Source organism: Dendrobates tinctorius, unplaced genomic scaffold, assembly GCF_039654945.1.
Source record: "Dendrobates tinctorius isolate UK_male_01 unplaced genomic scaffold, ASM3965494v1 ptg000304l, whole genome shotgun sequence".
NCBI classification, from domain to species: domain Eukaryota; kingdom Metazoa; phylum Chordata; class Amphibia; order Anura; family Dendrobatidae; genus Dendrobates; species Dendrobates tinctorius.
Window position 1 is genome coordinate 8021000 of NW_027361971.1, and position 72089 is coordinate 8093088.

Here is a 72089-nt window from a genome sequence, read left to right on the forward strand (position 1 = left end):
ATCGCATCGGGCCTATATATATATATATATAGTAGGGTCGCCCTCCCAGGGCCGTGGGGTACTCAGTACCGGGCCGGTGTCAGGGGGATGTGTCACAGCAGCGGTGACCCGGTCCATGGCCCTGGGCACCCAAGTAATGGGGGAATGTAGTTAATGGAATGGAATAGTTTGTGACGCCACCTGTGGTGCTCGGCAAGGGAGGTGTTAAGCCGACACTGCAGACAGATCCTCTGGGACAGATGGTATGATGCAGCAGTGATGGTATAGCCCTCCACAGGCAGGGCTGATGTCCCAGGGCAGTGTAGTTGTAATGGTTGTGGAAAGGTGCAGGCCGTGTAAAGGATGGTGCCCAGATGTAGCGGTGCTGAACGGGTTGGCGCAAGAATGAATGGAGGACACCGAGGCTTGCAGTTCCAAAGCTTTACTCACAGTCTACGGTACACAAGGGTGCCTGCCTCCGGGCCGTGTCCTCTGGGTCAGAGACTCAGCCAACCTCCAGGCCAGATGGAAAGCTCCTCTCCAACACTCCGCCAACATGTACCTTTCCTGAACGACTCCTCTATTGCGCCTTAAAGTGTGAAGATCTCTAGTACCGTGGTACCCTGGAGTTCCTTCTGTCAGATGTTCCCAAGAACTCTACTCGTACGGCACACAGCTGTAGCCTGCTTCGGGGACTCCCTTCTCCTGAGCCCCGGCTCTCTAATCAGTTGCTGTTGTGCCCCAAGTCTTAGATGGGAGTAGTGCATTTACAGCCTACTACTCCACCAGTGTCTGCTGCAGAACCATAAGTGTCCATACAACCTCGGGGACCGGGGACCGGCCTTGCGCTGAGAACCTATAGGCAGGGCTCCTCTTCTAACCCATGTCCTCTCTGTTCTCCTACTCCTTCGTTCTGTACTGATCTTTCTCTTTCTTATGGAAGCTTAGGTTGCAGTTCTACGTCTTTCTCCTTCTTTTCCTTTCCCGTGCCAGCTGGCTCAGATCACTGAGGCAGCTGCAGCACTCCTTCCTCCATCCCTCCTTCCAGGGATCCCCACTCCTCCCGAGTGGCTTCCTTCCCGACTGACCTTCTGTCAGACTGACCAGTAATCCTACACTTTCCCACTCTTTTATATATCTCGACTCCACCCACATCCCAGCACATCCAGTGTTCCAAGCAGGGAACCACCAGAGGTGCTCCGCTACTCTCTAAGCACTGAGCTGCTATGTGGTTATGCAGAACTGCCCTGTTGTGTGGGATGCGAGCGTTGGAGTGTGGAAAGGAGTTCCCACTGTACCCGGATGGTGGGGCACTACACTTCAGGAGAAGGTGCAGTACCTCTGTGGCGACTGAGCCTCAGGGGCGCCATATATATATATATATATATATATATATATGTCAAATATATTAAAAATGATATCAAGATAAGAGTGTTGTAAAAAATTTGAGCAGATGCATCTATCAAAATAGCATGGCAATATACAGTATGTCAGGCTTATGGTCAGAAAGGGTCCATAGACCCTTTGTTAGATGTATTATTGTTTAGGTTAAAGGGGTAGTTCTAGAACCTATTATTTTTTACAAATTTTTTATAGTCTAAAAACCTCTCTAAAATAATCCAACCATGCTTTGAGATACTGACTGTCTAATGTCTTTCATTTTCTGGCTCCAGTTCCTCCAATGCTCTCCATGTGACCACTGTAAATTAAATTTCCCACCAGCCCTAAGCATCATCTCCAGGCTCTCTGCACCACCCCATGCACAGTTAACCTTAGCTAGTCCTCCAACTGATATTGGATCTGCTGATTGCCCCAGTACAGAGCTGAGAGTAGGGGACATGGTTGTGCATAGTTTCTAATATTGTATCAATAAATTAAATTCTTGTCTGTCCCTACCACACTATATAAATCTTTCTAATCATTCATCCTCCAATCTGTATATTCATTAGATACATTCTACCTATGCACTTAATCCTGGTTCCAAAACCAATCTTTGCTGCCCATTGCAACCAATCACCATACAGCTTTCATTAAAAGAGCTTAAAAGAGATTAAAAAATGAATGCTGCACTCCTATTGGTTGCTGTTGGCAGAAATGGCAGTTTCTACATTAGAAATTACACATAAAGATCCAGTTGTGTGCGTATTGTATCTTTGGATAGGATGTGTCATTTTCGGCAAATGTGGATGGAAATATTCATGCTTTTAATGATTAAATAAATGTAGATGACTTAATGGCTAATACTCTTGCTCTCCTTTGCTTATTACACACTGGTGGGGGTGTTGGCAGTCAGTAAGGAATAATAGTCCTAATTCTTTGACATGAATGGGCGCATGGTGCCTATGTCTATCTTGTGCAAAATACTACAACATGTGGAAATGTAGTAAAATTGTGGATTTTCCTTGCTGCTGATCAGCAATGCAAATCCAAGTTATATGATGATGGTGTAACAGTTTTTATTGATCGTAGTCAATGCGTTTCAAAGTTATTCCAAACTTTTTCTTAAGGACATAACCACAGCAACATGAAGACACATTTATACATGTGAAATTCAAAAAACTAGGTGTCAAGAAGTCACAACCTTACCAAGTTAGCATGTGTGATCCCAGCCTTAAAAGGTTAGCATAACCTTAATGATTTATTTAATTTAACCCAGATTAGATCCTATTTGCACTATTTTGCTCCTAATTTGTTAAGTAATACAACATAACTAATTTATACAAAAGGCCAGTACTTACTGTATGTGCGACTTGATATGAAATTACTACAGGACACATCCATGGGCAACTAAGTAGGTAAAAAGGCTCTAATATGCGGGTTTGCAGGGGGTGTTATTCGGAACAACATGGATATTGACTGCATTTGACAACTTTATTGTGTAGAAATGGGGGTCAGAAGATGCCCTAGTCCGCCAGTCGAAACCTCATGGACCAGGAATTTTCTCACCGGACGCCTGCTCTCCTTTCAATGTGGGTGTAACACTACTCAGACAACACAGTGTGAAGGTAAAACAGTGTGGCAATACTTTATTGAACGACAAAACAGGCAGGTAAAACAAAGAACAGTCCCACAAAATAGCTAATACGGTGCTAATTACATAGTTTCACCCTTCTGCTGATGGGCCAGAATAAGAACAGCTGTGGCTTCAGAGCTTCTAGTGCGGAATATCCCATCTGTGGCATACATAGAGAGAGAAGGTAAAGACAAGCTTATGAATATTACAGTCTATTAAGGTACAAGGCCAGTTGACTGAAGGGTCACAACCTGGCTTCTCCAAACATCTCCATAGACCTAGGCAACCAGAGGGTCCCATTTCTGGCCCACACAAACATATCCATGGGGCTAAGGCAACTGGTGGGCCAAATCCAAATCCTGACTACTCCAAACATATATATGGATTCACAATGGTCAATGGAGCAGATCTGTATTCTTCAAGCTGGGGCCGAGGTCCCCTAAGCTGGCATCCTGTAGAATGACAAATATGTGCCCCTTGTGATGCAGCCATGATATCTTGGCTGCTGTCCTGAAGAGAGTCTGTGGTTCTTTAGATCTTTGGCTCTATTGGCTGTCTGAATATCTGGAGGTTGAATCTCTGTCTATGGGGGTATCTATCCTTTTTATAGTTAACTCATGTCCTTCAAGCCAGCATTCACAGATAAAGGAGAATAATGCTGATGAGACCAACTCACATTGTTTGATTTTGTAATCTTATTTGCATAGTTTTTCCTCCTGTTTTGCAAATCAACAAACTAGCTGGCCTGGACAATGCAGGATCAGGATATCAGCAAACATCATTGTTCAATTACCCTGTGTCAAGGTCTTGTAAAGACAGCAGACAGTAAGTTGTGGGAGCTAATATAAGATGCAAAACATTAGCCATTCATCCATTTAGAAATCCATTTAGAAATATCAATTTAACCTACAAGAAGAGTCAAAATTTCAGACTCTTGACCAACAAGAAAGAAACACATAAATTCAAAAGTCAACATATAGATAACAAACAGAGACTACTGGCTTGCTGAAAATAGACATCTGGTTAATTAAGATAAAATGCTGTGTCATCACATTTATGTTTTCAGATTTTACACCACTGAGCTGTGTTTGATATTGTGGGAAAAACCTTTTTTCAAAATGGATAGGGATTGTTACCAACTCTTCTCAAAGAATAAAGAGGTGTAATCAAAAAAACTTGTTTACGGCTTGAGACATCTCCTTCATGGGGTAAGTTCCATAGCAGATGTACATGATCATTATTGTGATTTTGTTGATTAGCTGTACCTTAAAAAAATTAGACATCTGAGTATTCTCCAAAAATAAATAAGCAAATGAAATATCAGATTAAAATCCTTTGTATTAAGTATATGTACCGTAGACCCTCATTGCACAAGAAAGTTGCTTTCCCTTGGATTTCATTAAGAAACATATGTTTTTTACATCAAGAAAATAGGAAATATAATTATAATATTCAGGCCATATTCAGGATAACAAATGTCTTATTAAAATAATGTTCTTGATAAGAATCAGTGTTGGAAGTCTTATGTCACACCTTCTTTTTAGCATAAAGTATAAACCATAGTAAGAAGGTCATTGGTGTATTCCAAGGTAACACATAAATCATGTTGTTATGACACTCTAAGTGAGAGCTAATGATATTCAGAAGATGCTTACTGGATATTTTAATCCTCCATATTTTAATCATAGCAAAAAGAGTGCCTGGAAAATAAGGACTTGACAAATGAATGCTGCCTGAAATGGCATTATATTACTACAGATAAGTCAGAACAAAGTTAATATTTTAAATGTGTCAAGCACCGTGAACTGGACAAAATATAATGTTACCATTTAAGCTTGGATGTAGAAATACTTGGCACTCACATAGGTGTGTTAAGAACTTATTTATTGGATGAAGAAATTCCAGAAAAATGAGACGTTTCACTCAATACCAGACCTTCATCAGTCATCTGGATAGAGGAGATTTGTGTGGAAGCGCGCTGTATGAGGGTCTGCAGTGTCCACTGCTGAGACAGGAAGCGCTGTGTGAGGGTCTGCAGTGTCCACTGCTAAGAAAGGAAGCGCCCACACAGTGCGCTTCCAAACAGATTTCCTCTATCCAGATGACTGATGAAGGTCAGGTATTGACCAAAACATCTAATTTTTCTAGAATTTCTTCATCTAACAAATAAGTTCTTGAACACACCTATATGAGTGCCAAGTTTTTTCACATCACAGCTGACGGATTTGGTTATCCTACTTGTGCACCACCAGAATTCCAGAAGTGCAGTGTTTTCCTAAATACCCTTTGAGCTTGAACATAATGTATTATTTTGAGATGATTTAATTGTATTGTGAATGCTAACTAAAAGTTGGCTCGTACAAATGCGACAAATATAACCCATCCAAGAGACTGATCCCTAATTACTTTTTCTTGTTCCTCTTGATTGACAGGTCGACTCAACCTATGACACACATCAGCGAGACCTGTCAGTGTAGAGACGTGAGTGGGAAGAAGAAATCCGGATACAGCCTTTTGGACTAGTCGCATCATGCATGGCTGGCTTTTACAATTTATTATGCTTTCTCTGAATTACTACAGAATTTCAGAGTAAAACATACCTCGGTGCAGTAACAAAGCTGGTCTTTGATTCATGCAGCAGGAATCAGCTGTTTGGTTCCCAGTAAGGCAAAATAATAAACTAAATGAAAATTTGACTTGCAGTCAGGTATTCTCAAAGGAAACATCTGCTGGGAGTTGCTAAGTTCTTTCTAATAGCATAATATGACTCCTATTTATGTTGCTTACATGTGAGTTTAACACTCGGGATTTAGTCTGGGACAGGTCTTTTTTATTCCTTAATGAAAGTACAATGATTGCTGCTCATTATTTAAAGAGTGGATACAGCAATGAACAACCAACCTCATATTTGTGTTATTAATAAAAAAATGTTTGTGGGGTTACATAATGACTTTAAGTACCAATCATAAATAATATAAAGATTAGTATTAATATTTCAATCCAGAACTGTAATTACAAGAAAGGGACATCCTCTCTCTCTCTCTCTATATATATATATATATACAGTATATATATATATATATATACACTGTATTATATTGTGTAGAAAGGTTCACAACATTATTGTAATGATTACAGGGGGTTGAATACCTTCTGTATAAGAAGAAGAAGCTATATGCCTTAGAAATATAAAATAACATAAATTTATTGACAATATTCCAAAATACCATAAAAAATCAAGTACAAGAATGGAGACACAATACAAAGAATGGCCACCCAGTCAAGGTAAGCAGGCTAATATATGATGAAAAAGCCCATTGAAAAATATTTAAATAATCTGTGGGAAAAGCCTCACCTAAAAATGTGTGCAACAGGAGTGTTAAATGGAACATCCCTCCATATGAGATATACACTCCCCTTGAGAAAGCACCACACGAAACGCACGTCGGGTACCATCACCAGTTAAGGTAATGTAGGCAAACTCTCCTCCATAACTTACTTTAGGTCTCCTTGATCTGTTACACACCTTTAGGATGTCAGCTCTTCAGATTGTTCTTGTTTACTTCTGCTCAATTGAGCTATACTTACTTGAGCCTATATCATAATATACTTACATCTTGGGACCCATCTTGACATTATATCTCATATGGAGGGAGGTTCCATTTAACACTCCTGTTGACTGAGCCTAATGTACGCATATTAGGTGAGGATTTTCCCACAGATTATTTAAATATTTTTCAATGGGCTTTTTCATCATATATTAGCCTGCTTACCTTGACTGGGTGACCATTCTGTGTATTGTGTCTCCATTTCTTGTATTTGATTTTTTATGGTATTTTTTAATATTATTCAATAAAATTCTGTTGTTTTATATTTCTGTGGCATATAGCTTCTTATTTTTTTTTATTTATGCTTCATTTTTGAGGCTGACTCTACGCATTTATACTCTTGGGATTATCTGTTTATTACTGTATTAGGTTTACAGTTTTTTTTCTTGTCTTGCCAGATGGACACCAAAGCCAGAGACAAAAACTGTCTCTCTTGTATTGATAGTGTTTTTAATGGAGACATCATGCAAACTAGTTCTACTGAAAATGGACAAAAATTAGAATTAAAAAACTCAATAAAATTTTCCTTAAAAAGAAGGACCAAAACGTGGTGGAATACGGCCTCCTTAGAAAGTTATTTGGCAAAGGGCCTAATTCCAAGAGGCCTTACGAGTACGGATTATGCCATCTTTCCCGGTAGAAGATGTTTTATTTAAAACTAGGTGGGAAGAAGCCTGTACCACTTATTCAAAATCTCTGATTGAGCTTCTCATTGGCAGCAATAAAAAAAATATTGACCAGCTGGATATTGAAATAAAAGCTACACATCAAAAATTGCAGGATAATTTATCTTCTGTTGAGATGGAAAATTTAAATAAAGAAATTGAGGATCAATTCCTTATTTGGGAAAAAGAGATTAAGGAAACTAAGGGAAATAAAATTTACAGAGACCTCAATGACTTTCAAAATGGTGCTGTTTATAAATGGCACTCTGGGCCTAACAACGAAACCAACATTTCACAACCCTCCTTGTATTCATCTTTATCCTCAAAAGAAGGTTATGATATCCAGAAACGCATGTCTAATCTGCAGAGGAACAGCTATAGGAGAAAGACTTATACTCCTAGTAGATTTAACAGGAATGTTGAACGCCCCTCATCATCTAAATTATAGGTGATTAATCTTTATGATATTGAGCTCACTACACCACAATTAGAGGTATTGAGTTTGGGGCTGAAATTTTCACCTGCATCTCCATTTGATTCTTTTGCAGCAATCAAAGACCTCCAACTCTTCGCTCGCAAGTTAGTCTTAAAAAAGTTGCATGAAAAACCTGCTAAACCTGGAAAATTGGACACAGAAAGAACTCCAGGCCATTTCTATTTTGGAGGAACTAGGGGATGAATCACCACAAGACAACACTTTAAGTAAATTCACCCCGCCTGTTCCCAAGAAATTCCCACCCATACACTTATATCCTGATGTTGAATTGTTTGTTAAACTAGTTACCAAAGAGTCTGAACAAATCACACATAAGGTAGCCAAGGATAACCTTACCCCATCCCAGCGGATAGCCATAACAGAGCTGAGAATCCCTGAAGGGGCTATAAGAAATTAACTTTTAACCCTACTTTGAAATTCCAGGATGAGCTACAAGAGATTTTGAATACAGCCTTTGATGGAGGAATCATAACCAAAGATCTTAGGGACCTTTGAATACCAGACTATCCAAAAATGGCATGCATCTATTTCATTCCGAAGATACATAAAAATTCTACTTCTCCACCTGGATACCCCATTGCCTCAGGTAATGGAAATCTTTGTGAGAATGTCTGTAAATATCTGGATTGTCATTTGAAACCTCCAGTATGTGATCTCCCATCGTATGTCAAAGATATGAGTAATGTCTTGAAAAATATCAAAGGGATACCTTGGGATGATGAGATGTGGCTCATCACCATGAATGTTGAGTCCCTTTACACCGCTATACATCATGATCATGGGATTGGAGCAGTGAGAACTTTTTTGACCACAGCAGATCTTAATCCTGATTTTTCTGAATTTCTTTTGATTCTCCTCAGGTTTGCGTTGGAAAATAATTATTTCATCTTCATGGAAAGCATCTACCTCCAACAGCAAGGTACCGTGAAGGGGGCAGCCTTTTTTGCATCTTCTTACGCAAACCTTTTGATGAGTAGGTGGAAAAGAGACATCTTTTTTCCAGGCCGGTGGCCCATATCGAGAAAGCCCTGTTCTGGGTATGCTACATAAATGACATCCTTCTCATCTGGCAGGGCTCAGAGCAGGATCTTCTAGATTTTCTGGCCATCCTGAACGGCAATGCTCTAAATATTAAACTCACATGTAAATACAACAAAAGCACCATTGACTATCTGGATGTTTATAATTTCAGGAGATAAAAATGGCTTTTTATAAACCACCATTGTTGTGAATTCACTTTCTGACCTACCTCTGGTTACTAGTGAAAGTAGTGGAGCTGGTTAAATTTGCAGAGGGGTCGCGGGTTCTCTTTCTGGGCTCCCTCTGTTGGTAACAGGAGGTAATGGAGCTGATTTAATTAACAGAGGTCTGCCACCTGATAATGAGGAGGACGATTGGACATCTGGAGTTTCTGATTGGATTTAAGCCAGCCGACTCCTTCTATTCCTGCAGGTGATTTTTTCCTGCCTCCTGAGGTCTTAGTTTCCAGCTCAGTCCCTGCATACTCAAGCTAAGTGTCTGCATGGAGACCAGAGCAGGAGCCAGCCACAAGGAGATGACAATTTTAACCTGCTGCACAGAGCTCCCCGATGAGTTAGGCTTCAAAGCAAGAAACAGTTTGCAATTATTCTTAAAATTCAAAAATTTAGACCGATCCCCAGAAAACACACCAGGAGTAGGGATTTTTGGTTCAACAGCAGGTGACTGAGCGAGATAGGCAGAAATTCCCCGCACTTCAGCTGCGAGCTGCTCAACACGATCAGACAATCGCTTATTCTCTATTAAAGAAAAAAAATAATAAATCCTCCTATGGCCCCAGAGAAAAAGAGGAAAAAAAAATTGGGTTTTTTTTTTTTTTTTTTCAGAAAGAAGGATTAAAGGGAATCGAATAAGAAATAATAAATTTATAATTAAAATTGATGATCTATCCATCTGGTGAATGTATGTTTATGTATATATATATATATATATATATATATATATCTTTTGTTTGTTGTATCTTTGTGTCAAGATATTTATTTAGTGACATTATTATGATGTAGAATGCTGGAGCATTTTTTTTCCCATATATATTTGTATACTTGTTAACTGATTTTTCATATGCTCTTTCCATGTATCACTATTGATTGGGGTTTTGTCATCATAGGGTTAAAGTATGGGAGGACTTACTCTTGATTTTAATTCCTTTTTTCATCCCTTCCCCCCTCTTCCTTATATATTGGTAGCTTAATTTTCAGTTGGACAGACCATGTAGAAGGCGCTAATTCGCCGAAACGCGTAGTCTGAGAGGCTAACCCCCCCCCTTCCCCTAATCTATTTATCTACTGTCCAGAAGTGTGGATTTATTTTATGATGGACTTTAATAATAAAAATCTTTGCTAATGCAAGAAAAAACCTTTTAAAATTTTGCATCCTGAATTTTGTCCGCTGGAGTTTAAAGTTACATTTTTTCAAATATATATATATATATATATATATATTTTTTTTTTTCCTCTTTTTCTCTGGGGCCGTAGGAGGATTTATTATTTTTTTTCTTTAATGGAGAATAAGCGATTGTCTGATCATGTTGAGCAGCTCGCTGCTGAAGTGCGGGGAATTTCTGCCTATCTCGCTCAGTCACCTGCTGTTGAACCAAAAATCCCTACTCCTGGTGTGTTTTCTGGGGATCGGTCTAAATTTTTGAATTTTAAGAATAATTGCAAACTGTTTCTTGCTTTGAAGCCTAACTCATCGGGGAGCTCTGTGCAGCAGGTTAAAATTGTCATCTCCTTGCTGCGCGGCGATCCCCAGGATTGGGCTTTTTTTCTGACACCTGGAGACCCTATTTTGACTAATGTGGATGCATTTTTTCAAGCCTTGGGGTTGTTGTATGATGAACCTAATGCCATTGATCAAGCTGAGAAAACCTATTGGCATTGAACCAGGGTCAGGATGCTGCAGAGTTATACAGTCAAAAATTCCGAAAGTGGGCGGTCCTTACTACATGGAATGATGGTGCCTTAGCAGCTCTCTTTCGGAAGGGTTTATCAGAAACCGTAAAAGATGTTATGGTGGGATTTCCTGTTCTCTCTGGTCTTGATGATTCTATGTCATTAGCCATTCAAGTTGATCGGCGTTTATGTGAGCGTAAAACTACACGAGAGGCGTTGCCGCCTTTTGAATGAACATCTGAACCAATGCAATGTGATGGGGTTTTGTCTAGGGTGCAACATCAGGAGTTTAGAAGGCATAATAAGCTGTGTTTTTTCTGTGGAGACGCCTCTCATACTATGTCTGTCTGCCCTAAATGAGAGAAATGTTTTGCGCACACATTTGCTGTGAGCAGTGTACAACCTAAGTTCCTTTTGGCAATTAATCTGATCTGCTCCTTATCTACATTTTCCGCTTAAGGCTTTTGTGGATTCAGGAGCAGCTTTGAATCTGATGGATTTGGACTTTGCTAAACATTGTGGTTTTCCCATGATACCCCTGTGGACTACTATCCCTTTGAGGTGTATTGATGCTACTCCTCTGGCAGAGAATAAACCCCAGTTTTGGACCCAGATGATAATGCGGGTCGCCCCGGACCACCAAGAAAATTGTAAATTTTGGTGCTGCACAATTTGCATGATACTATTGTTCTGGGTTTTCCCTGGTTGCAAACTCATAATCCTGTTTTGGATTGGAAATCTGTGTCTGTGGTGAGTTGGGGTTGTCAGTGTGTTCTTAATGACACTCCCGTTTTCTCCACCTCTCCCCAGTCTCATGATATTCCTGATTATTTGGCTGATTTTTCTGATGTATTTAGTGAGAGTAAGTCTGCATCTTTGCCTCATCATAGGAGTTATGACTGTGCAATTGAGTTAATGCCCGGGTGTAAATTTCCCAAAGGTCAGCTTTTCAACTTATCGGTACCCGAACATGATGCTATGCGATCTTATATCAAGAAGTCGTTGGAGAGGGATCATATTGGACCGTCCTCTTCACCCTTAGGTGCTGGGGTTTTTTTTGTGACCAAGAAAGATGGTTCATTAAGGCTTTGTATTGACTATCGTTCCCTTAGCAAAATCACTATTAAATATCAGTACCCGTTACCCCTGATTTCTGATTTATTTTCCAGAGTTAAAAGTGCCTGCTGGTTTACCAAGCTTGACCTCAGGGGGCGTATATTCTTATTCGCATCAAGCACAGGGATGAATGGAAGACGGCGTTTAATACTCCGGAGGGACATTTTGAGTACCTGGTGATGCCTTTTGGGCTCACTAATGCCCCTTCTGTCTTCCAATCCTTTATGAACGATATTTTCTGGGACTTTGTGGATAAGTTTTTGATCGTTTATCTGGATGATATTTTGATCTTTTCCAGTGATTGGGATTCTCATGTGGAACATGTCCAGACTGTGTTCCGGATTTTGAGGGAAAATTCCATGTGTGTTAAGGGATCTAAATGCCTCTTTGGTGTACAGAGGATTTCATTTTTGGGATTTTTTTGTCTCCGTCGGCTATTGAAATGGACCCGGCCAAGGTACAGGCCATTTATGATTGGGTTCAGCCCACTTATTTGAAGGCTCTCCAGAAGTTTTTGGGTTTTGCTAATTTCTATTGTAAATTTATAGGTAAATTTTCTGGTATTGTCAAACCACTGACTGATCTGACCAAAAAGGGCGCTGATGTGGTGAATTGGTCTCCAGAGGCAGTCTCGGCATTTCAGGAGCTTAAGCGGAGATTCACTTCTGCTCCAGTTCTACGGCAACCTGATGTCTCACTTCCATTTTAGGTGGAGGTATATGCCTCTGAGATTGGTGCAGGAGCCGTTTTGTCCCAAAAAGATCTGGTGACTTCTAAAATGAATCCCTGTGCCTTCTTTTCTCGAAAATTCTCCCCATCTGAACGTAACTATGACGTGGGGAATCGGGAACTGTTGGCCATGAAATGGGCATTTGAAGAGTGGAGACATTGGTTGGAGGGAGCTAGACATCAAAGTGTGGTCCTCACCGACCACAAGAATTTGATTTATCTTGAATCAACCAAACGCTTGAATCCTAGACAGGCTAGGTGGGCGTTATTTTTCAAGCGTTTTAATTTTGTGGTCTCTTTTCTTCTGGGCACAAAGAATGTTATGGCGGACGCCCTTTCTAGGAGTTTCATTGCGGATTTTCTTATTGTGACCGAGCCTACTGCCATTCTAGGTGAGCGGGTAGTTCTTTCCGCCATCTCGCCTGATTTAAGATGTGTCCTGGAGGAATTTCAGGAGGACAAACCTGAGCATTGCCCTATGGGAAAATTGTATGTTCCTGACCAGTGGAGGAAAAGAGTAATGTCTGAAATTCATTGCTCCGCGTTGGCTGGTCATCCGGGTATTTTTGGTACCAAAGATTTGATGAGTCGGTCTTTTTGGTGGCCTGCCTTATCTCATGATGTCAGGAATTTTGTGCAGTCCTGTGGGACTTGTTCTCGGTCTAAACCCTGTTCTCGTTCTAGTGGGTTGTTGATGCTCCTGCTGGTGCCTAAGAGGCCATGGACCCATATCTCTATGGATTTTATTTCTGATCTTCCTGTCTCTCAGAGAATGACTGTTACCTGGGTGATTTGTGATAGATTTTCTAAGATGATCCATCTTGTACCACTCCCAAAGTTGCCATCTTCCGCTGAGTTGGTGCCCTTGTTTTTACAACAGGTGGTTCGGTTACATGGGATTCCTGAGAACATTGTGTCGGACAGAGGAGTCCAGTTTGTTTCCAGATTTTGGAGAAATTTTTGTTCCAATCTGGGAATTCATAACTATCTTTCTCCTCTGCGTTTCATCCTCAGACCAATGGGCAGACTGAGAGAACAAACCAGACTTTGGAGTCTTATATGAGATGTTTTCTATCTGCTGATCAGGATGACTGGGTCTCATTTTTGCCCTTGGCCGAATTCGGGCTAAACAATAGAGCTAGTTCTGCCACTTTGATGTCACCCTTTTTCTGTAACTTTGGGTTTCATCCTTGAGTTTCTTCAGGGCAAGTGGAATCTTCGACCTGCCCAAGTGTGGACACTGTGGTAGAGAGAATGCAGCAGATTTGGGACCAAGTGGTGGATAAGTTGTCCCTCTCTCAGGAAAAAACCCAACTGTTTTCCAACCTGCATAGGACCATTGGTCCCCGCTTTAAAGTGGGTGATATGGTTTGGTTGTTGTCAAAGAATATTCCTATGAAGGTTGCATCTCCAAAGTTCAAGCCAAGATTCATTGGACCTTTTAAGATTTTGGAGATTCTTAATCCTGTTTCTTTTCGATTGGTGCTTCCAGTTACGTTTAAGATCCATAACATGTTTCATAAATCTCTGTTGAAGAGGTTTGTGGAGCCAGTAGTTCCTATGGCGGCACCTCCTGACCCTGTATTGGTTAAAGGCAATGTGGAATATGAGGTAGAGAAAATATTGGATTCTCGTTTGGCTAGACGGAGAATCCAGTACTTGGTCAAATGGAAGGGTTATGGCCAGAAGGATAGTTCTTGGGTCTCTGCTTCTGACGTTCATGCTGATAGAGCGGTTCGTGCTTTTCACCGGGTCCATCCTGATCGGCCTGGTGGTATGGATGAGGGTTCGGTGACCTCTCCTCAAGGGGGGGTACTGTTGTGAATTCACTTTCTGGCCTACCTCTGGTTACTAGTGAAAGTAGTGGAGCTGGTTATATTGACAGAGGGGTCGCGAGTTCTTTTTCCGGGCTCCCTCTGGTGGTTACAGGAGGTAATGGAGCTGATCTAATTAACAGAGTTCTGCCACCTGATAATGAGGAGGACGATTGGACATATGGAGTTTCTGATTGGATTTAAGACAGCCGACTCCCTCTATCCCTGCTGGTGATTTTTTCTTGCCTCCTGAGGTCTTAGTTTCCAGCTCAGTCCTTGCATGCTCAAGCTAAGTGTTATTTTGCTATTGTTCACATTTGATTTGGTTTTGTCTATTTCAGTTTGCGTGGTCAGCCAGCCTCTGCTGGGGTTGTGCTGAATTTCCATTCTTATGTTACTGTTTGTGCCAGTTTGTTTTTGTCCCTTATTAGATTAGCTTCTCTTTGCTCTGTTTTCAGAATATACCAGAGTGCTGATATAGTGGGCGAAGTCTAGTGACTTCAGTGTTTTTTCTATCAGACGTGTTGGGCATTTTTTTCAGGGTTTTTTGCGTGATTGAAGACAGTGTCTTTCCTTTCCTGTCCTGTCTAGTTAGTTTGGGCCCCATCGTTTGCTCAGCCTATTTTCCTACCTGCATTTTTACTTTCATCTTGTCTCACCGACAATATATGTTTGGGGGCTATCTATTCCTTTGGAGTCTGCTCTAGGGCTGTTTAGATTTCCCCTTTCTTGCTTTAGACTTATTTAGTTCTCCGGCTGTGTCGAGGCGTCTAGAATCATCGTAGGTACGCTCCACGGCTACTGCTAGTTGTGTGGATAGGATCAGGGGTCTGCAATCCGCTTAGTTACCAACCTCTCTGGTTTTCTGTGGCTTAGTTTGGTCTTGCTTTCCTCCTCGGTGACCCAATCATAACACACCATTTTCCGTAAGGTATCTGCCGTAAACTCGTGCCTTCATGCCAATTATCCGCACCCTAAGCCTCTTATTGATGGAATACCCACTGGACAATTTTTGATAGTAAAAAGGATCTGTTCCAATCAACAGTCCTTTAATGAACAAGCATCCCTCCTGTCAGCCATGTTTGAGAGCAAGGTTACGCCAAAAGGTGTATAAAACGGGGTCGCAAACCAGCTGATAGATCGATATGTACTGACCTATTGCAACCACGTCAGAGGTCAGTTCAAGAAAACAGGGTAAGATTTATTGCTACTTACATCAGTAGGTGGCCCGAGATGAGAGATGCCTTGAATAAATACTGGCCAATACTTAAATTGGACAACACTCTGTCTAAATACCTACCTGACCGTCCCTCTATTACCTACAGGAGATCCTCAATTCTTAAAGACCTACTTGTCCATAGTTATTACCGTGGTCTGCAATTGGATAAAGCATTTGGATCAAAAGGCCCAAAATGGGGCATTTACCCATGCGGCAACTGCATTTCTTGTCCAAATGTGGTTTGTGCAACTACATTCCAGTCAAGTGATGGTAAGAAGGCTTTCTCAATTACTCAGCATATCATCTGCAACACGATAGGGGTGATTTACAACGCATTCTGCCCTTGTTACAGCATCTATGTAGGTTAACATCAAGACCCCTCAAGGTTAGGGTGAGGGACACTATCGGGATATCCTGAATGCAGGTGATATGACGGACTTTTCCCTTTTCAAATCAATACCGAAACATTTTAAAAATTTTCACAATTGTAACACAGATTTGTTGAAGGTTATTGGCATTGATAAAGTGCTCATTGATTTAAGAGGGGGGAATTGGAGGAAGACCTTAGCCCAGTTAGAGGCCCGTTGGATTTCCAGAATCAATTCCATCCAACCCTTTGATCTTAATGAGATCTTGAGTTTTGCTCCTTTTCTTTAATATAGGCATTTTTATTGTGTTTTTTAATAATTTTTTAATCATCTGTCTCTTTCCATTTTAGTTACCTTTTATCTATTATGTCCCTTGTCATGGTGGCTCATCTTGGATCTACTTTACTCATTTCTCTTCATGTGTGTTGCTGTTTCTTTCATGATGGATATGTACAAGATGCTGTTGGACTTCATGAGTATATTCTGGAAGATGTTTCTAGAGACTCTCCATTGTTCCTTTGCACTTCATTTGCACTTTGTCACTTTATGGTGGCCCCATCATGTCCTTGATGTATTTTTTTTATTTTTTTCATTTTTTGTTTTTATCTATTTTAGACATTATTGCCACTTTAATAATGTTCTCACTCTTGCACTAGTCACTTCATATGCTGGTTAGCATTTATATTGTTATTAACCTTCACTGTAGGGCTACCAATGCCAACCCCCAATATATGGTTTACACTACTAATTCGTTACTTTGCATAGATATATTTATATTGCCAATTAACCTTTGGTGGCATTTTGTTATGTTCTTCTTATATGTGCTGTCGCTTGAATAGATGACTTATTATTGCACCAGTCACTTTACATATCAGCTGGTTGAACACTTTGTCATTGATTTTATTTATATGAAAAACACTATTTGTTTAAATCCTGTTGAACACCTCAATCTGTATTTCACACTCCTCAGAGTCAGTGTCTCCAACTCATTCCCAGGCTCACACTGTTCACACATTCCCTTCACACTTCCTTCTCTTTATCCTGGTGTCACCTGTTATAAACAGCATGTCTCATCCCCCTTTCCAGAGATGTGCACTTCTGTCAGCTTCCTGCCTGCACCGCCCCCCTGCCCTGATGTGTCGGGATGGGACGTGGCTTAACACCATGTGACGCTGACCCATGATGACGTCAGGCAGGTCCTGCTGCTGGAAGTGCCATACTTTTACTGCTGCCACCACTGACACTGGGAATTATATAAAAGGCCTTCACGCTCTCCCTTGCCATACACCACGCGAAACGCACGTTGGGGTACCACCACCAGTTAAGGTAATGTAGGCAAACTCCCCTCCATAACTTACTTTAGGTCTCCTTGATCTGCTACACACCTTTAGGATGTCAGCTCTTCAGATTGTTCTTGTTTACTTCTGCTCACTTAACCCATTAGCGACCGCCGATACACCTCTTAACGGCGGTATTTAACTGTACTAAAACCACAGCGCCGCTAATTCACGGCGCTGTGGAGAAAGTGAATAGCGCCCCCCAGTGTCGGATTTTCTCCGGGGTCTCAGCTGCTGGGGGTAGCCGAGACCCCAGAGAACATGAATCGGTCGGTTTTTACCAACCCCGCTTTTGCGATCGCCGTTATTAACCCTATAACGGCGACCGCAAAAAAAAAGCTGCGATTTTACATTTAATTTCTCTTTCCTCTGATGTGATCGCACCTCAGAGGAGAGAGAAAGAGGGTCCCCGATCCCCCCGGTACCTCTCCGTGATCCTCTGTCCCCTCCCGGTGGTCCTGCGTCCCGCCGACGTCCTCCGGGGAAAATGGCGGGCGCATGCGCAGTGCGCCTGCCGGGAATCTGCCGGCTCCGGCTGGCAGATTCCATTCATTCATTTTGATCATGATGATAAACTATCATCGTGATCAAAATAAACAAAATAGTACATAATCCCCCTGTCTATCACCCCCTTAGTTAGGCCAACATAACGAAATAAAGAAAATATTTTTTTTTCAGTTTTCCATTAGGGTTATAGTTAGGGCTAGGGCTAGGGTTAGGGGTTAGGGTTGGGCTAGGGTTAGGGTTGGGCTAGGGTTAGGGTTTGGCTAGGGTTAAGGTTGGGCTAGGGTTAGGGCTAGGGTTAGGGCTCGGGTTAGGGCTAGGGTTAGAATTAGGGTTAGGGCGAACTAGGATTAGGGTTAGAATTAGGATTAGGGATTAGGGTTGGGATTAAGGTTAGGGTTGGATGAGGGTTAGTGGTGTGTTGGGGTTAGGGTTGAAGCAAGATTTGAGGGGTTTCCACTAGTTACCAACTTTGGGGGTCTAAAAATTGGGTCTAAATAATCACTTTTGTGGAAATAAAAAAGACTTTTTATTTTCACGGCTCTGCGTTTATAAACTTCTGTGAAGTGCTTGGGGGTTCACAGTGCTCACCACACATCTAGATAAGTTCCTTAGGGGTCTAATTTCCAAAATGGGGTCACTTGTGGGGTGTTTCCACTGTTTAGGCCCATCAGGGGCTCTGCAAACGCAACATGACGCCCGCAGACCATTCCATCAAAGTCTGCATTCCAAAATGGCACTCCTTCCCTTCCGAGCTCTCCCATGTGCCCAAACAGTGGTTCCCCCCACATATGGGGTATCGGCGTACTCAGCACAAAATGCACAACAACTGTTGGGGTATGATTTCTCCGGTTACCCTTGTAAAAATAAAAATTTGGGGGCGAAAAGATCATTTTTGTGGAAAAAAATTGGATTTTTTATTTTCACGGCTCTACGTTATAAATTTCTGTGAAGCACTTGAAGGTTCAAAGTGCTCACCACACATCTAGATAAGTTTCTTAATGGGTCTAGTTTCAAAAATGGGGTAACTTGTTGGAGGTTTCCACTGTTTAGGCCCATCAGGGGCTCTGCAAACGCAACATGATGCCCGCAGACCATTCCATCAAAGTCTGCATTCCAAAATGGCACTCCTTCCTTTCCAAGCTCTCCCATGCGCCCAAACAGTGGTCCCCCCCCAAATAAATGGTATCAACGTACTCAGGACAAATCGCACAATAACTGAGGGGGTATGATTTCAGCTGTTACTCTTGTAGAAATAAAAATTTGGGGGCGAAAAGATCATTTTTGTGGAAAAAAATGGATTTCTTATTTTCACGGCTCTACGTTATAAACGTCTGTGAAGCACTTGAAGGTTCAAAGTGCTCACCAGTCACCACTAGAGTTGAGCGATACCGTCCGATACTTCAAAGTATCGGATCGGAATGGATCGGCCGATCTTAAAAAAAAGTATCGGTATCGCTGATTCCGATACCGGAAGTCCCATTCAAGTCTATGGGACTTCCGGTATCGGAATAAGAAAAATCCTGTTTTTCCCTTGTACAGCCTCTCTGGGGTCGGTACGGGCCTTTCGGGGGGCTGTGCCGGCCTGCCAGGGGGTCTGTGCAAGCTCCGGTGGTCTGTGCCGGCCTGCCGGGGGGCAGTGCAGGCTCCGGTGGGCTGTGCCGGCCTGCCGGGGGGCTGTGCCGGCCTGCCGGGGGGCTGTGCAGGCTCTGGGGGGCTGTGCCGGCCTGCCGGGGGGCTGTGCCGGCCTGCCGGGGGGCTGTGCAGGCTTCGGGGGTCTGTGCAGGCATCGTCCGATGGGACTACAAGTCCCATCGGGCGATGCCTGCTACCATGACAGTGATTGACACATTAGCCAATGATGGGACAGTAGTAGTCCCATCATCCGGCTAATGTGTTGAATGTAAAAAAAAAAAAAATAAATAAATACATGCTACATACATGCTACATACATACTACATATATACTACATGCATGCAACATGCATACTACATATATACTACATGCAACATACATACTACATATATACTACATGCAACATACATACTACATATATACTACATGCATGCAACATGCATACTACATATATACTACATGCTACATACATACTACATATATACTACATACATACTGCATGCTACATACATACTACATGCTACATACATACCACATACATACTACATACATACTACATGCTACATATATACTACATATATACTACATGCTACATACATACTACATATATGCTACATACATACTACATACATACTACATACATACTACATGCTACATACATACCACATACATACTACATACATACTACATGCTACATACATACTACATATATACTACAAACATGCATACTACATATATACTACATGCAACATACATACTACATATATACTACATGCAACATACATACTACATATATACTACATGCATGCAACATGCATACTACATATATACTACATGCTACATACATACTACATATATACTACATACATACTGCATGCTACATACATACTACATGCTACATACATACCACATACATACTACATACATACTACATGCTACATATATACTACATATATACTACATGCTACGTACATACTACATATATGCTACATACATACTACATACATACTACATACATACTACATGCTACATACATACCACATACATACTACATACATACTACATGCTACATACATACTACATATATACTACATGCATGCTACATACATACTGCATGCTACATGCATGCTACATACATACTACATACATACTACATGCTACATACATACCACATATATACTACATACATACTACATACAATACATTCATACAATACATACATAGACATACAGTACATATAACATAGAGTAACATACTTACCAATACTTGTCACATTGTTCCCCGAAGCCATTGTCTTTTACGGAATAAATATTAACATAACAAACCACAAAAATACTCACCCACGATCCGAAGCAGTCCACGAGTGTGTCCCACGACGATCTTGGGTAGAGAACTGCAGCATCAGCTGTTGCTGCCGTTCTCTATGGGCTGCAGGAATCCAATGACGGAAGGTAGGTATCCTTCCGCACTGTATTCCTCCGCCACTTAAAAAAAAAAAAGTCCCTAGTCTCACTTTATGCCATTGCTGTGTGGGAATTTCCCACGCAGCAATGGCATAAAGTGAGACTAGGGACTTTTTTTTTAAGTGGCGGAGGAATACAGTGCGGAAGGATACCTACCTTCCGTCATTGGATTCCTGCAGCCCGTAGAGAACGGCAGCAACAGCTGATGCTGCAGTTCTCTACCCAAGATCGTCGTGGGACACACTCGTGGACTGCTTCGGATCGTGGGTGAGTATTTTTGTGGTTTGTTATGTTAATATTTATTCCGTAAAAGACAATGGCTTCGGGGAACAATGTGACAAGTATTGGTAAGTATGTTACTCTATGTTATATGTACTGTATGTCTATGTATGTATTGTATGAATGTATTGTATGTAGTATGTATGTAGTATATATGTGGTATGTATGTAGCATGTAGTATGTATGTAGTATGTATGTAGTATGTATGTAGCATGCATGTAGTATATATGTAGTATGTATGTAGCATGTAGTATGTATGTAGTATGTATGTAGCATGTAGTATGTATGTAGCATGCATGTAGTATATATGTAGCATGCATGTAGTATATATGTAGTATGTATGTAGCATGCATGTAGTATGTATGTAGTATGTATGTAGTATGTATGTGGTATGTATGTAGCATGTAGTACGTATGTAGCATGCATGTAGTATGTATGTAGTATGCATGTAGTATATATGTAGTATGTATGTAGCATGTAGTATGTATGTAGCATGCATGTAGTATATATGTAGTATGTATGTATGTAGTATGTATGTAGTATATATGTAGCATGTAGTATGTATGTAGCATGCATATAGTATATATGTGTTATGTATGTAGTATGTATGTAGTATGTATGTGGTATGTATGTAGTATGTATGTAGTATGTATGTGGTATGTATGTAGTATGTATGTAGCATGTAGTATGTATGTAGTATGTATGTGGTATGTATGTAGCATGTAGTATGTATGTAGCATGCATGTAGTATGTATGTAGTATGCATGTAGTATATATGTAGTATGTATGTAGCATGTAGTATGTATGTAGCATGCATGTAGTATGTATGTAGTATGTATGTAGTATATATGTAGCATGTAGTATGTATGTAGCATGCATGTAGTATATATGTGTTATGTATGTAGTATGTATGTAGTATGTATGTAGTATGTATGTGGTATATATGTGGTATATATGTGGTATGTATGTGGTATGTATGTAGTATGTATGTAGCATGTAGTATGTATGTAGCATGCATGTAGTATGTATGTAGCATATATTTTTTTTTTTTTTTTTAACATTTAACACATTAGCCGGATGATGGGACTACTACTGTCCCATCATTGGCTAATGTGTCAATCACTGTCATGGTAGCAGGCATCGCCAGATGGGACTTGTAGTCCCATCGGACGATGCTTGCACAGACCCCCGGACATCAGCACAGCCCCCCGGCAGGCCGGCACAGCCCCCCGGCAGGCCGGTACAGACCCCCACAGGGTGCACAGACCACCGGCAGGCCGGCACAGCCCCCCGGCAGGCCGGTACAGACCCCCACAGGGTGCACAGACCACCGGCAGGCCGGCACAGCCCCCCAGCAGGCCGGTACAGACCCCGGGCAGTCCACACAGCCCCCCGGCAGGCCGGCAGAGACCCCCGGAAGGCCCGAAATGACGGCGCATCATGATGCGCACACACCGCGCATCATGATGACGTCAGGCTGTCAATCAACTTTGAACTTCCGATTCCGATGCCGACTTCCGATATTGAAAAAATATCGGAAGTCGGTATCGGAATTCCGATACAGTAAGTATCGGCCGATACCCGATACTTGCGGTATCGGAATGCTCAACACTAGTCACCACACATCTAGATAAGTTCCTTGGGGGGTCTAGTTTCCAAAATGGGGTCACTTGTTGGATGTTTCCACTGTTTAGGCACATTAAGGGCTCTCTGAACGCAACATGGCATCCAATCTTAATTCCAGCCAATTCTGCATTGAAAACGTCAAACGGCGCTCCATCCCTTGCGAGCTCTGCCGTGTGCTGAAAAAGTGGTTTACCCCCATATATGGGGTATCGCCGTATTCAGGAGAAATTGTACAACAAATTTAGTGGTTTATTTTCTCTTTTAACACTTGTGAAAATAAAACAAATTGATTCTGAATTAAATTTTTTGCAAAAAAAAGTTAAATGTTAATTTTTTCATTCCACATTGCTTTAGTTCCTGTGAAGCACTTAAAGGGTTAATAAACTTCTTGAATGTGGTTTTGAGCACCTTGAGGGGTCTAGTTTTTAGAATGATACCACTTTTGGGTATTTTCTGTCATGTACACCCCTCAAAATGACTTTAAATATGATGTGGTCCCTAAAAAAAATGGTTTTGTAAATTTTGTTGTAAAAATTAGAAATCGCTGGTCAACTTTTAACCCTTATAACTTCCAAACAAAAAAAAATTTTGCTTCCAAAATTGTGGTGATGTAAAGTAGACATATGGGAAATGTTATTTATTAAGAAATTTTTGTGACACATCTCTCTGATTTAAGGGCATAAAAATTTACATTTTTAAAATTGCAAAATTTTCAAAATTTTTGCCATATTTCTGTTTTTTTCATAAATAAACACAAGACTTATCAAAGAAATTTTACCACTAACATGAAGTACAATATGTCATGAAAAAACATTCTCAGAATCAGCGGGATCCACTAAAGCGTTCCAGAGTTATAACCTCATAAAGGGACAGTGGTCAGAATTGTAAAAATTGGCCTGGTCATTAAGCTGCAAACTGGCTGTCGCTAAGGGGTTAAGCTATACTTACTGGAGCCTATATCATAATATACTTACATCTTGGGACCCATCTTGACATTATATTTCATATGGAGGGATGCTCCATTTAACACTCCTGCTGACTGAGCCTATTGCACACATTTTTAGGTGAGGCTTTTCCCACAGATTATTTAAATATTTTTCAATGGGCTTTTTCAACATATTTTAGCCTGCTTACATTGACTAGGTGGCCATTCTGTGTATTGTGTCTCCATTTCTTGTACTTGATTTTTTTATGGTATTTTTTAATATTGTTCAATAAAATTCTGTTATTTTATATTTCTATGGCATATAGCGTCTTCTTTTTTTTGATTTATGCTTAATTTTTTAAGCTGCCTCTAGGCATTTATTCTCTTGTGATCACCTTCTGTACAAGCTGTGCAGGAGTATTAATAATGTGGATAAAGATAATTTATACTATATGTAGTTAACACCATTTGTTTTTCAGATGAGGTGTAGCCCCAAACCACCTTATGATTAATGTCTTGCAAATGGCCACTGATAGAGAGGCAAGTGACATGATTGTGTCTATCAGTACCTTCAACTATAATGCATTTCCCCTTTTCTTGCTGAATGTAGGTCCAGGAAACTGTTGTAAGTGTAATGCAGGTCTATGGGGGGTGCTGATGGATAGAATCATGTAATGTATCCCTCCTTTAATGGCCAGATGAAGGGCAGGAGCTAAGGAGCATTCTGTAAGAAGACTTGGCAGGAAAGGGGACTTTATAAGGAAGGAAAACTGCAACATTTCTAAAGACTATAAGTAACTTAAAACTTCATTATTCATTGTCTTTATATTGAAGCTGGCTAAACCCTAATTAATTCATTGAAGAAGTTAGGAGTTTTCACATCATCACTTCATGTTTTGCGGGGGTCCTTTCTCTAGAACCCTAAATGTTATGAAAATGTAATTGACACAAGACTAGGAATACGCATTAGATGAAAGCTCGGTGGATCGGTCACCTTTGAGAAAATCGTCCGACCATCTAATGTCTGTAGAGATGTAGAGGGAAAAGTCTCAGTCATTTGCAGTTTCACTATTGATAGGAGAAAAAACATTTCACCCTTGTGAAGGCTATTATGTGGTTCTCGACACGAAAAAAGCCATTCCTACCTGATATGGCGCAGCTAAATCCAAGGAAGAAGATACTCCAGCCAATTATCCAGATAAAGTGGTAAGCTTTATTCCAACTTGTTAACAAGGTATGACATTTCAGCTCAATATTGTTTGGTTTTCTTGGATATGTGTTCAGCAGAACCTATTGTAACTTCTGTTATGTGATGTATTTATTTATATTGATCATGCAAGCATTTTCAAATATTTTATCATTGATAGAGTTGAGCGACTTTTGGTTTTTTAGGGTCGCGTTTCGTTTCGTGAAACCCGACTTTTCCAAAAGTCGGGTCAAGCAAGATCGTCCGATTATAGGGAAAAGTCGGGGTCGTTCCGAAACACGAAACCCAATGTAAGTCAATGGGGAATAAAAGTCGGCAGTGAGAGGAGGACAGGAAACACACCTACAGTGCCCATTTGAATGCCAAAAGCATCAATTCTTCTTACTTAAGCTTGTCAACCTTAATTAACTTCATAATACAAGTTACGCACTGAAAAATGGGGGTTATTTGGCTAAAGTTGTGGGGGGGGGAGGGCTGGCTGCAGGTTTTCATGTGCCCTGGGCGAAAGAGCGCCCCTTTAACACATACCACAACTCATCATGCTCCGATACGGCAGAGAAATAGCGATATAGTACAATGAAAAATACCTCACTTTTTACATCTCATGACGAGGCCCATCTATTTCTCCATACAGAATCATTGGTCCCATATAATGTTTGAAACAGTATATGATGAGCTCCACATAATGCTACAGTATATGTTGGTCCCCATGGATGAAGCTCCACTGTGTTATGGGCCCAAATAATGCTCCAAACATAATGGGCCCCATTCCTAATGCTCTAGTGTATAATGGGCCCTGTAAATGCTGCTCCAGTGTCTGATGTCCACCTTTGGAATGTTCCAGTGTATGGTGGGCCCCATCTATCATTCTCCAGAGTATAGTGCACCCCAAAAATTGCTGTCCCAACATTGAAAACAATCAAATAAGTCTCCTCGCTAGGGAATCCCTGTACTTGTCTGGATTCCTCGTCGTCCCCATCTTCCATCTCACTGCACAGTATTTCAACTTTGCAAGTGCTGTGATCCTGAGCAAGCAGGGGGGCCCACTCGTTGGCGACGGCACTGGCACAGGGCCCCTGATAGTACGGTGGTGTGTCTGATGGCGGGTGGGCCGAACCTGCACTTTCATCTGCAGCTTCCTCTTTGTCACCGTGTAAGATGGAACTGTATATGGGAAGGGTAACCTGAGTTTCATCAGGGTCAGATTCAGGTCATGTAGCGTACGAGGGGAATGTAGTGGTCTGGGTCAATGTACCAGCAGATTCATCGAGCAGTGGCTGGGCATCAGTGCACTTGTGTCGCCCCCAGGAGTACGGTCGCCACAGTGGCATTACCTTCTTCCTAGGGAGTGTGATGTCATGCTTGGGAGCAACGAAGGATCTCTCTAGCAGGTTAACTGATTGGGCGGCGTTATTCTCACGAGTCATGACCCTCCAAACAGCGTTCATGAAGGCAAAGTGTTTGTTTTACGTGGGCAGTATGGTTGCAAAGCTGAACCTTAAAGGAATGTCCAGAAGGGCACCACCAGGAGTGGAGCCTACGGTTAAATTCGACTCCACCTGGGAAACCTCAACCATGCCAGCTACAGAACAGATGCACACATTGCAAGCTTAATTCCGTTAACGAACGAGACTCCATCATGCCCCGCGGTCCGAGTCCGGCTTACTAGAGGGACACGTGAGGCTCTGGCACATGAGATTGGCCAATAACTGGTGTGTCATGCACTTACATGTCCGTGGCTGCATGTGCGCTACACTGAAAAGGCCAGCGTTTGTCGCTTACAGGTGCAGATAACCCGCTGAACAACGTTTACAATTATTACCCGCGAACAATGATTTCCCAGTAAGTGCAGGTCAACCGCAGTTCCGGAATTAGGCCTAACCGTCATTCCTGAAAAAATGAAAAACTTACGTGTGCAAACCACAGGTGCTGTAGCTTGCTTAACAGCTCGCCAGCCGTTCTCACGCCCAGTATGGATTACACGTGATTGCACAAAGGTGAGAAAGGGTACCGTATCCGCAGATAACATGTATGGATAGCGTACACATTCAAAATATATGTCTATACATCAGGAGGCAGGCTCAGACGGTGTTAGGCCCAGTATGGATTGCACGTGATTGCACAAAGGTTAGAAAGGGTACCGTTTCCCCGGATAACATGTATGGACAGCGTACACATTCAAAATATATGTCTCAGGAGGCAGGCTCAGACGGTGTTAGGCCCAGTATGGATTGCATGTGATTGCACAAAGGTTAGAAAGGGTAACGTATCCCCAGATAACATGTATGGATAGCGTACACATTCAAAATATATGTCTCAGGAGGCAGGCTCAGACGGTGTTAGGCCCAGTATGGATTGCACGTGATTGCACAAAGGTTAGAAAGGGTACCGTATCCCCGGATAACATGTATGGATAGCGTACACATTCAAAATATATGTCTCAGGAGGCAGGCTCAGACGGTGTTAGGCCCAGTATGGATTGCACGTGATTGCACAAAGGTTAGAAAGGGTACCGTATCCCCGGATAACATGTATGGATAGCGTACACATTCAAAATATATGTCTCAGGAGGCAGGCTCAGACGGTGTTAGGCCCAGTATGGATTGCACGTGATTGCACAAAGGTTAGAAAGGGTACCGTTTCCCCAGATAACATGTATGGATAGCGTACACATTCAAAATATATGTCTCAGGAGGCAGGCTCAGACGCTGTTAGGCCAAGTATGGATTGCACGTGATTGCACAAAGGTTAGAAAGGGTACCGTATCCCCGGATAACATGTATGGATAGCGTACACATTCAAAATATATGTCTCAGGAGGCAGGCTCAGACGGTGTTAGGCCCAGTATGGATTGCACGTGATTGCACAAAGGTTAGAAAGGGTACCGTTTCCCCGGATAACATGTATGGATAGCGTACACATTCAAAATATATGTCTCAGGAAGCAGGCTCAGACGGTGTTAGGCCCAGTATGGATTTCACGTGATTGCACAAAGGTTAGAAAGGGTACCGTATCCCCGGATAACATGTATGGATAGCGTACACATTCAAAATATATGTCTATACATCAGGAGGCAGGCTCAGACGGTGTCAGGCACAGTATGGATATGACGGCCCAGACTACACAGCGGAGGAGCAGGGAGAGGTAAAGATTGCAAATGCTGGGGCCCTGCCCAAGCAAGGGGGGCCCACTCGTGGGCGTCGGTACTGGCACTGGGCCCCTCATAGTATGGCGGTGTGTCTGACGGCGGGTGTGCACCACCACCGTCAGAGACACTTGATTGCACTATGAAGGACCCTGTACCAGTGCCCGCGCCCAAGAGTCGGCCTACCCACCTGTCCAGGGCAACGGCACTCGCACGGTGTCGTGCGCTAGGTGGTGACCCCGGCCATGGGGGGGGAGGCAGCACAGTTAGGGAGTTTTAGAAAGTGGCATATGTTGATGTTGGACATTCAGCTGATGCAAAAGGTGAAATAGGTCAAGTCCCAGGAAGAGGTGGACCAAAGCAAGCCATTTTTCTGTCACCCTATGTGTCATCAGAGGAAGGTGGGACAAAATCCTTGGAAACCCATGCGTGGTTCATTTTAATGAAGGTTAGATCATCCACATTTTGGGTTGACAGACGGGTCCTTTTTTCTGTCAGGATTGATCCAGCTGCACTGAAGACTCTTTCCGATAGCACACTTGCAGCTGGGCAAGCGAGCTCCTGTAAGGCATATTGTGCCAATTCAGGCCAGGTGTCCAGTTTAGCGGCCCAATAGTCAAAGGGGAATGACCTGTGTGGGAGAACATCGATATGGGAGGAAAAGTAGTTTGTAACCATAGTTGACAACTGCTGTCTCCTGTCACTTTCCATCGATGCAGTATTACCAGTTGTGTGAGCGGTAGAGTTGAGCGATACCATCCGATACTTCAAAGTATCGTATCGGATGGTATCGGCCGATCTTTAAAAAAAGTATCGGTATCGCCGATTCCGATACCGGAAGTCCCATTCAAGTCTATGGGACTTCCGGTATCGGAATAAGAAAAACCCTTTCCTGCCCTTGTACAGCCTCTCTGGGGTCTGTACGGGCCTTTCGGGGGGCTGTGCCGGCCTGCCAGGGGGTCTGTGCAGGCTCCGGTGGTCTGTGCCGGCCTGCCGGTGGTCTGTGCAGGCTCCGGGGGGCTGTGCCGGCCTGCCGGGGGGCTGTGCCGGCCTGCCGGGGGGCTGTGCCGGCCTGCCGGGGGGCTGTGCCGGCCTGCCGGTGGTCTGTGCAGGCTCCGGGGGTCTGTGCAGGCATCGTCCGATGGGACTACAAGTCCCATCGGGCGATGCCTGCTACCATGACAGTGATTGACACATTAGCCAATGATGGGACAGTAGTAGTCCCATCATCCGGTTAATGTGTTAAATGTAAAAAAAAAAAAAAAAAAAAAATTACATGCTACATTCATACTACATACTACATACATGCTACATTCATACTACATGCAACATACATACTACATATATACTACATGCATGCTACATATATACTACATGCATGCTACATACATACTACATATATACTACATGCATGCTACATACATACTACATATATACTACATGCATGCTACATACATACTACATATATACTACATACATACTACATACATACTACATATATACTACATGCATGCTACATACATACTACATGCTACATGCATGCTACATACATACTACATACATGCTACATATATACTACATACATACTACATATATACTACATGCATGCTACATATATACTACATGCATGCTACATACATACTACATATATACTACATGCATGCTACATACATACTACATGCTACATGCATGCTACATACATACTACATACATGCTACATATATACTACATACATACTACATATATACTACATACATACCACATACATACTACATGCATGCTACATATATACTACATGCATGCTACATACATACTACATATATACTACATGCATGCTACATACATACTACATGCTACATGCATGCTACATACATACTACATACATGCTACATATATACTACATACATACTACATATATACTACATGCATGCTACATATATACTACATACATACTACATATATACTACATGCATGCTACATATATACTACATACATACTACATATATACTACATACATGCTACATACATACTACATATATACTACATGCATGCTACATATATACTACATGCTACATACATACCACATACATACTACATACATGCTACATATATACTACATGCATGCTACATACATACTACATATATACTACATGCATGCTACATACATACTACATGCTACATGCATGCTACATACATACTACATACATACTACATGCTACATACATACCACATATATACTACATACATACAATACATTCATACAATACATACATAGACATACAGTACATATAACATAGAGTAACATACTTACCAATACTTGTCACATTGTTCCCCGAAGCCATTGTCGTCTACGGAATAAATATTAACATAACAAACCACAAAAATACTCACCCACGATCCGAAGCAGTCCACGAGTGTGTCCCACGACGATCTTGGGTAGAGAACTGCAGCATCAGCTGATGCTGCTGTTCTCTACGGGCTGCAGGAATCCAATGACGGAAGGTAGGTATCCTTCCGCACTGTATTCCTCCGCCACTTAAAAAAAAAAAAAGTCCCTAGTCTCACTTTATGCCATTGCTGTGTGGGAATTTCCCACACAGCAATGGCATAAAGTGAGACTAGGGACTTTTTTTTTTTTAAGTGGCGGAGGAATACAGTGCGGAAGGATACCTACCTTCCGTCATTGGATTCCTGCAGCCCGTAGAGAACGGCAGCATCATCTGATGCTGCAGTTCTCTACCCAAGATCGTCGTGGGACACACTCGTGGACTGCTTCGGATCGTGGGTGAGTATTTTTGTGGTTTGTTATGTTAATATTTATTCCGGAAAGACAATGGCTTCGGGGAACAATGTGACAAGTATTGGTAAGTATGTTACTCTATGTTATATGTACTGTATGTCTATGTATGTATTGTATGAATGTATTGTATGTATGTAGTATATATGTGGTATGTATGTAGCATGTAGTATGTATGTAGTATGTATGTAGCATGCATGTAGCATGTAGTATGTATGTAGCATGCATGTAGTATATATGTAGTATGTATGTAGCATGCATGTAGTATATATGTAGCATGTATGTAGTATGTATGTGGTATGTATGTAGCATGTAGTATATATGTAGCATGCATGTAGTATATATGTAGTATGTATGTAGTATGTATGTAGCATGTATGTAGTATATATGTAGTATGTATGTAGTATATATGTAGCATGCATGTAGTATATATGTAGTATGTATGTAGTATATATGTAGCATGCATGTAGTATATATGTAGTATGTATGTAGTATATATGTAGCATGTATGTAGTATGTATGTAGCATGCATGTAGCATGTAGTATGTATGTAGCATGCATGTAGTATATATGTAGTTTGTATGTAGCATGCATGTAGTATATATGTAGCATGCATGTAGTATGTATGTGGTATGTATGTAGCATGTAGTATATATGTAGCATGCATGTAGTATGTATGTAGTATGTATGTAGTATGTATGTAGCATGCAGTATGTATGTAGTATGTATGTAGTATATATGTAGTATGTATGTAGCATGCATGTAGTATGTATGTAGCATGTATGTAGTATGTATGTAGTATATATGTAGTATGTATGTAGCATGTAGTATGTATGTAGTATTTTTTTTTTTTTTTTTTTTTTTTAACATTTAACACATTAGCCGGATGATGGGACTACTACTGTCCCATCATTGGCTAATGTGTCAATCACTGTCATGGTAGCAGGCATCGCCCGATGGGACTTGTAGTCCCATCGGACGATGCTTGCACAGACCCCCGGACATCAGCACAGCCCCCCGGCAGGCCGGCACAGCCCCCCGGCAGGCCGGTACAGACCCCCACAGGGTGCACAGCCCCCCGGCAGGCCGGCACAGCCCCCCGGCAGGCCGGCAGAGACCCCGGGCAGTCCACACAGCCCCCCGGCAGGCCGGCACAGCCCCCCGGCAGGCCGGCAGAGACCCCCGGAAGGCCCGAAATGACGGCGCATCATGATGCGCACACACCGCGCATCATGATGACGTCAGGCCGTCAATCAACTGAACTTCCGATTCCGATGCCGAATTCCGATATTGAAAAAATATCGGAAGTCGGTATCGGAATTCCGATACTGCAAGTATCGGCCGATACCCGATACTTGCGGTATCGGAATGCTCAACACTAGTGAGCGGTACTTGAAAAATCAGTCCACAACATTGTCATGAAACCCCTGTCTCCAACGCGACTTCTGCTGTGTGCACCATGAACACCTCTGCCAAGCTGCCCCCGGCCCGTACGGCTCGTGTGAGAACCATCACCGCTGCTGTGTGCTGGGAATGCCTCAAGCAACCGATTTACCAGAGTTGCTTGTTTATTAGCCAATATTAGGTCAAGGTTCTCCTGTGGCATGATGTTTTGTAATTTGCCTTTATAGCGTGGATCCAGGATGCTGGCCAACCAGTAGTCGTCATCGTTCATCATTTTGGAAATGCGTGGGTCCCTTTTTAGGATCTGCAAGGCATAATCTGACATGTGGGCCAATGTTCCTGGTGTCAATGATGCACTGCGAGTGCTGGTTGGAGGAGCACTTTCTGGCAAATCCACATCCCTCCAGTCACGCACAAACCCTGTACCAGACCTTGCCACGCCAACATTTTCACTTGCCCCACGAGATGCATCCTCCTCCCCTAAGTAATCATCCCCATCATCCTCCTCCTCCTCCTCCTCCTCTTCTTCTTCCACCTCGTCCAGGAGAGGTCCCTGAGCAGACAATGGCTGAATGTCATCAAGGATTCCCTCCTCCTCTTCCTCCTCATCAACATTGGCTGCAGACGCCTGCTCCTTAAGGTGCGTCAAAGTTTGCATGAGCAGACGCATAAGTGGGATGCTCATGCTTGGGATGGCGTCATCTGCGCTTACCAGCCGTGTGCATTCCTCAAAACACTGAAGGACTTTACAGAGGTCTTTCAGCTTCGACCACTGCACACCTGTCAACTCCATGTCTGCTCTCAAAGTGCCTGGCCGTGTATCCTCCCACAAATGCATTATGGCCTGCCTCTGCTCGCACAGCCGCTCCACCATGTGCAGGGTGGAGTTCCACCTTGTTGCAATGTCGATAATGAGGCGGTGGTTGGGAAGGTGGAGCAATCGCTGCAGCTTCTGCATACGAACGGAGTGTACAGGCGACCGGCGGATGTGCGCGCACAGTCTTCGCACCTTCTGGAGCAGGGCTGTTAACTCCGGATAATTTTTGAGGAAGCACTGCACCACCAGGTTCAAGGTGTGAGCCAAGCAAGGTATATGGCTGAGTTTTGAAAGGGCTATGGCTGCCACAAAATTACGGCCGTTGTCACTAACTACCTTGCCTGCCTCAAGATGTACACTGCCCAGCCATGACTCAGTTTGTCGCTTCAAGTACTCGGCCAGCACCTCGGCGGTGTGTCTGTTGCCCAAACACATCATCTGCAACACAGCCTGCTGACGCTTTCCACTAGCTGCTCGATAGGGGGACACATCGTGTGCAACAGTGGCAGCTGCAGATGGAGTGCTCGTACGACTGCGCTCTGTGGACGAGCTTTCGCTTCTGGAGGAGGAGGAGGAGGAGGAGGGTCGAACGCCTACAGCCAACTGTTTCCTATACCGTGGGCTAGGCAGCACTGTCCCACCACCGCTGTCCCCTGTGGACCCTGCATCCACCACATTAACCCAGTGCGCAGTGATGGACACGTAACGGCCCTGGCCATGCCGACTGGACCATGCATCAGTTGTGAGGTGCACCTTTCCGCTCACTGACTGCTTGAGTGCATGGACAATGCGGTCTTTCACATGATGGTGGAGGGCTGGGATGGCTTTGCGAGAGAAGAAGTGGCGACAGGGTAGGTCATAGCATGGTACTGCATAGGCCATGAGTTCGCGGAAAGCTGTGCTTTCCACCAACCGAAAGGGCATCATCTCAAACGAGATTAGTTTGGCAATGTGGGCGTTCAAACCCAGTGTACGCGGATGAGAGACTGAGTACTTTCTTGACCTACTCATAGTGTCTGGGAGGGTGAGCTGGACTTGAGAGCTGCATATGGTGGAAGTAGCGGTGGACAGGGCGGACTGAGAGAGGGTTGATGATGGTGATGGAGTTGGTGTTCTTTCTGATGGCCTAGAATCAGTCTTTCGTTGATATAACAGTGGGATTCCCTGACTGCTGTGGCATTGCAACGACACCTCAACATTTGCTGCTGTGCTAACCGGTCGGCTTACAGTGGGGGAAACAATGTAGCGTTGCTGACTACCTTCGTTGTGATCAGTTGCACATGTGGCACTTGAGGTTTGGTGTTGTGTCCATGCTTGCAAGTGCATGCTGGTTAAATGTCTAAGCATGCAACTGGTATTCAAATTTTTCAGATTTTTCCCTCGGCTAAAGGTCTTTGCGCACTTCTTACAGATAACCTTGGCCTGATCATGAGGATTTTGTTCAAAAAAGTGCCACACTGCACTCTTCCTACTTTGGCAGACATTTTGCGGCCTAGCACGCTGTGATCTTTTGACCCTCTGGACAAGCTGTCCAGCAACTCTTTTGATGTTTGGAACCTGTCTTTGGAGTGCTCCGGGCCTGCCAGATAACAGCTGTTGCGATGTCGATGTCTGCTGTGGATGCTCCTCATCTGAGCTATTGGAAGCAGCACCCTCTTCCCCCAATGGATGCCAATCTGGGTCAACAACTGGGTCATCCATCACCTCCTCTTCTATGTCATGTGCACCTTCCTCTGTGTCACCGTGTATGGCGGTATAGTGTGCGGGAAGGGGCACCTGAGTCTCATCAGGGTCAGAATCTGGCTCTGTACACTGCGAGGACAATGTAGTGCTCTGAGTGAATGTACCAGCAGAATCATCCATCAGCGGCTGTGCATCAGTGCACTCCATGTCAGATTCATCTTGGCCTGGGTAATTCACCATTTCACTTGATAATCAAGGCATGGTATGTGAAAACAGCTCCATGGAGTAATCAGTAGTATGGCCTGCGTCATCCTTCAATCTTGGTTGGGGTGAAGGACACAAGGAAAGGTGTGGTTCATGAACATGAGCCTCCAATGACGACTCAGTGCTTTTACTTTTTACAACTGAAGAAGAAGAGGCGATAGAGCTGGAGGCTGAGTCAGCAATGTAAGACAAAACTTTTTCCTGATGCTCTGGCTTTAAAAGCGGTTTGCCAACTCCTAGAAAACTAAGCGTTCGAGGCCTTATGTAGCCAGACGATGACGCAGGCTCAACACCTCCTGCATTCGGTCCTATTTTGCTCTTGCCACTTACCATCAGATCCACCACCAACACCATCATTACCAGCTGCCAACCCCCGCCCAATTCCACGGCCTCTTCCACCAGCCTTCCTCATTTTTGGTAGAAATGTAGACAAAATCCAACAAACTATATAGTAATGTAAAACAAGGTACAAGGTGTCTATAGGACAGGGGAGATTTTGAATTTCTGCAGACACTTGTGGACACTGGACACTTTTGGATTGTGTGAGGCCCACTGATATCTGAGCGCTATGTGACAGGCTCGATGGCACAGCTGTGACCAAAGTGACTAGAGGATAAGGGAGATTTTGAATTTCTGCAGACACTTGTGGACACTGGACACTTTTGGATTGTGTGAGGCCCAATGAATATCTGAGCGCTATGTGACAGGCTCGATGGCACAGCTGTGACCAAAGTGACTAGAGGATAAGGGAGATTTTGAATCTCTGCACACACTTTTGGACACTGGACACTTTTGGATTGTGTGAGGCCCAATGAATAGCTGAGCGCTATGTGAAAGGCTCGATGGCACAGCTGTGACCAAAGTGACTAGAGGATAAGGGAGATTTTGAATCTCTGCACACACTTTTGGACACTGGACACTTTTGGATTGTGTGAGGCCCAATGAATATCTGAGCGCTATGTGACAGGCTCGATGGCACAGCTGTGACCAAAGTGACTAGAGGATAAGGGAGATTTTGAATCTCTGCACACACTTTTGGACACTGGACACTTTTGGATTGTGTGAGGCCCAATGAATATCTGAGCGCTATGTGACAGGCTCGATGGCACAGCTGTGACCAAAGTGACTAGAGGATAAGGGAGATTTTGAATCTCTGCACACACTTTTGGACACTGGACACTTTTGGATTGTGTGAGGCCCAATGAATATCTGAGCGCTATGTGACAGGCTCGATGGCACAGCTGTGACCAAAGTGACTAGAGGATAAGGGAGATTTTGAATCTCTGCACACACTTTTGGACACTGGACACTTTTGGATTGTGTGAGGCCCAATGAATATCTGAGCGCTATGTGACAGGCTCGATGGCACAGCTGTGACCAAAGTGACTAGAGGATAAGGGAGATTTTGAATCTCTGCACACACTTTTGGACACTGGACACTTTTGGATTGTGTGAGGCCCAATGAATATCTGAGCGCTATGTGACAGGCTCGATGGCACAGCTGTGACCAAAGTGACTAGAGGATAAGGGAGATTTTGAATCTCTGCACACACTTTTGGACACTGGACACTTTTGGATTGTGTGAGGCCCAATGAATATCTGAGCGCTATGTGACAGGCTCGATGGCACAGCTGTGACCAAAGTGACTAGAGGATAAGGGAGATTTTGAATCTCTGCACACACTTTTGGACACTGGACACTTTTGGATTGTGTGAGGCCCAATGAATATCTGAGCGCTATGTGACAGGCTCGATGGCACAGCTGTGACCAAAGTGACTAGAGGATAAGGGAGATTTTGAATCTCTGCACACACTTTTGGACACTGGACACTTTTGGATTGTGTGAGGCCCAATGAATAGCTGAGCGCTATGTGAAAGGCTCGATGGCACAGCTGTGACCAAAGTGACTAGAGGATAAGGGAGATTTTGAATCTCTGCACACACTTTTGGACACTGGACACTTTTGGATTGTGTGAGGCCCAATGAATATCTGAGCGCTATGTGACAGGCTCGATGGCACAGCTGTGACCAAAGTGACTAGAGGATAAGGGAGATTTTGAATCTCTGCACACACTTTTGGACACTGGACACTTTTGGATTGTGTGAGGCCCAATGAATATCTGAGCGCTATGTGACAGGCTCGATGGCACAGCTGTGACCAAAGTGACTAGAGGATAAGGGAGATTTTGAATCTCTGCACACACTTTTGGACACTGGACACTTTTGGATTGTGTGAGGCCCAATGAATATCTGAGCGCTATGTGACAGGCTCGATGGCACAGCTGTGACCAAAGTGACTAGAGGATAAGGGAGATTTTGAATCTCTGCACACACTTTTGGACACTGGACACTTTTGGATTGTGTGAGGCCCAATGAATATCTGAGCGCTATGTGACAGGCTCGATGGCACAGCTGTGACCAAAGTGACTAGAGGATAAGGGAGATTTTGAATCTCTGCACACACTTTTGGACACTGGACACTTTTGGATTGTGTGAGGCCCAATGAATATCTGAGCGCTATGTGACAGGCTCGATGGCACAGCTGTGACCAAAGTGACTAGAGGATAAGGGAGATTTTGAATCTCTGCACACACTTTTGGACACTGGACACTTTTGGATTGTGTGAGGCCCAATGAATATCTGAGCGCTATGTGACAGGCTCGATGGCACAGCTGTGACCAAAGTGACTAGAGGATAAGGGAGATTTTGAATCTCTGCACACACTTTTGGACACTGGACACTTTTGGATTGTGTGAGGCCCAATGAATATCTGAGCGCTATGTGACAGGCTCGATGGCACAGCTGTGACCAAAGTGACTAGAGGATAAGGGAGATTTTGAATCTCTTCACACACTTTTGGACACTGGACACTTTTGGATTGTGTGAGGCCCAATGAATATCTGAGCGCTATGTGACAGGCTCGATGGCACAGCTGTGACCAAAGTGACTAGAGGATAAGGGAGATTTTGAATCTCTGCACACACTTTTGGACACTGGACACTTTTGGATTGTGTGAGGCCCAATGAATATCTGAGTGCTATGTGACAGGCTCGATGGCACAGCTGTGACCAAAGTGACTAGAGGATAAGGGAGATTTTGAATCTCTGCACACACTTTTGGACACTGGACACTTTTGGATTGTGTGAGGCCCAATGAATATCTGAGCACTATGTGACAGGCTCGATGGCACAGCTGTGACCAAAGTGACTAGAGGATAAGGGAGATTTTGAATCTCTGCACACACTTTTGGACACTGGACACTTTTAGATTGTGTGAGGCCCAATGAATATCTGAGCGCTATGTGACAGGCTCGATGGCACAGCTGTGACCAAAGTGACTAGAGGATAAGGGAGATTTTGAATCTCTGCACACACTTTTGGACACTGGACACTTTTGGATTGTGTGAGGCCCTATGAATATCTGAGCGCTATGTGACAGGCTCGATGGCACAGCTGTGACCAAAGTGACTAGAGGATAAGGGAGATTTTGAATCTCTGCACACACTTTTGGACACTGGACACTTTTGGATTGTGTGAGGCCCAATGAATATCTGAGCGCTATGTGACAGGCTCGATGGCACAGCTGTGACCAAAGTGACTAGAGGATAAGGGAGATTTTGAATCTCTGCACACACTTTTGGACACTGGACACTTTTGGATTGTGTGAGGCCCAATCAATATCTGAGCGCTATGTGACAGGCTCGATGGCACAGCTGTGACCAAGGTGACTAGAGGATAAGGGAGATTTTGAATCTCTGCACACACTTTTGGACACTGGACACTTTTGGATTGTGTGAGGCCCACTGATATCTGAGCGCTATGTCACAGGCTCGATGGCACAGCTGTGACAAAAGTGACTAGAGGATAAGGGAGATTGGATTGCTTTTAAAAAAGCAGTTTGCGGAGCAGTGGGTAAACAGCAATGCCAGCCTGTCAGGAAGCCTTAAAAGGCAGCCCAACAACCAACACCACTGATACACCACAATATAGCCTCCCTTTGCACTGCACACACAGTGACTGGTGTGTTGTGCAGGCCAAATTGATAGCAGCAGAAGCAGTTTTTTTTTCTTCTCAGCAGGACAAAAAAAAAAATTGGGATTGCTTTTAAAAAAGCAGTTTGCGGAGCAGTGGGTAAACAGCAATGCAGGAATGTCAGGAAGCCTTAGAAGGCAGCCCAACAACCAACACCACTGATACACCACTATATAGCCTCCCCTTGCACTGCACACACAGTGACTGGTGTGTTGTGCAGGCCAAATCGCTAGCAGTAGAAGCAGTTTTTTTGTCTTCTTCCCTGCCTAACGCTCTTCCTACAGAATCAACAGCAACCTCTCCCTATACTGAGATCGGCAGAAGTAAGATGGCGGTCGGCATGCACGCCCTTTTATACCCCCTGTGACGCCCACCAAAGCAAGCCAATCACTTGCATGCCCTTCTGAAAGATGGTGGTGACCCCTGCCTATGTCATCACGTTGCCCACAGTGTCCGTGGATCCTGATTGGCTGAAAAAGAGCGCAAAACAAACTTTTGAAACGCGACTTTGGCGCGTAAGTCGCCGACCTCGTGGCCGACCTCATCCTAGGGTCGGGTTTCGTTTCATGAAACCCGACTTTGCCAAAAGTCGGCGACTTTTGAAATTTTTCGACCCGTTTCGTTCAACTCTAATCATTGATTTTTCACTGTTTGAGCCATGGACAATTATTGTGACAATCCTTTAGAAATTATTAATTTGGGATGATATTTCGCTGGCCTAAAATTTTTTTTGCCTATTTGGACAAAAAAATGACTTACTCCCCTCTATCCATTGCTGTCATTGAGCATAAAATGTACCTCTTGTCGGGAAATATGTACTCCAATGAATTTAATGAATTAACATTAATAAAATCAGCATGCAATGAGTTCATAAATGCATAACAAGTGAAATATTTCCTTTAATAAAACATAACTTTCCTGGAAGTAATCAAGAAATACTGGAGTGTTCAGCACACAAGATTTACTATGGAATCAATTCTTCCACTCATGTAATATATTTAGAGAAGTCATGTTTGATTTAGTAATTACAGGTCTCTGGATTAAGAGTTGGATGGGGAGAAAATGAAAGGAAATTAAATTCATAAACAAACTCATCTAATCTGATCTTATTGTAAATAGTCAGCAGACTGATGGCAGAAAGGGTCACAAACTTTCTGATGTAAATTAATCAATTTGTCCAGTGTATTTTGGCTCTGGCTCTGCTTCTCTTTCTCAGCTGCTCTGGGAATTCTAGCCAGAAAGCAGGTTCTACTACCAATTCAGCTCTGCTATTCCTTGTGCTGTCAGCACCCTCAACTCTACTGAATCAAGATACTTGATAAGTAATGCACCTCTGCTATAAAACGTGGCACCACCGTCCCACCACAAGGGACCAGATTGTCTTCTCAACTTTTTTATTCCTCATTTTAAATCGCAGTCCTGCAACAAGATATAATAATAATAATAATCTTTATTTATATAGCGCCATCATATTCCGCAGCGCTTTACAGTTTAACAGTTTCAAAACACAAGCCATAAATAACAACGTTAACAATACAATAAATAAAGCAAAATAAGACGAAATAAGACAACCCTGCTCGTGAGAGCTTACAATCTACCATGAGGTGAGGGAGATACAAAGTACAGGTGTGTATTTACAATTGTATATTTACAATGATGGTCCAGCCATCTTGAGAGAGTGAAGGATGGATGGATATAGTGCATGGGCTACACAAGCACACTTACACATAGAATGACTTTGATTAGTGAACGTGATAAGCCGCTCTGAACAAATGTGTTTTGAGGGAGCACCTAAAACTATGCAAATTGGGGTTAGTCCTAATTTCTTGGGGTAGAGCATTCCAGAGGATAGGAGCAGCACGGGAGAAGTCTTGGAGTCGGGAGTGGGAGGTACGGATTAGTGCAGAGGTTAGTCGAAAGTCGTTTGCAGAGCGCAGCGATCGGCTATGCCGATAGACGGAAATGAGGGAGGAGATGTAGGGGGGTGCTGCACTGTGGAGAGCTTTGTGGGTGAGAACAAGTACTTTGAAATTGATCCTATAAGGAATGGGCAGCCAGTGTAATGACTGACGAAGAGAGGACACGTCCGAGTACCGATTAGCCAGATGGACAACCCTGGCTGCTGCATTAAGTATGGACTGGAGAGGGGATAGTCGAGTGACGGGGAGGCCAATTAATAGAGCGTTGCAGTAATCCAAGCGGGAGTGAATCAATGCTACAGTGAGGGTTTTTGTTGTTTCCATGGTGAGAAAAGGGCAGATTATAGATATCAACTCTTCTGTCCACACATTTGGCTCTACTGCAACTAGCACTTCCATAAACATTGAAAGGATAAGATTAAAAGTCAATAATGCAGGGGTGTGAGGAGGACGGGTATAGAACTTGGACAAAGCCTTGTTGCTTGGCTTTACTATTGTAGAACTTTTCAACATTATTGTTTTAGTTTATCTTCTAAATTCATTGAAATCTACTGCTCTGACAGTCCATTCTTTACACATGATAAATCAACATAGCAAATAAAAAGCACAATCTGTCAACTGCACGAGCAGAATTAGCATAAATGATAAAATCAGACAAAAAATAAATGTACGTGTTAAAACTGAATATGATCACTTTTCTGGCTATATTTACTTGAGTAATAACTCAATCAGTTTGATTGTGAGACTTAGATGGTAGCAGGAAAATGGGATCATCAGAAAAATGTACGAGGTGAAAAAAGTTAAAGCATTTTTGGTAAGAACACCAAGGACACGACGCAGTTATGCTGTGAGAAATCTATACAAAGTATACATTTCACAAGAATAATCTATAGCATCTATAAGTCTATCTTGAATAGTACCTTAGTAAAAAGCGCTTACGGCAAGAATAACTGGGTATTAAAGTACCGCTAACTGCAAAATATATACTGTTTAAAAGTAAAGAATTGGAGATGGGTACTTTGGCACTGCAATCATACATATCATACAAAATGAACATGATAATAGATAGTGGCAAATTAAGAATCAGAGATGGTGTTCATAGACATAGAAGAAAGCTAAGCCTGAAAAAGGGGGCACGGGATTCTTCCAATCAATCCCAATTGAGCACAACAAGGTGGAGATGTCGTCCGAACTGTGGTCATGAAACTTATAATTCTATGCTTATTAGCTGCTTCACTCAATTATATCACCTTTTGCCTCCTTTGTATATACAGTAGCACTTTAAGACCAATTTCCATACTGCGCATGTGCCTGTGTCCTGTAGACACTTTGAGCATCCTGCCCGTTCTTAAAATGGCGCTCACTGTTCAATGAATGTACTTGGCATACGCCAACTGAGCAATTTGTAGAAACATGCAAAACACAAGCCACGGAGACACCATCACATGTTTCTCAACGCAAGCAATGACTAGCCAGGTCTTTCCCCGGGAAGGAACAACCACGGGAAGGGCAGTCTCCAATGAAGGAAACCACCTATGCCAAAACATGGTATCCATCCACAGACAGCTGTTTCAGGGTATTGCCCCTCATCAGTGTGGAGTAGGAAAATGGCCAGTAGGAGCAATGCCTAGTAGAAGACTGTGAAAAATGAGGACGAATGAACTCATGGAGATCAACATCCAACACTGCAGAGACACCATCACATGTTTCTCAACGCAGTGATTCTAGAGCAATGCCCCCATCCCTTATGGGAAATATGTAGAAACATGCAAAACACAAGCCGCGGAGACACCATCACATGTTTCTCAACGCAAGCAATGACTAGCCAGGTCTTTCCCCGGGAAGGAACAACCACGGGAAGGGCAGTCTCCAATGAAGGAAACCACCTATGCCAAAACATGGTATCCATCCACAGACAGCTGTTTCAGGGTATTGCCCCTCATCAGTGTGGAGTAGGAAACTGGCCAGTAGGAGCAATGCCTAGTAGAAGACTGTGAAAAATGAGGACGAATGAACTCATGGAGATCAACATCCAACACTGCGGAGACACCATCACATGTTTCTCAACGCAGTGATTCTAGAGCAATGCCCCCATCCCGTATGGGAAATATGTAGAAACATGCAAAACACAAGCCGCGGAGACACCATCACATGTTTCTCAACGCAAGCAATGACTAGCCAGGTCTTTCCCCGGGAAGGAACAACCACGTGAAGGGCAGTCTCCAATGAAGGAAACCACCTATGCCAAAACATGGTATCCATCCACAGACAGCTGTTTCGGGGTATTGCCCATCATCAGTGTGGAGTAGGAAACTGGCCAGTAGGAGTAATGCCTAGTAGAAGACTGTGAAAAATGAAGGAAACCACCTATGCCAAAACATGGTATTGTCACGCGGGGCTTAGGTCAACTAAGGCAGAAATACCCGGGGCCCCTGTGATGTCCCTTTAACTAGGGGAAACCCTGTCTGACCCTCAACCCAGGGTTTTTGCTGATGGTGCAAATGCCTGAGCCTCCACCCTTTCCTTATCTCCTGCTCAGCCCTAAGCTTAACCCTCCACCCTCCATCCAGTGAGGAGACAAACCACCAAAGCCCCAAACAATAAAGACAGACAGGGAGAACTTAAACTGCACCGTGCCGCATACACACAGGACTATACAGTAATGTGAACAGGGCACAACAAAACACAAATATGGGAAGGCGAGAAGGTAACAATGGATCATACGACACCAGATATGAATCTCTCTCTCTCTCCAACACCTCCACTCCAGACCGGAACCACTTGGTATGACACACAAGCTATAATCGGTGACGCCCATAGGCCAGCATGACTATTTAAAGACCGTGGGCGTGACCAAACATCCAACCTGATCTTCAGCTAGATTAACCCCCGATAGCCTGAGAAACTCAAGCCGGCGCCACTGAGGCTATAGTGGACGGAGGTGGAACTACCTCTGCCTGCCGGACGCTGTGGTGTGAATAGCGTCCGACATGACAGTACCCCGTCTTCTACGAGGGACCCCAGGGCCCTCAAGACTCATAGGACCCGGCTTGTCCGGATGACGACGGTGAAAAGAACTGACCAGCCGATCTGCATGTATGTCCGAGGCTGGTACCCAAGACCTCTCCTCCTGACCATACACCCGCCAGTGTACCAAATACTGAAGAGTACGGCGCACTACTCGAGAGTCCACTACCTTGGAGACCTCAAACTCTAAATCGCCATCCACCATGACTGGAGGTGGCATCGGCGTCGTGTCCACAGAGCCTACCACCTTTTTCAATAAAGCCCTGTGAAACACGTTGTGTATCTTGTATACTGCAGGGAGTTCCAACCGATAAGCAACTGGGTTAATGATGGCAGCAATCTTAAAAGGCCCAATAAACCTTGGACCCAATTTTAAAGATGGAATTTTGAGTTTTATATTTTTAGTCGCTAACCACACCCATTCACCCACACACAGGTCCGGACCTGGCACGCGTCTACTGTCAGCCACCCGTTTGTACCTCGCACTCATGCTCAACAATCGCTGTCTCACCCTCCTCCAGACCGATGATAATTGAGCTCCTAGCTGGTCCTCCTCCGGGATGCCCCCCGAGTCACCCTGACGTAAGGTACAAAATTGAGGATGTTGACCGTAAACACAAACGAACGGAGACTCTCCCGATGACTCTTGACGGTGATTATTTAACGCGAACTCGGCCAGAGGAAGGAAAGTAGACCACTCCTCTTGGTTGTCAGACACAAAGCATCGTAAATACTGCTCCAGATTTTGGTTCATGCGCTCAGTTTGACCATTTGACTGTGGATGAAACGCCGATGAATGTGACAACTTGATCCCCAAACGTGAGCAAAAAGCTTTCCAAAACCTCGCAACAAATTGAGTTCCCCTATCAGATACTATGTCCGACGGAACTCCGTGGAGTCTGGCCACCTCCTGCACAAACACCTGAGCCAACGTCTTCGCATTGGGCAAGGAGGGCAATGAGACAAAATGCGCCATCTTTGAAAATCAGTCAACCACCACCAGGATGACCGTGTTCCCCGCCGAGACTGGCAAGTCAGTGATAAAATCCATGGAGATTTCTGTCCATGGCCTATTAGGTACCCCCAGAGGCTGTAGCATGCCAGCAGGACGGGCTCGGGGCGACTTGGCCCTAGCGCACGTGATGCAAGCTGCCACATACGAGACCACGTCCTGCCGGATATTGGGCCACCAGAAACTACGCGATACCAGCTCCAAGGTGCCCTTAACCCCTGGATGACCAGCCAGTACTGAGTCGTGATGTTCCCTCAACACCTTAAGACGAAGATGAAGGGGTACAAATGATTTGCTGGTGGGAAGTCCTGGCGGTACCTCCTCTTGGGCCTCGGCAATCTCTGCCTCTACCTCAGTCGTGAGAGCCGAAACCACTACACCTTCCTGGAGGATGGGTACTGGCTCTTCCCGAGGTTCTCCCCCCGGAAAACACCTGGACAAGGCATCCGCCTTGGTGTTTTTAGCCCCGGGACGGTAAGTCACCAGAAAATTGAAACGTGTAAAAAACAATGCCCAGCGAGCCTGCCTAGGAGACAGACACTTGGCCGACTCCAGATAGAGCAGGTTCTTATGGTCGGTGATAACTGTGACCTGGTGAGCCGCCCCCTCCAAGAAGTGTCGCCATTCCTCAAAAGCCAATTTGATGGCCAACAACTCCCTGTTGCCGATATCATAATTCCGTTTGGCCGGCGACAGCTTCTTGGAGAAGTAGGCGCATGGATGCATATCGCTCAAAGATGAGCCCTGTGACAGTACTGCCCCCACTTCCACCTCAGACGCATCAACCTCCACCACAAAAGGTTTAGACACGTCCGGTTGCACCAGAATGGGGGCTGAAGCAAAACTGTTCTTCAGACGCTCAAATGCACGTATCGCCACCTCAGACCAGCTAGTCAGATCGGTACCTTTTTTTGTCATATCCGTGAGCGGTTTGGCTATAGTAGAAAAGTGTTTTATAAATTTCCTATAATAATTAGCAAACCCAAGGAACCGCTGGAGCGCTTTCAGATTATCAGGCCTTTCCCATTGTAGCACCGCTTGCACCTTAGCGATGTCCATTTTAAACCCTGCGGCGGACACAATATATCCCAAAAAAGGCAACTCCTGAACAAAAAATAAGCATTTTTCCAGCTTAGCATAGAGCTTATTCTCACGGAGCAACTGTAACACCTGCCTGACATGCTCTAAATGAATGTCCCGGTCGCTCGAATAAATGAGGATATCATCCAGGTATACAATCACAAATTTCCCCAGGACATGAGCAAACACGTCATTAATAAAATGTTGGAAAACAGCAGGCGCGGTTGTCAACCCAAATGGCATAACTAGGCTCTCAAAATGACCCTCAGGAGTGTTAAAGGCCGTCTTCCACTCATCCCCCTGACGGACCCTTATGAGGTTATATGCCCCCCTGAGGTCAAGCTTGGAAAACCACTTTGCCCCCGCCACCTGGTTGAACAAATCAGGGATCAAAGGCATCGGGTATGGATCACGGATCGTAATCTGGTTTAACTCCCGGAAATCCAGACACGGCCGTAACCCCCCATCTTTCTTCTTAATGAAGAAAAACCCCGCTGCTACAGGCGAGGACGAAGGCCGGATGTGTCCTTTGCTCAGACTGTCCGCGATGTAGTCTTTCAGAGCTTGTCTCTCTGGACCAGAAATGTTAAACATCCTGGCCTTAGGTAATTTGGCCCCGGGTTTTAACCTAATCGCACAGTCATAGGCTCTATGTGGAGGCAGTTCTGAGCAACCCTTCTTAGAGAAAACATCCGCGAAATCCTGCAAAGCCTCCGGAAGGCTGGGCGTCACGGCGGACACACATGTGGCCAAGCAATTGTCCTGGCAAAAACCACTCCATTGGACTATGTCCTGAGTTTTCCAATCAATCACCGGGTTGTGCCTGGACAACCATGGAAAACCCAAGACCATTTGTGCTGGGAGATTACAGAGGATCCTACATGTAACCCACTCCGAATGTAGGACCCCAATGTGGAGTTTCACCTCAGCCACAAACTCCGTAATCTCCCCCTGAGGGAGGGGAGCGGCATTAATGGTAACCACCTGAATAGGATGAGGGAGTTTTTCGATCTTAAACCCGGCAGTGCGCGCAAACTCCTCATCTATGAGATTGGTGGCGGAACCGCTATCCACAAACACTGATATTGGTAGCTCTCTGCCCGTGATAATAACCTTGGCAGGGAGCATACATTGAGATACCATCATGGAGGATATGCATACCCTCAGTTGGGTCTCCTCCATACCCACTGAGCTTAGTAGTTTTCCGCCGGTGTGACCTTCTTCGGTAGCACAGGACAAGCGTTAACATAATGATTCCTTTTACCACAGTAAAAACATGCTCCGGGCTTCGTGAACCCAGGGACGCGACGCTTAGCCTGTGACACCCCCGCAATTTGCATAGGCTCAGTGGGCTCACCTGCAGCAACCACACTTGCACCCCTGCTTTCCCCCAGGGGTAGCGTCTCCTGTGCCCCCTGACGCAAACGGCGATCAATGCGTATAACCAAACTCATGGCAGACTCAACGATGCAGGAGTCTCATACATCAGGAGGGCCTGTTTAACTCTTTCTGAAACCCCCTGAATAAACTGACTCCGCAGCGCTGGGTCGTTCCACTGTGTGTCTACTGCCCAACGGCGAAATTCGGAGCAATAGTCTTCCGCCATACGTTCCCCCTGACGGAGGGCGCGGATTTTAGATTCTGCTAGAGCTAATCTGTCGGGATCATCATAAATGAGCCCGAGTGCAGAAAAAACATTATCGACAGAATGAAATGTAGCAGAGTCAGCTGGTAAGGAAAATGCCCATGCTTGGGGGTCCCCACTCAGTAATGATAACACCAGGCCCACCCGCTGAGCCTCATTACCTGAGGAGACTGGGCGCATGTGGAAGTATAACTTGCCTCCCAAAATATGACAAATTTGCTGCATTCTCCTGAGAATCGTTCTGGCAGTGGGATCTTCGGCTGTGCACCGACACCTGCAGATGCCGTTTGCACCTTCGCTACTACCAGGCCCTGCTGCTGAACTGCCCCTTTCAACTCGGAGACCTGTAAGGACAGCGCCGCCAACTGGCGGGCTATGGAATCCATGGGATCCATGGACTCCTGAAAAATGTGGGCCGATTATAATGTCACGCGGGGCTTAGGTCAACTAAGGCAGAAATACCCGGGGCCCCTGTGATGTCCCTTTAACTAGGGGAAACCCTGTCTGACCCTCAACCCAGGGTTTTTGCTGATGGTTCAAATGCCTGAGCCTCCACCCTTTCCTTATCTCCTGCTCAGCCCTAAGCTTAACCCTCCACCCTCCACCCAGTGAGGAGACAAACCACCAAAGCCCCAAACAATAAAGACAGACAGGGAGAACTTAAACTGCACCGCGCCGCATACACACAGGACTATACAGTAATGTGAACAGGGCACAACAAAACACAAATATGGGAAGGCGAGAAGGTAACAATGGATCATACGACACCAGATATGAATCTCTCTCTCTCTCCAACACCTCCACTCCAGACCGGAACCACTTGGTATGACACACAAGCTATAATCGGCGACGCCCATAGGCCAGCATGACTATTTAAAGACCGTGGGTGTGACCAAACATCCAACCTGATCTTCAGCTAGATTAACCCCCGATAGCCTGAGAAACTCAAGCCGGCGCCACTGAGGCTATAGTGGACGGAGGTGGAACTACCTCTGCCTGTCGGACGCTGTGGTGTGAATAGCGTCCGACATGACAGGTATCCATCCACTGTTTTTCATGGGTACCTTCTGCTACCCATCCGGGTTCCAGTACTGTCAGCTGGTTCTCGGCAGTGCCTTTGGCTGAAGTGGCTCCTTCTCGGTATCCGAGTTCCAGCAACGTCAGCTGGTCCTCGCTAGTTCCTTTTGCTCTTGCAGCTTCTGCTACCCATCTGGGTTCCAGTACCATCAGCTGGTTCTCGGCAGTGCCTTTGGCTGAGGTGACTCATTCTCGGTATCCGAGTTCCAGCAACGTTTGCTGGTCCTTGGTAGTGCTTTCTAGCACAGGTACCTCCTGCTTAGTAATTGGGTTCCAGCACCGTCAGCTGGTCCACGGTTGTGCCTTTGGCTCTTGTTCCTTCTGCTGCCCCTCCAGGTTCCAGCACCATCAGCTGGTTCTCGACAGTGTCTTTGGCACGGGTACTCCCTCCTGCCCAGCCTGGTTCCAGCACGCCAGCTGTTTCCGGGAAGTGTCAACATCACTTTGTCACTAATACGTTGTCCGGTCGTGTTGTGGTCGGGTTAGCCGAGTCTATGGTGCCTGCAGTTTAGGTGCTTCCTATGTGGGCTGCGGGTTCTGGTAATAAAGGCTGGTTCCGTAGGGCCAATAGGACATGCACCCCCTGTATGACTGTGGGTTTCGGTAACTGCGGCCGGCTCGCGGCCTTGCAACTTTGTTTTTCATGGGTACCTTCTGCTACCCATCTGGATTCCAGTACCGTCAGCTGGTTCTCGGCAGTGCCTTTGGCAGAGGTGCTTCCTTCTCGGTATCCGAGTTCCTGCAACGTCTGCTGGTCCTTGGTAGTGCTTTCTAGCACAGGTACCTCCTGCTTAGTAACCAGGTTCCAGCACCGTCAGCTGGTCCTCGGTAGTGCTATTGGCTCTTGTTCCTTCTGCTGCCCCTCCGGGTTCCAGCACCGTCAGCTGGTCCTTGCTAGTTCCATTTGCTCTTGCAGGTTCTGCTACCCACCCGGGTTCCAGCACCGTCAGCCGGTTCTCGGCAGTTCCTCTGCTTTCTTGTACTTTCTGCTACATTTCCAAGTTCAAGCTTTTGTAAATGTTTTTTGTTTATTATCACTCTGGATCTCCCCGACGACAACCCTGAAGACCACAACCCTGAAGACCACCCCGAAGAAGACGACGACCACGAAAACGATAACCCTGAAGACGACGATAGGAAAAACCACCCTGAAGAAGACCAAAAAGATGACCCTGAAGAAGATGACCAAGAGGACAAACAACATGAAGACAACCACCAAGATACAGAACAACAAGAGACAGAAGACCAAGAAGCAGAAGACCAAGAAGCAGAAAACAAGAAACTGCAGAACAAAAAGCAGAACAACATTAAGCATAAGACTAAAAATCAGAGCAAAAGATATTATCTAAAGTATAAGCAGAAGAAGACTAAGCAGTGTATGGGGGTGAGTCCGTTCCTCCTCGTGGTGCCCCTGGAAAAGGCCTGCTGCAAACTGAGCGCGGACAAATCCTGTTGTAAATCTTTTGTGACAGGCGGAATGGAAGGTGTAATCTTCAAACTTTTCTAGATAACAACTACAGGAATGCCTGTCACAAATAAGAATATGATGAAGAATAGGAAGAAGATGAAGAAGTAGAATATGAAGAAGAAGAATAGTTGAATAAGAAGAATATGAATAATGTAAAAAAAAAGAATAATAGGAAGAAGGTGAAGAAGAAGAAGATGAATAAGGTGAAGAAGTTGATGAAAAAGATGCTGCTGCTGAGGATCATGAAGGAGAAAGTGTGGGAGAAGTAAAAAAGAAGGTGAAGAGCATGGAAGAAGTGAAACAAACATATCTGACAAAATATAAAAAAGGTTAACATTGTCAATATCTTTGTAACTCCGAACGTCTTTAAAAAAAAAAAATTATTCCTGCTATTCCATTTGATTGAGCTAAACCTCTATGCCTTTAATGTCTCCTCCACCTCCCCCAATACATTCTACATTATTCTTAGTTGTTTTTCTTCATGTAGAATTAACCTACAAGGAAAGAAAGGGTTTTTTTTAATTCCGATATTTCTGTCCCATTGACTTGAATGGGACTTCCGGTACCGGAATCGGCGATACCCGATACTTTTTGGATATCGGCCGATCCAATCTGATCCGATATTTCTCAATATCTTGGACAACAACTTTTTGGGGACAATTTCTCTTGTTACCTTTGGGAAAATAAAAAATTGGGGGCTAAAAGATAATTTTTGTGAGAAAAAATAGGATTTTTTATTTTCACGGCCGGGTATTATAAACTTTATTGAAATATTTGGGGGTTCAAAGTTCTCACAACACATCTAGATAGGTTCCTTGGGGGTCTAGTTTACAAAATGGGGTCATTTTGGGGGGTTCCACTGTTTAGGCACATCAGGGGCTCTCCAAACGCAATCTAAATTTCAGTCAATTTTGGTTTGAAAAAGTCAAACTGCGGTCCTTTCCTTCCGAGCTCTACCATGCGCCCAAACAGTGGTTCCTCCCCACATTGGGTATCAGCGTACTCTGGACAAATTGGACAACAACTTTTGGGGTCCAATTTCTCCTGTGACCCTTGTGAAAATAAAAAATTGGGGGCTAAAATATCATTTTTTGAGAAAAAAAATGATTTTTATTTTCATGGCTCTGCGTTATAAACTTCTGTGAAGCACTTGAGGGTTCAAAGTGCTCACCACACATCTAGATAAGTTCCTTGGGTGGTCTAGTTTCCAAAATGAGGTCACTTGTAGGGAGTTTCCACTGTTTAAGCATATCAGGAGTTCTCCAAACACGACATGGCGTGTGATCTCAATTCCAGCCAATTTTGGCTTGAAAAAGTCAAACGGCGCTCCTTCCCTTCCAAGCTCTGTCATGTGCCTAAACAGTGGTTTTTCTCCATATTTTGGGTATTGGCATGTTCAGGAGAAATTTATTTATAAATTTTGGAGTTAATTTTTTCCTGTTACTCTTTTGAAATTAAAAAAAATAGTCTAAATTTACATTTTAGTGAAAAAACTTTTAGGTATTTTCTACCACATAGACCCCTCAAAGTGACATCAAATGTGAGGTGGTCCCTAAAAAAATGGTTTTGTAAATTTTGTTGTAAAAATTAGAAATTGCTGTTCAAATTTTAACCCTTATAACTTCCTAGCAAAAAACAATTTTGTTTCCAAAATTGTGCTGATGTAAAGCAGACATGTGGGAAATGTTGTTTATTTACTATTTTGTGTGACAATATTTCTCTGTATTAAGGGCATAAAAATTCAAAATTTGAAAATTGCAACATTTTCCACATTTTTGCCAAATTTCCATTATTTACACAAATAAACCCAAGTTATAACAAATTTTTTTTACACTAACGTGAAGTACAATAAGTCACGAAAAACATTCTCAGAATCTCCAGAATCCGTTGAAGGGTTCCAAAGTTATTAGCTAATAAAATGACAGTGGTCATAATTGAAAAAAATGTCCCAGTCATTAACCTGCAAGCCACCCTCGGGGGTAAAGGGTTTAAGCTAGCGTACCTAAATAGCGCAATAGGCTAAATTGCCTTTGTTTTTTCCATTGGGACTGAAAATGAAAATAACTTACATATCTAATTTCTAATAGTTAATGTTAAAATATTCACTTTATAACTTGATTGACAAGAGGTTTCATAAATTGCCGGATGATCTTCGATCCTGCAGGCAGCAGGAAGCATTGTAGTTATTGTTCTGTAAATGACCACTCCTGTGATAGACTGGTTTTACAGCACATAAAATCCCTGTTACCCTTTGTCTCCTGTGAGCTATGTATCTCTTAGTGAAAATGCTCCGGACAAAATGCAAGATGAGAAGTGACCTTTACGGGAAGACCTGGACAGACACCTCACTCCAAAAGTCAGTTGTTTCTTCTCCTTTCTCTAAATGTCATTGGATCTTGTTTCAGCTTAATGAATTCTGAGTTTAACACTTGGAAATGTCAATTTCCATTATATCTTCTATAGAATAACAAAGAAACTTTCTACAGCTATAATGAGAATAAAAAAATATTTCCAGTGTAGATTGTAGCACACTTGTTATTTTTACAATTTTTACAATTATGTTACAAGAAGTCATATTTAGGCATTTTTAATTTTTTCCATTTGATATAATAGATATATATATATACAGTCATATGTAAAAGTTTGGGCACCCCTATTAATGTTAACCTTTTTTCTTTATAACAATTTTGGTTTTTGCAACAGGTATTTCAGTTTCATATATCTAATAACTGATGGACTCAGTTATATTTCTGGATTCAAATGAGGTTTATTGTACTAACAGAAAATGTGCAATCTGCATTTAAACAAAACTTGACCGGTGCAAAAGTATGGGCACCCTTATCATTTTCTTGATTTGAACACTCCTAACTACTTTTTACTGACTTCCTGAAGCACTGAATTGGTTTTGTATCCTCATTAAGCTTTGAACTTCATAGCCAGGTGTATCAAATCATGAGAAAAGGTATTTAAGGTGGCCACTTGCAAGTAGTTCTCCTATTAGATTCTCCTATGAAGAGTGGCATCATGGGCTCCTCAAAACAACTCTCAAATGATCTGAAAACAAAGATTATTCAACATAGCTTTTCAGGGGAAGGATACAAAAAGTTGTCTCAGAGATTTAACCTGTCCGTTTCCACTGTGAGGAACATAATAAGGAAATGGAAGAACACAGGTACAGTTCTTGTTAAGCCCAGAAGTGTCAGGCCAAGAAAAATATCAGAAAGGCAGAGAAGAAGAATGGTGAGAACAGTCAAGGACAATCCACAGACCACCTCCAAAGACCTGCAGCATCATCTTGCTGCAGATGGTGTCACTGTGCATCGGTCAACAATACAGCGCACTTTGCACATGGAGAAGCTGTATGGGAGAGTGATGCGAAAGAAGCCGTTTCTGCAAGCACGCCACAAGCAGAGTCGCCTGAGGTCTGCAAAAGCACATTGGGACAAGCCAGTTACATTTTGGAAGAAGGTCCTGTGAACTGATGAAACAAAGATTGAGTTGTTTGGTCATACAAAAAGGCGTTATGCATGCGCTGTATTGTTGACCGATGGACAGTGACACCATCTGCAGCAAGATGATGCTGCAGGTCTCTGGAGGTGGTCTGAGAATTGTCCTTGACTGTTCTCACCATTCTTCTTCTCTGCCTTTCTGATATTTTTCTTGGCCTGCCACTTCTGGGCTTAACAAGAACTGTACCTGTGTTCTTCCATTTCCTTACTATGTTCCTCACAGTGGAAACTGACAGGTTAAATCTCTGAGACAACTTTTTGTAACCTTCCCCTGAAAAGCTATGTCGAATAATCTTTGTTTTCAGATCATTTGAGAGTTGTTTTGAGGAGCCCATGATGCCACTCTTCATAGGAGAATCAAATAGGAGAACTACTTGCAAGTGGCCACTTTAAATACCTTTTCTCATGATTTGATACACCTGGCTATGAAGTTCAAAGCTCAATGAGGTTACAAAACCAATTTAGTGCTTCAGGAAGTCAGTAAAAAGTAGTTAGGAGTGTTCAAATCAAGAAAATGATAAGGGTGCCCATACTTTTGCACCGGTCAAATTTTGTTTAAATGCAGATTGCACATTTTCTGTTAGTACAATAAACCTCATTTGAATCCAGAAATATAACTGAGTCCATCAGTTATTAGATATATGAAACTGAAATACCTGTTGCAAAAACCAAAATTGTTATAAAGAAAAAAGGTTAACATTAATAGGGGTGCCCAAACTTTTACATATGACTGTATATAATATTTATCTATAGATAGATACAGTTGTGGTCAAAAGTATTGACACCCCTGCAATTCTGTCAGATAATACTCAGTTTCTTCCTGAAAATGATTGCAAACACAAATTCTTTGGTATTATTATCTTCATTTAATTTGTCTTAAATGAAAAAACACAAAAGAGAATGAAGCAAAAAGCAAAACATTGATCATTTCACACAAAACTCCAAAATGGGCCAGACAAAAGTATTGGCACCCTCAGCCTAATAGTTGGTTGCACAACCTTTAGCCAATATAACTGCGACCAACTGCTTCCGGTAACCATCAATGAGTTTCTTACAATGCTCTGCTGGAATTTTAGACCATTCTTTGGCAAACTGCTCCAGGTCCCTGATATTTGAAGGGTGCCTTCTCCAAACTGCCATTTTTAGATCTCTCCACAGGTGTTCTATGGGATTCAGGTCTGGACTCATTGCTGGCCACCTTAGAAGTCTCCAGTGCTTTCTCTCAAACCATTTTATAGTCCTTTTTGAAGTGTGTTTAGAGTCATTGTCCTGCTGGAAGACCCATGACCTCTGAGGGAGAACCAGCTTTCTCACACTGGGCCCTACATTATACTTCAAAATTTGTTGGTAGTCTTCAGACTTAATAATGCCATGCACACGGTCAAGCAGTCCAGTGCCAGTGGCAGCAAGGCAACCCCAAAACATCAGGGAACCTCCGCCATGTTTGACTGTAGGGACCGTGTTCTTTTCTTTGAATGCCTCTTTTTTTCTCCTGTAAACTCTATGTTGATGCCTTTGCCCAAAAAGCTCTACTTTTGTCTCATCTGACCAGAGAACATTCTTCCAAAACGTTTTAGGCTTTTTCAGGTAAGTTTTGGCAAACTCCAGCCTGGCTTTTTTATGTCTCGGGGTAAGAAGTGGGGTCTTCCTGGGTCTCCTACCATACAGTCCCTTTTCATTCAGATGCCGACGGATAGTACGGGTTGACACTTTTGTACCCTCGGACTGCAGGACAGCTTGAACTTGTTTGGATCTTAGTCGAGGTTTTTTATCCAACATCCGCACAATCTTGCGCTTGTCAATTTTTCTTTTCTGTCCACATCTAGGGAGGTTAGCCACAGTGCCATGGGCTTTAAACTTCTTGATGACACTGCGCACAGTAGACACAGGAACATTCAGGTCTTTGGAGATGGACTTGTAGCCTTGAGATTGCTCATGCTTCCTCACAATTTGGTTTCTCAAGTCCTCAGACAGTTCTTTGGTCTTCTTTCTTTTCTCCATGCCCAATGTGGTACACACAAGGATACAGGACAGAGGTTGAGTCAACTTTAATCCATGTCAACTGGCTGCAAGTGTGATTTAGTTATTGCCAACACCTGTTAGGTGCCACAGGTAAGTTACAGGTGCTGTTAATTACACAAATTAGAGAAGCATCACATGATTTTTCGAACAGTGCCAATACTTTTGTCCACCCTCTTTTTTATGTTTGGTGTGGAATTATATCCAATTTGGCTTTAGGACAATTCTTTTTGTGTTTTTTCATTTAAGACAAATTAAATGAAAATAATAATACCAAAGAATTTGTGTTTGCAATCATTTTCAGGAAGAAACTGACTATTATCTGACAGAATTGCAGGGGTATCAATACTTTTGGCCACAACTATAGATAGATATAGATTATAGATATAAATCTATCTATCTATCTATCTATATATTTTATTTATAGCATGATACATGTTACTAAATCTAGTAGAGTATAAAATAATGAAATGTTTCAGAATTTTCTTACTTTTTATTTCACAGACATATGGGTTCATTTGTACATCTCATCTTATATGAAAGTTTTCTTATTTGATTTAAAGACATCCTCTATCAAATAACTAGCTTGCAATTAAGTGATATGGTTACTAAGCATGAACTTACTATACCCTAGAGCAGGAATGCACAATATGCACAATATTTTTGGATGTGAGGGCCATAGCACTACACTGAACCAATCCCAAGAGCCACAAAAAGATTTAAGGAGCATTTACATTTTTTTCTAAAAAAAAATCCACTCTAATTTAAACTGAGTTTTGCGAGCAAAAACTTGCTAAATCCTCCATATGTAAAATCTCTAAGTCTTGAGGATTTTAAAATTCTTACATAGCTATGAAGCATGTTATGGATTGCTACATGTTTACAAAATCAGAATCACTGTCAGCACTTGAGTGTGGTACCACAATCACTATCAGTGCATGAATACAGTGCCAAAATCACTGTCAGTGCATGAGTGCAGCCCGAAAACCACCATCAGTACATGAATGCAGTGCTATAATTACCATCAGTACATCAACACAGCGCCAGAACCTCTGGCAGTACATGTATAGAACACCAAGTTTAGTACAGCGATCAATTGTAATTTCAGATTTGCTCAGCCCCATATACAATTGTACTACATGAACCTATGATTCTCAGTATGTCCTTAACAATGGTAAGGAGATACTGGGATTTGTTGTGATTAATCCTCATCAGACTGTGGACCACAGAGGAACCATAGTATTCATGAGACATAGTTCATATCACAAATAAACATTTACATCCAGGTACCTTATAGACAAAATCTTCTCTGATTGGAGTTGTTCTTCTTTTCTTCTCTATTTTGTTCAGACGCCATGATAAGAATCCAAGCTGAAAAATTATCTTTGCAGATTTCCTTCTTCTTTGTCTTCAGCATCACTTCCTGACATGATACTATTAAAAATAAAAGTATCATTATACTGCCGCATAAATCAAAATATCTCCTATGCTGTGCCCCAAAATAAATAAATGCCCTTCACTGTGCTTCCTGCCCAAAATATCCCCTCACACTGCCTCTCTCCATAATATCACCCCCACACTCCCCCTCTCCAAAATAAGACCACAAACTCCCCTTTCCATATCTCAGCCACAAAGCTTCTCTCCATAATATCACCCCAAACTGCCTCTTTCCATATCTCACCCACAATGCCTCTGTGCATAATGTCACCAGTGCCCCTTGGTATTTTATGCCCCCTTTCACAATACTCCAATAACCTCATAAAGTTCTCCAGTGCCCCATAATGTACCCACGCAGTAACCCCATCCCTTCCCTTTAATCCCCTGACACCCTCATCTAAAATGAAAGCACATTTTATCTTAAGCTCCTCCTGGAGCACTTTTCATTACTCACCTCGTCATGACCAGTTCTGCAGCTCCTTCACCGGCAGCAGTGTGATGAGTAGAGATTAGCAAATACTGTAGTTCAATGTTCGGTTCAGAATACGATTGCTGATATTGCAATATTCGCCGATTTATTCGTTGAATATTCACCGAACATAACAGAACATCATTGAAGTCAAATGGAGGCAAAAAGCAACGCTTACACAACACCTTCAAACTTTCCCAAAAGCTGCCAAAACATATCAAATTAGGGGCAGACACCATGCATGATGTATCAGGATCTGGGTCAGCATTTACAGCTTTGAATCGAAATTCAAGTTAAGACAAGGTGGGTGAAGGATTGGTGTAGACCTGCTGTGCTGGGAGCACTGATACAACATGCAACAGCTCAACATGCTTTGATGCTCAGCCACACTCAGTTGGCACAAATATCAGTTTCGTAGACTACTGTTGTCAGAAAAATGTAAGACGAGTAACAAGGGTAGTTGACTCAAAAAAAGTGGAGGCCTGCCAGTTTCAGAGGCCTACTGCTACAGGCAACACACATGAAGGAGACCCGACCAGGAGTCTACACATTTCCAAAAATTAGTGGCGGACACCAACAAAGTGGCATCAATTTCACCAGAGTAGAAATAGTATAATAGGGACTGACAACTTCTTCCACTACAGTAAATCCAGCATATGGAAACGCAACCAGGAGTGTTCACATTTCCAACAATTAGTGGCAGACACCACCAAAGTGGCATCAACTTTACCATAGTATAAATAGTATAATGGGGAGCGACATCTCTTCTACTAGAGACAACCGGGCATGTAAAAAGGGTCCAAACCCTCCCTGATGGTATTGATATTGATTTCTAGATACTACTGCACCATCCTCTCCAGTCATTTACCACATGTCAGACTTGGACTCTGTTGTGCTGGTGCACGAGCTGGTCTAAAAAATTGTGTAAAAGAACTCACAGAAATTGCTTCTGCCACTTATACTACTGCTGCTGCTAATGTTTTGGCATTGAAGAATTGACATTGCAGAGGTTGAAGTTAGAGATGAGCGGCTTTGCCTTTTTTCTGGTCGAGTCGGGTTTCATGATACCCAACTTTCGCAAAAGTCGGGTCGAATGAAATCGGCCGATTATCATGAAAAGTCGAAGGCCGACTGAAACACAAAACCCAATGCAAGTCAGTGGGGAAGCAAAGTCGGCAGGGAGTGGAGGACAGGAAGCACACCTACAGTGCCCTTTTGAATGCCAAAAACATCAATTCTGATTACTGAAGCCTTTCAACCTTAATATACTTCATAATACTAGCTACGCACTGAAAAATGGGGGTTATTTGGCTAGATTTGTGGGGGGGTAGGGCTGGCTCCAGGTTTTCATGTGCACTGGGCCAAAGAGCACCCCTTTAACACATACCACAACTCATGATGCTCCGATACTACAGAGAAAAAGCGGCATAGTACAATGAAAAATACTTCACTTTTTACATCTCATGACTGATATCCATTTTTAATTGCTCCAAAAACGGACAGTATATTACTCCATACAGTGTTATGGCCACCACATAGTGCGCTATACAGAGTATTGAGGCCCATATATTTCTCCATACAGAATCATTGGTCCCATATAATGTTTGAAACAGTATATGATGAGCTCCACATAATGCTACAGTATATGTTGGTCCCCATGGATGAAGCTCCACTGTTTTATGGGCCCAAATAATGCTCCATACATAATGGGCCCCATTTCTAATGCTCTAGTGTATAATGGGCCCTGTAAATGCTGCTCCAGTGTCTGATGTCCACCTTTGGAATGCTCCAGTGTATGGTGGGCCCCATATATCATTCTCCAGAGTATAGTGCTCCCCAAAAATTGCTGTCCCAACATTGAAAACAATTAAATAAGTCTCCTCGCTATGGAATCCCTGTACTAGTCTGGACTCCTCATCGTCCCCATCATCCATCTCACTGCACTTGGCTGTTTAGGCAGAGGGCGTACAGACGTGATGTCATTGCGCTCTCTGATCAGACTATCACTGTCAGGAAACGTGAAAGACGTCATTGCGGTGCAGCAGGGAGAGGTAAGTATTTCAACTTTGCAAGTGCTATGATCCTGAGCAAGCGGGGGGGGCCCACTCGTTAGCGACAGCAGTGGCACAGGGCCCTTCTAATAGTACGGTGGTGTGTGGCGGTGTGTCTGACGGCGGGTGGGGGTCCACCAGCAGAGACACTTTTGTGTACTATGAGGGGCCCTGTGCCAGTGCCGTCGCCCATGAGTATGCCCCCCCCCACCAGCTCAAGGAACCTGCACTTTCATCTGCACCTTCCTCTTTGTCACTGTGTAAGGTGGTATAGTATGCGGGAAGGGGAACCTCAGTTTCCTCTGGGTCAGATTCTGGCTGTGTAGAGTGTGAGGGGAATGTAGTGGTCTGGGTCAATGTACCAGCAGAATCATCTAGCAGTGGCTGGGCATCAGTGCACTTGTGGCGTCCCCAGGAGTACGGTCGCCACAGTGGCATTACCTTCCTTCTAGGGAGTGAGATGTCATGCTTGGGAGCAATGAAGGATCTCTATAGCAGTTAAACCAACACACAACACATTTCCCACTCCACGCCAGCAGGGAGACCTCTGAACATGACTGCTGAGGAGCTGCTCTCTGTGGTCGGGAGGAGGTAAGTTAGGCCATTCTGTGCAGGGAAGGGGAAGTGTGTGGACGTGAGAAGGGGAGCTGGAGGATGAGCAGAGTTAAGGCTCACTCCTAGATGGAGCGCATGGTCCGGATTCCGGTCTCCGAGTTTGTAGGGACACTGATGTTCCTGCAGCAGAATCCAGAGGAAGTAGCAGCTGCAAATGCTCTGTACCCAACTGAGGCTCGGAGGCCCTAGCATCAATGTGTGTGAGCCAGAAGGAAAAGGCTACGGCTGCCAGCCATACGAGAAAGTTCCAAAAGAGAGTCAACAGGGGGAACTTCATTGAACTCAGCACTGCGAGTACCTCAGATAAGCGCTAGAACGGAGGCCACACTACCTATCTGCAGAGAGAGAAATCCAAATTGGCTTCCAGGCTGACCAACTCCATCTCCATCTGTACTCTGGGTCCTGGACAGCACCTACCAAGTACAGGTAAAGGAACTGCACGACTGCGTCATCTTTCTCCTGCGCCTGGCGCATAGCTCAGCTACATCCTGCACTGCACACCATCTCCCAACTCTTTCATCTGCCCTGTGACTACGGCCCTACCTGTGCAGGTCTTCTACATCTTAGCTGCACCACAACATCTGTCCCACAGAAGCGACACTGCAGCGCTGGTCAATCTAATCAGAAACCAGAGGTGGCGTCACGGATCAGTCACCTATAAACGTAATTCACCCCTTTGCATGGATGCCCAGGGCCACGGAACTGGTCACCACCACCGTGACACATCCCTGTGAGACACTGGCCCGGTACCGATTAACCCCACTGCCCTGGCTGGCCACCCACACTCCACGTCAGATTCATCTTGGACCGGGGAATTCACGATTTGACTTGATAACCCAGGCATGGTATGATAGAAAGAGCTACATGGACTAATGTGAAGTGTGGCCTGCTGCCTCATTCATTTTGGGTGGGGGTGCAGGACACAAGGAAAGGGGTTCTTCCTGACCAGGAGACAGCACTTGACCACTCAGTGCTTGCATTTTTTGAAACTTCAGATGAGGCGGGCATATTTGATGGAGTCTGTTTCGGCAATGTAAGCCAAAACCAGTTCCTCATGCTTCGCCTTTAAAAGCGGTTAACCTACTCCCAGAAACGGTATCATTCCAGGCATTCCGGAGCCAGACCATGACGCAGGCTCAACACCTCCTGCCTTAGTTGCTATTGTGCTTTTGCCACTACCAGCAGATGCACCACCACCATCATCACCAGCTGGCCCCCCCGCGCCCACGTCCGCGGCCTCTTCCACCAAACTTCAAAATTTTGCACAAAATAGACACAAAATAACATCAGATATATGGCACTGTATCAGAAATGTACAGCTCTATTCAGTCAAAGGATAATTGTCAATCTCCATATATATTCCATCAGTCACACAGAGAAGCTCACAGGCTCAGTATGGATTAGACAAGAATATAAAGTAAGACAAAGTGTACAGTATCATCAGATAGCAGGTATATATAGCATAGTTTAAACATTAACAATGTACGTCTATATATCAGGAGTAGTGTTGAGCCACCACGCTAGTGTTTTGGTTTGTCACACAGGAGGCAAGTTCGTCGAATGTTCGTCGAACCCCATTGAAAACAATGGTAGGCAAACACAAACACATACAAACACATAGAAAACAATTACAAAACACCTTAAAAGGTGTCCCAAAGCAGAGAAAATGCTCAGAAGACAAAAATTACATAAGGAAAAAGGCAACTACATTAAGAAAAGAGGTGGAGGAGTAAAAGGTGGAGGTGGAGGAGACACAGATATAGGCTTGTCATTCCCTTATGAAGTCAAGAAAGGCTGGAATAAAAATGTAAAATACCAACCAAAAAAAAAAATTCTGAAATCGAACACGATCATATACCGTTGGACTTCCCACCAATAAATTATGCCAACTGGAGATCGGGCGGCGTTATTCCCACGTACCTCCAAACAGCGTCCATGAAGGCAAAGTGTTTGCTTTCCGGGGGCAGTATGATTGCAAAGCTGAACCTTAAAGGAATGTCCAAAAGAGCACCACCAGGAGTGGAGCCTGCGGCTTAATTGGACTCCACCCGGGAAATCACAACCATGCCACCTCAAGAAAAGATGCACATATTGAAAGCTTTGTCGATTGTGTGTGTGGTGTTGTATGTCCATTTGTAGTTGTGCTAGCAATTTGTCAGCTTTATTCCGTTAATGAACGAGACTCCGGCATGCCCCCGTGGTACGCGTCAAGCTTACTAGAGGGATACGTGAGGCTCTGGCACTATCATGGTCTATCATGGCGTTACATGTCCGAGGCTGCATGCGCGCTACACTGAAAGGACCAGCTTTTGTCACTTACAGGTGCAGATAACCAGCAGAACACCGTTAGTGATGGGGATCTGTGATTCCAATTATTCCCCGCAAACGATGATTTCCCAGTAAGTGCAGGTCAACCGCAATTCCTGAATTAGGCCTAACCGGCATTCCTGAAAAAATGCAAAAAATTACGTTTCCAAACCACAGTTGCTGTAGCTTGCTTAACAGCTCGGCAGCCGTTCTCAGGCCCAGTATGGATTTGACAAGATTCTAGAAAGTTGATAAAGGGTACAGTTTCACCGGTAACACGTATATATGTAGCATAGTTTGCACATTAAAAACGTAGGTCTATATAACAGGAGGCAGGCTCAGATGGTCTCAGGCCCAGTATGGATTAGACGTGATTGGACAAAGGTGAGAAAGGGTACCGTATCACTGGATAACAGGTATGTATAGCATAGTTTACACATTAAAAACCTATGTCTATATAACAGGAGGCAGGCTCAGACGGTCTCAGGCCCTGTATGGATTAGACGTGATTGGACAAAGGTGAGAAAGGGTACCGTATCACAGGATAACAGGTATGTATAGCATAGTTTACACATTAAAAACGTAGGTCTATATATCAGGAGGCAGGCTCAGATGGTCTCAGGCCCAGTATGGATTAGATGTGATTGGACAAAGGTGAGAAAGGGTACATTATCACTGGATAGCAGGTATATTGTATATAGCATAGTCTAAATATTTAAAATCTCCATGTTCTCAGTATGGATTAGACAACAATCTAAAAAGTAGGAAAAAGGAAATGTATTTGAAGCGTACACCAGTATACACTTTTGGTGGTATTTTTAAATCTTTATATATATTTCTGTCTCAGTAAGACTATCCAGACTCTCCGCAATAGGAAATGAGATGCATACAATTATTGACATAAATTCTAGTGATTGCAGAAATCTAGGAATTCCTATTCACGGGATAAACTTCCGTCACAATTCTCAGTGGCGATGCAGACCAATTATTTAGTGTGTGCAGACAGCGAAAACCTTTCTTTGTGAAGAAAGTGTTGCTGTATCGCAGTACCGTTGATTCCATCGCCATTACTCATATCCATATAATTTTGATCACAGGGAGAGATGTAAACATGGTGCTCACTGCCTATCATGCTCTGTCACGTAACTTTGGAGTGCAAAAGACAGAAGCCACAGGCCGTAGGCGATTCATTTGGATTGGCATGAGAGGGCACATTTAAAAATGTGCGCTGGAATGTCGCACGTCTGTGGGTAGGAAAACTGTGAAAGCTGATGAGAAACCACCACTGCATCTCATTGTGAGTCGACGTCCATAAGAAATGGAAGCCATTGATCATCTGAAGCTAGATCCTGGCCAGCGGGACAGGGCATAGCTATGTCTTAACCATCATCTTCTATTAGTTGACGAAATTTGTAGTGGCAGTCCCAGTGAAGGATTTGACAGCCCAGACTACACAGCGGAGGAGCAGGGAGAGGTAAACATTGCAAATGCTGGGGCCCTGCCCAAGCAAGGGAGGCCCACTCGTGGGCGTCGGTACCGGCACTGGGCCCCTCATAGTACGGCGGTGTGTCTGACGGCGGCTGTGCACCCTCACCATCAGAGACACTTGATTGCACTATGAGGGACCCTGTGCCAGTGCCCGCGCCCAAGAGTCGGCCCACCCACCTGTCCAGGGCAACGGCACTCGCACGGTTGGTGCGCTAAGTGGTGACCCCGGCCATGGGGGGAGGAGGCAGCCCAGTTAGGGAGGTTTACAAAATGGCATATGTTGTTGTGGGACATTCACCTGCTGCTAAAGGCGAAATTGGTCAAGTCCCAGGAAGAAAGCCATTTTTCTGTCAACCTATGTGTCATCAGGGTAAGGTGTGATAAAATCATTGGAAACCCATGCATGGTTCATTTTAATGAAGGTTAGATCATCCACATTTTGGGTCGACAGACGGGTCCTTTTTTCTGTCAGGATTGATCCAGCAGCACTGAAGACTCTTTCCGATAGCACACTTGCAGCTGGGCAAGCGAGCTCCTGTAGGCCAGGTGTCCAGTTTAGCTGCCCAATAGTCAAATGGGAATGACCTGTGAGGGAGAACATCGATATGGGAGGAAAAGTAGCTTGTAACCATAGTTGACAAGTGCTGTCTCCTGTCACTTTCAATTGATGCAGTATTACCAGTCGTGTGAGCGAGACTTGAAAAATCAGTCCACAGCATGGTCATGAAACCCCTGTCTCCAATGCCACTTCTGATGTGTGCACCAACAACACCTCTTCCAAGTTGCCCCCGACCCCTACGGCTCGTGTGACAACCATCACCGCTGCTGTGTGCTGGGAATGCCTCAACCAACCGGTTTACTAGAGTTGCTTGTTTGTTAGCCAATATTAGGTCAAGGTTCTCCCGTGGCAAGATGTTTTGGAATTTGCCTTTATAGCGTGGATTAAGGATGCTGGCCAACCAGTAGTCATCATCGTTCATCATTTAGTCAATGCGGGAGTCCCTTTTTAGGATCTGCAAGGCATAATCTGACATGTGGGCCAATGTTCCCGGTGTCATGATGCACTGCGAGTGCTGGGTGGAGGAGCACTTTCAGGCAAATCCACATCCCTCCAGTCACGCACAAACCCAGTACCAGACCTTGCCACGCCAACATTTTCTCTTGCCCCACGAGAAGCATCCTCCTCCCCTAAATAATCATCCCCATCATCATCCTCCTCCTCCTCTTCTTCCTCCACCTCGTCCATGACAGTTCCCTGAACAGACAATGGCTGACTGTCATCAAGGCTTCCCTCCTCCTCTTCCTCATCATCCTCGGCTGCAGATGCCTGCTCCTTGATGTGCGTCAAAGTCTGCATGAGCAGATGCATAAGTGGGATGCTCATGCTTATGATGGCGTCGTCTGCGCTTACCAGCCGTGTGCGTTCCTCAAAACATTGAAGGACTTTACAGAGGTCTTTCAGCTTTGACCACTGCACACTTGTCAACTCAAAGTGCCTGCCCGTGTATCCTCCCACAAATGCATTACAGCCTGCCTCTGTTCGCACAGCCGCTCAACCATGTGCAGGGTGGAGTTCCACCTTGTTGCAATGTCGATAATTAGGCGGTGCTTGGAAAGGTGGAGCAATCGCTGCAGCTTCTGCATACGACTGGAGTGTACCGGCGACCGGCTGATGTGCGAGCACAGTCTTCGAACCTTATGGAGCAGGCCTATTAACTCCGGATAATTAGTGAGGAAGCACTGCACCACGAGGTTCAAGGTGTGAGCCAAGCAAGGTATGTGTCTGAGTTTTGAAAGGCCTATGGCTGCCACAAAATTCCGGCCGTTATCACTAACTACCTTGCCTGCCTCAAGATGTAGACTGCACAGCCATGACTGTTGTGAGTTCATTTTCCCCTTCACTACTGAGGCCCGTGGAACTCCCTCTTTTGGTGAAGAAAGGTAGTGAGCCTGATTGTCAAACACCTGGGGCTGATGATGATGACTGGCTGAGTGGAGTTAATGACTGGATATAAGGCTGCCGACGCCCTTCTGGCCTGCGGGTGATTTCTCTGTGGACTTCTAGGAAACCAGTCTGATTCCTGCTCATCTAAAGCTTAGATTTCTGCTTTGCCTTTTTGCATTAGTGTTTTGTTTTCCTTGCTTTTCTGGATTCTGCCATTCCCTGCTGGGGTGAGCTGAATCTCCTTTTGCCTGTTGCTCTGTCTTCAGAATATTCCTGAGTACTGACATAGCCTTTTTTGAAGCCTAGCGTCTTCAGGGCCTTTTATACTGTCAGTTTGTTGGCTCTTATTTTCATAGGGTTTTTTCACGGATTGCAGACAGCAGCCTTCCTGTCCTTTCCTATCCAAGCTAGCTTGGGCCCCATCTGTGCTCAGTCTATCTTTCTGTCTGTGTTTTGTTCTTTCTTCTTGCTTCACCATCATTATATGTGGGGGGCTGCCTTTTGCTTTGGGGTCTGCTCTGGGGCAGTTTAGATTTCCCTTTCTGTCTTTAGGCTATATAGTCCTCCGGCTGTGATCGAGGGGCCTAGGGCATCGTAGGAGCCCCCCACGGCTACTGCTAGTTGTGTTGATAGGTTCAGGGGTCTGCAATACGATAGCTGACAACTTCTCTGGTTTTCTGGACTTAGCTAGCATTTCTATTTTTGCCTCCTACGGTGACTCAATCATAACACATGACTCAGTTTGTCGCTGAAAGTAGTCGGCCAGTACCTCCGCCGTGTGACTGTCGCCCAAGCACATCATCTGCAACACAGCCTGCTGACGCTTTCCACTAGCTAATCGATAGTGGGACACATCGTGTGCACCACTGTCAGCTGTGGATGCAGTGCTCGTGCGACTGCGCTCTGTGGATAAGCTTTCGCTTCTGGAGGAGGAGGAGGAGGAGGTGGGTCGAACGCCTACAGCCAACTGTTTCCTATACAGTGGGCTAGGCAGCACTGTGCCATCACAGCTGTCCCCTGTGGACCCTGCATCCACCACATTAACCCAGTGCGCAGTGATGGACACATAACGGCCCTGGCCATGCCTACTGGACCATGCATCAGTTGTGAGGTGCACCTTTCCACTCACTGATTGCTTGAGTGCATGGACAATGCGGTCTTTCACATGAAGGTGGAGGGCTGGGATGGCTTTGCGAGAAAAGAAGTGGCGACTGGGTAGGTCATAGCGTGGCACTGCGTAGGCCATGAGTTCGCGGAAAGCTGCGCTTTCAACCAACCGATAGGGCATCATCTCTAACGAGATTAGTTTGGCAGTGTGGGCGTTCAAACCCAGTGTACGCGGATGAGAGGATGAGTACTTTCTTGTCCTACTCATAGTCTCTGGTAGGGTGAGCTGGACTTGAGAGCTGCATATGGTGGAACTAGTGGTGCACATGGCGGACTTACAGAGGGTTGATAATGGTGATGGAGCTGGTGTTCTTTCTGATGGCCTAGATTCAGTCTTTTGTTGCAATAACAGTGTGATTCCCTGATTGATTTGCCCTTGCGACGACAACTCAAGATTTGCTGCTGGTGGTGTGCCAACCCGTGGACTTACAGTGGGGGAAACAATGTAGCGTTGCTGACTACCTTCTTTGGGAGCAGTAGCACATGTGGTACGTGAGCTTTGGTAGTCCATCCACGCTTGCAAGTGCATGGTGGTTAAATGTCTTAGCATGCAACTGGTATTCAAATTTCTCAGATTTTTCCCTTGGCTAAAGGTCTTTGCGCACTTCTTACAGATAAACTTTGCCTGATCATTAGGATTTTGTTCAAAAAAGTGCCACACTGCACTCTTCCTACTATGGAAGACATTTTGAGGCCTTGCACGCTGTGCTATTTTGACCGTCTGGCCAAGCTGTCCTGCAACTCTTTTGGTTTTTGTAACCCGTTTTTGGACTGCTCCGGGCCTACCAGATAACACCTGTTGCGATGTCGATGCCCGCTGCGGATGCTCCTCCTCCTCTTCTGAGCTGTTGGCAGAGGCACCCTCTTCCCCCAATGGATGCCAATCTGGGTCAACAACTGGGTCATCCATCACCTCCTCTTCAATGTCATGTGCACCTTCCTCTGTGTCACCGTGTATGGTGGTATAGTATGCGGGATGGGGCACCTGAGTTTCATCTGGGTCAGATTCTGGCTCAGTACACTACGAGGACAATGTAGTGCTCTGAGTGAATGCACCAGCAGAATCATCTATCAGTGGCTGTGCACCAGTACACTCCATATCAGATTCATCTTTGCCTGGGTAATTCACGATTTGACTTGATAACCCAGGCATGGTATGTGAAAACAGCTCCGTGGAGTAATCTGTAGTGTGGCCTGCCGCATCCTTCAATTTTGGTTGGGGTGAAGGACACAAGGAAAGGTGTAGTTCATGAACATGAGCCTACAAAGATGACTCAGTGCTTTTATTTTTTAAAACTTCAGAAGAGGAGGCGATAGAGCTGGAGGCTGTGTCAGCAATGTAAGCCAAAACTTGTTCTTGAAGCTCCGGCTTTAAAAGCGGTTTACCTACTCCCAGAAAAGGGAGCCTTTGAGGCCTTGTGGAGCCAGACAATGATGCAGGCTCAACACCTCCTGCATTAGGTGCTATTTTGCTTTTGCCACTACCAGCAGATCCACCACCAACACCATCATTACCAGCTGCCAACCCCCGCCCTCTTCCACCGACTCTTCCACCACACTTCCTCATTTTTGGGGAAAATGTACCCAAAAAACCACAACTATATGGTACTGTAAAACAAGGTACAAGGTGTATATAGTAGTGGGGAGAATTGGAATCTCTGTAGACTTCAGGACACAGTTGGATTCTGTCAGGCCCTGTTTATTTTACACCGCAATGTGACAGGCAGATTCTGGATGTTGTAAGAAAGGTGGATAGAGGACTGTGGAGAATTGGAATCTCTCTACACTTCAGGACACAGTTGGATTCTGTCAGGCCCTGTGTCTATAACACCGCAATGTGACGGGCAGAAATGGCCTAGTGAATGAGAAACTACAAGGTGTATATAGAAATGGGCAGAATTGGAATCTCCCTAGAGTGTAGGTCTGTAAGAACAGACAAACTCCTCGGCTTTTCCTTACAGAGTCACACACTTATCACTGCCAAATTGAAGCTATCTAACAGCCGTTACACGGTACTGAGAGAGGAGCGTGCACGTACACTGCTGTACGGTGTATGTAAAATTGTCAAGCTCCGTGTTTTTGTATACGGACTGACACACGCTGTCTCTCTCTAGTTTTGAATGTAATCAAACAGCAAATATACTAAACTGTTGGAAAAACGGACAAAACTATAAGGTGTAGGTCTGTAAGAACGGACAAACTCCTCGGCTTTTCCTTACAGAGTCACACACTTAGATAGCTTCAATTTGGCCGTGATAACAGCCATTACATGGTACTGTGTGAGCAGTGTACACCGCTGTACGGTTTGTGAAAAAATGAACGCTCACTACCTCACCAGGACAAAACAATACAATTTGGATTGCTTTTAAAAAAGCAGTTTGAACACCAGTGTGCACACAGCAATGCAGCTAACCTTAAAAGGCAGTTTTTTTTTCTTTTTGCCTTCCTAACGCCCTCCCTACAGAATCAGCAGCTGCAGCAGCTCTCCCTCTTCTGAGATCAGCATGAGTAACATGGCGGTCGGCGTCCCCGCCCTTTTATACCCCCTGTGACGCCATACAAAGCAAGCCAATCACTTGCATGCCCTTCTCCAAGATGGTGGTGACCGCTGCCTATGTCATCACTTTGTCCACAGTGTCCGTTCTTCCTGATTAGCTGAAAAAGGGCGCTAAAGCATCTTTTGAAACGCGACTTTGGCGTTAAGTCGCCGACCTCGTGGCCGACCTCACGCTAAGGTCTGGTTTCGTTTCATGAAACCCAATTTTGGCGAAAGTCGGCGACTTTTGAATTTTTTCGACCCGTTTCGCTCAACTCTAGTTCGAGTCTAGAACTGCAATGCACACTGTGTGCATCAGTGCTGTCTAGGGGAAAACCTCTCTTAAGGTTGTGTAAAAGCATGTTTCAAAACTCCAGCATTCGCGGTTCCTTTTCCAGTGCATGAAGCATCTGGCATAATTTTGTCTTTTATCATGGATCAAACAGAGTGGCAACCCAGCAGTCAGAACTATTTCAAATCATAGCATAATGGTGATCAGGTTGCTGATAGTGCAGCAAGAAGGCACTCATATGTCAGGCTCTTCCATGAGGTCCAAGCCCATGCTGTGTTGGTGGCTGGGTAACATTGATCCTTGTTTCCTCTGTCCCCTACAACCCACCATGAACAACAGGGAGGGGATGATTATCCTCTTCATCTCCTAACAGTTGCTTGCCCTTCAATTCTTCCTCCTCCATTTGTTTCTCGGCTCTTTCACCTTCATTAAAAGTTTGCTTGCTATCACAAGCCCCCCTCATTCGAAGCAATCCACGTTCTCTTGGCACCCGCCTGTGTGACAACAGTCTTAAACTTTGAAAAAATGTTATCCCCTCTGCTTCTTCCTCTTCCTCTGGGACCACCAACTCCTCCTGCAGGCTATTCGAAGTATGCTCTAGAATGTAGATGACCGGAATAGTGATGCTGATAACAGCATCATCAGCATTAAACGTCTTAGCAGCCATTTTGAAACTATGCAGAAGTGTGCAGAGGTCCTTAATCTGTGCCCACTCCATAAGCGTTATATGCGCCTTATCTGTACTGCTTTGGCCCAGGCTACATGACAAGACATACTGTTTCAGGGCTCGATGCTGCTGCTACAGTCACTACAACATATGCAGAGTGGAATGTCCAATGTTGGACACTGCGGACAAACAGTAACTGGTGTTCTGTATCACAGTGGGGGTAAGGTCAGGGCATGACATCTATAGTTGTGTGTCATCAGCATAAAGATAGTGCTGAAAGCCAAATCTGCTGAAGGTCTGTCCAATTGGGGCTGTGGCTGTGTACAGAGAGAAGAGAAGTGAGCCAAGGACTGAGCCTTGAGGTATCCTGACAGCGAGAGGAAGAGGAGATAAAGCGGAGCCAGCAAACAAGATGCTGAAGGAGCGGTCCAAAAGATAGGAAGAGAACCAGGAGAGAGCAGTATCCTTAATGGCTAGTGACTGGAGCCTAGAGCAGAGGAGATGGTGGTCAACAATGTCGAATGCTGCAGAAAGGTCGAGGAGAATGAGCAGAGAGTGATCACCATTACATTTTGCTGTCAGAAGGTCACTGGTCACTTTTATTAGTGCAGTTTCTGTCAAATTTAGGGGACGGAAACTGGACTGTGATGGGTCTAGGAGGGAGTGAGTGTAGAGTGTTGTGAATTCGCTTTCTGGCCTACCTCTGGTTACTACTGAAGGTAATGGAGCTGGTCAAATTGACAGAGGGGTTGCGAGTTCTCTTCTGGGCTCCCTCTGGTGGTTACTGGAGGTAATGGAGCTGATCTGATTAACAGATGCTTGCCACCTGATAATGAGGACGACGATTGGAGATCTGGGGTTTCAGACTGAGATTTAAGACAGCCGACTCCCTCTATCCCTGCTGGTGATTTTCTTCCTGCCTCCTGAGGTCTTAGTTTCCAGCTCAGTCCCTGCATGTTCAGCTAAGTGTTCATTTGCTATTCTGTTTACATTTGATCTGGTTTTGTCTTTTTCAGTTTTGTGTGGGTCAGCCAGCTCCGGCTGGGGCTGTGCTGAATCACCATCCATATGTTACTGCTTGTGCCAGTTTGTTTTTGTGCCTTATTAGATTGGCCTCTTTCAGAATATACCAGAGTGCTGATACAGTGGGCGAAGTCGTGCGACTTCAGTATTTTTTGCATGAGACGTGTTGGACTTTTTTGTAGGGTTTTTTGCGTGATTACAGACAGTGTCTTTCCTTTCCTGTCCTGTCTAGCCAGTGTGGGGCCCATCGTTTACTCAGTCTATTTTCCTACCTGCGCTTGTG